Source organism: Myotis nattereri (assembly GCF_964212035.1).
Source record: "Myotis nattereri genome assembly, chromosome: 16".
In the NCBI taxonomy this organism is placed as follows: Eukaryota; Metazoa; Chordata; class Mammalia; order Chiroptera; family Vespertilionidae; genus Myotis; species Myotis nattereri.
In genome coordinates, this window is record NC_138091.1 from 32033479 (window position 1) to 32105030 (window position 71552).

General features: G+C 43.0%; 2 protein-coding genes and 1 pseudogene across 8 annotated transcripts; all 3 read right to left on the reverse strand.

Annotated features, from left to right (window-relative positions):
• Positions 1–4253: 4253 nt before the first annotated feature.
• VEZF1 (vascular endothelial zinc finger 1) lies at positions 4254–18940 on the reverse strand. 3 transcript variants are annotated; one of them, XM_081110664.1, is made up of 7 exons: positions 18752–18940; positions 13373–14067; positions 12553–12616; positions 11239–11422; positions 9611–9754; positions 8401–8520; positions 5445–6578 (listed from the first exon to the last, which is right to left on the reverse strand). In XM_081110664.1, the coding sequence occupies exons 1-6, from the start codon at positions 18782–18784 to the stop codon at positions 8510–8512; spliced, it is 1131 nt and encodes a 376-aa protein (XP_080966790.1). In that variant the 5' UTR covers positions 18785–18940; the 3' UTR covers positions 5445–6578; positions 8401–8509. The 3 variants fall into 3 exon arrangements, with proteins under 3 accessions (XP_080966789.1, XP_080966788.1, XP_080966790.1); XM_081110663.1 differs by lacking the exon at positions 8401–8520 and having other exon boundaries at positions 4254–6578; XM_081110662.1 differs by lacking the exon at positions 8401–8520 and having other exon boundaries at positions 4254–6578; positions 11239–11440; positions 18752–18919.
• Positions 18941–19692: 752 nt separating this feature from the next.
• On the reverse strand, positions 19693–38488 carry SRSF1 (serine and arginine rich splicing factor 1). Of its 4 annotated transcripts, none has more exons than XM_081109164.1 (7): positions 37398–38488; positions 36797–36981; positions 36277–36449; positions 35890–36076; positions 35403–35521; positions 34119–34479; positions 19693–19902 (listed from the first exon to the last, which is right to left on the reverse strand). In XM_081109164.1, the coding sequence occupies exons 1-5, from the start codon at positions 37589–37591 to the stop codon at positions 35499–35501; spliced, it is 762 nt and encodes a 253-aa protein (XP_080965290.1). In that variant the 5' UTR covers positions 37592–38488; the 3' UTR covers positions 19693–19902; positions 34119–34479; positions 35403–35498. The 4 variants fall into 4 exon arrangements, with proteins under 4 accessions (XP_080965290.1, XP_080965293.1, XP_080965291.1 ...); XM_081109167.1 differs by having other exon boundaries at positions 35343–35521; positions 35874–36076; XM_081109165.1 differs by lacking the exon at positions 19693–19902 and having other exon boundaries at positions 33966–34479; positions 35343–35521.
• A 31939-nt stretch (positions 38489–70427) lies between these two features.
• Positions 70428–70990, reverse strand: LOC308531844 (mitochondrial import inner membrane translocase subunit Tim22-like; annotated as a pseudogene). Its single transcript has one exon. The product of its transcript is annotated as a mitochondrial import inner membrane translocase subunit Tim22-like (transcript).
• Between the last annotated feature and the right edge of the window lie 562 nt (positions 70991–71552).

A 71552-nucleotide genomic window follows, 5' to 3' on the forward strand; every position in this document is an offset into this window, starting at 1 on the left:
AAACTTTACTAGGTTGGGACCATTATCATTCTTGCTTTATAGCCGAGGAAACGGAGGCCAGAGAGGTTATGTATCTTGCCAAGTCACACAGCTCCAAGTGATAGAGCCTGGATTTACACCCAGGCCTGTCTGACTCCAAGCCTCTGCTCTCAATTCCAACCATGTATCAGAGCACCTCCTAGCTGGCTGGCCCTTATGCCCGGTCCCACGCTAGGTTCTCTGGGGGATCTCCCAGACCTGTTGCTGCTATATCTGGCTTTGGTGCTTGGATCTTGTTGTGTTTCAAGCTTCCTGAAGGAAAGTCAGTAAAAAGCACAGGCTGCTATGGCCCCATTAATTTGGAACCAGAGATTTACGGGATGTGGCTAAACATTTGGAACTAGTGTAGTCCAGCTTAGAAACTAGCCTCCCTTCTGGGGCTGCTGGACTGCCATTTTATTTGGATATCTGCTAACTCCTCAAGGAGGAATCAACCAACTGCCTAAAGTTATGGGGAAAGTCTCAGAGGGATCAACATTTAAATTGGACTTTGCAGGACATCTAGGGGTTCACTATGGAGAAAATGTGTTGGAGGTCATTCTAGGCTTAGGGAACAGCATATACAAAGACCCTGTGTCTCCTTTCTCTCTCTCTTTCCCCAACTTGTCCCTTTCTTCTCCCTCAGAGATCCCCGACAGCCACAGAGCTTCTGGGGTTGACAAAGTTGCAGAGCTTCCCTTGGTTAGACAGGCCACCAGGGAACCAAGGCCCACTCTCTTGGGATGAAGCTCCAAGATGCCAGGAAGGGGAGCCCCTACCTCTTTAGCTGGAAGGGGTTCATGGGTCCCCACCAAAGAGGCGATTTCCTACTAATCACCTGAATCTTACCTGTTTCTTCAGCTATTGATAGTGTCCTTCTTCTGGCTAAGAAGAACACATCTTTTCTCCCGCCCATTGACTGAAGCTGAAGTTATTACAGCTGGCTCGGACTCGCAGCCTGGAGTCCTCTGAGTAATCGTGTCCAGCCCAGGGCGGATGCACCGAGAGGGAAGGGCGTCAGCATGGGGGTTACACCACAGGAAATACAAGGACATTTTCTCCAAAATCTCTTCCTTTCCTGGGCCTCTTCCCAACTTCCCTCTTTCCCTGCTCCCCCTGCCCCCATAAACACAGGTGATTTCTCTCTGGCTCTTTACCCACCATTTTCAAAGCTAGGAATTTCTTGGCTCATGAGCAGGGAGGGACCTTGGGGACCCAGGCTTCTTCAAGCCAGATCTCTGAGTGGATTTCGGCTGACGCTGTAGTGTGTGGCTTTGGTGGTTCCTAGTCCCCCTAAGACTGACAAACGAATTAGCTTCCCATCCCAGTCTCCAAGGCTGCCTCCCCTCTCTACGAGCAGCCCCTTGAATTGACACATCTGCTCCCAGCATTGGACCTGAGCACTCACGGCCAGACAGAGCTGCTGGACCATTCTCTTGGTCTCCTCGCCCTTTTCAGCTGCCACGACAAAGAAATAGCTCACCCGCAGAACAGAATATAGTCCTCAACTGCCCATCTTTAGCCTCGCAGTTCTTGTTCCAGGCTCTTTATAGGTGTCTTTAGGAAAAAGTGGCATTCAGGTAACAGCTGAGGCAGTCAAATGCAGGTGACTTCACTTTGAGAAAACTCCATAAGCAATGTGAAATTACCTAAATACCCCGGAGAATTCTTCCTGCATAGTTGGCAGCTACATACATCAGAAAGAATTTACTTCTATAAGGATAGCGATTTTAAGTTCTTATTTTATGCACTCTTCAAAGAGATATTGAGGTGTTGGAAGTGAGATGTCGAGATAATCAGGGATGAAGAAATTTCTGAAATTATGATGCAAGTCAGTGGTGATACAGAATCTGAAGTGAAAACCTGTCCCCTTACCATGATAGGGCAGTTTTTGTAATGTGAAGTATACTTGACCCTCATGGTCCAGGGCCAAGATCTGGGTCAAGTGCCTGTCTCAGGAAGAGGAAAGCTAACTAGCCCACCCCTGATGGGCTGATCCAAGGAGAGGGCTGGATTACACGGTCCGAAGCAAAGCCCTTGACCCTCCCTTCATTCCTTTCTTGGGAACTTAAATGGGCCTTAGATTGCCAAAAAGTGGGCAGTCAAGAAAAACTGGAGTCCAGACCTTAGTGAGTGTTCAGCCCTGAACCTGCCTGCCTGCTACTTTTATAGAACAGGGGAAGATCAGCCAGTAATCTGCCAGGGTCAGACCAGCTGTGGGGGAGATTTATAGGCCCAAATGGGGTCAAATGGTATTCTTTCAGGCTACAACACTCTTTAAGAAGGAAATGGAAAGAGTGCAGGACTGAGGGCCAGATTTATTAGGGCAGGGAGGGGAAAGTGATTATCATCCCATGAACACATTGGACTGCCTTTTAGTCCAACAAACCTTGAGGACTACAGAAAAAACTTCCACTATCCCATCTATTTCCCAAACCCAGGTCTCTCCAGAGAGGACCAAACTACAGGGCCCCTTGAGAAGAGCAGGGACACCTGGACAGCTAGGACTGGAAAGATTAACTAGCAACTCGGTGAAATAACACTTCCTGTTCCCAGACAAAAGCAACACCAGGAACACTTTCCCCAGCTGTTTTCACTGACTCAACAAAGAGACTAAAGCAATTATCAGAGGAAGTTTGGGAAGCTTCAATTCTGTATAGAACAGACGTAGATATCCACAACTTGTTCGTTAAGTGACGCGGGTCAGATCAATCCATCTTGATTTGCTGTCTGGTGATACTCTCACTTGGGTACTTGTCATCTCTCTCAACAGCCTCCCTATCTTCATCCCCTTTACATGCCCTTTAGTACTTACTAGTTCCTGACATATTATTGGTACTCAGTAAACAAATGATGGATCTAGTTAAACACAAATGGAATAAGGACCCAGCCTAAAGCCCCTTTAAGAAACTGGGTTCTGGAACATGATAAATGTTTTAAGCCCATCTTCTCTTTTGGGTAGGACAGGGGACGCCTCAAGGCCTGGCTTCCTGGGATTTTACTCAAGCTGATTGGCAGGGCTACCTCTCCTGCAGTCAGCCTGGTGCATGCCCACCCTCCCATGGTATCTCAATACCAACCAGTCTGACAGTCCCTCCCCTAGACCAACTCTGTCATGTGTACACCTGGAGAAGCAGTGCTTGAAAATTTCCTCTATCATCATAGTGAATTGGTGAAGCTTCTAAGGTATTAAGCAATCCATCATAACATTTGTGACTGGTTAACTTTAATTTGTCAAAATAAATCTGCAGTATTTTGCATGTTAGTAATACAGTGCTGGTATTGACAGGAAAAATCATCATCTGCTTACAAAGAAACCTTCATTTAGGAGCACACCTTAGGAGGGAAATGAATACACAATAAAAGGCAAATGCAGGCCAAGCAGCGAGCCCTAGAGCATTAACAGGCTGTCAGATTTGAGGATTATCTAATACAACTGTTTAGCTGCTAATCTGATAAAGGGGAAGCTCTCAACCAGGTTACAACCAGAAGGAAAAAACAAAATCTCTGCTTTTTCGTAGAGCGGTGGCCGTTGTGCCTTCAACACTTGGTTAAATCAGTTCATCAGCATCAAAACTCAATTCCAGTTCCAAGACACAGGAGAATTTCACCATACAACCTACTAGGTCCCCCTTTCAGTGGCCAACCCCGTCCTGCCAACTCTCTCCCTCCCAAAAGAAGACACAACGTGGTTTCATTATTGCGGACAAGCTTCTTAAGTGAATAAAGAATGCATACAGAACAGCATTTTAACTGAAGTCATACAATGAAGTCTCATTCCTGTTTATTATACAATTAATTGATAAAACAATCATTTCTAGTATATATCTTTTTTTAATTTTTTAAAAAGAACTAATACTTGCAGGGTTCTGACAACCACACTCTAGCCTGGGGGGAGGGTCCACACCTGCCCCCACTGAGTACTGCTCCTCGGGCCACTGTGGAGGAAGCCTGGGCTGTTTGAACCATGGAGGATCGTGATTACCAGCCTCATCAGAGCTGACAGGTCCCAGCAGGCAGACCCAGAACCTGGTCCTGGGGCTGCATGCCAGGAAACGTGGGCTTCCTCCAAATGTGGCCACCACCTGCCCAGTCCAAGCCTCAGCAGGGCCATGCCTGGACCTTCCCTACGAGTCCTTCCAGTAGTCCACACATAATGCTCTACATATTAAAAACAAACCATTTTTGTACTGTGGATAGGAACAGTTATAACAAAGTCATAGCTACATATTTTTCTCTACATTTTGTTTATTGAGACAAACTAATTAAAAGGCACAAACATAGGGCATGTTTACATGGACATTATAACAAACATATACATTAAAAGTGTAGGAATGTGTTGCCTTCCTGCTAAACAGAAAGTTCCTAAGCTTTTATATATACAAAAGTTGTACAATTTAATGTCCTAAAGTACAAAAGATCATTTATAAAATTATTTTACACTAAGTACTATTTATTTTACTTTTTTACTATGTAGTTCAACCCCCTCGAACTGTTTGTATAGTGACACACAGATACCTATCCCTGATGTAGGAAGTCGGCCTTAGATACAAGTTATTTTGATGCTTGAACTGACACAGCGGGGTATAAACGGAAGTCATCCAGTTTGATAGTCCTGAAAACATTCTGCAAGATTACCACACTAATTTCCATTTCTCTGAACTGCAAGATTAAGGAAAAAAACAAACAAAACCCAAAACATATTGCAACTTAAAAATCACAGCGTCTTGGTTTTAGTAACTATTTTTAAAACACAATGCTTTAAAAACATTAACGTGTGGCATGATGGTGTATCTGTTTCCCTCGCTTTTGGTTTCTACTTTATGTACAGAGATAAAATATTCTGCTAATAAAAAGCACATGTCTTAATGTGCACAACCATCGCTGGTTTCTACAGGGAATGCAGACAGCTAGCTGTCTCCCCGAAAACACCACAAAGCTGATACAAGTGTTTTCTCAAAGGAAAAAAAAAGTGATGTCCATATTTACAAAGTTGAATAAATCTGCACAATAACTTGATTAAGAAATGAAAGGAGAAATGAAAAAAAAAAACACACTCTGCTTGTTCTGAAGGGGCATACTACCTAGTTAGTGGTTAGAATAAAAACTGTATACAATTTAATATAAGACATAAACTCTAGTGAGCAACTAACATATCTTTCCCTGTTGTAACATCAACAGGCTCTGATTGGGAGAGAGGGGCATATCACATCCCAGTGCCTCCAGCGTCTTCCAATTTAAAGCAATAATTTTAAATGTCCCAAAGTATTCCTTGGCTCCTGAATAGGAGTCCCATTGGCCTCCATTTGTTAGGAGTCTGCCTGTCCACACGCTTGATTTCTCCTCTGTCGGTTGCGGTCTTTTCTTACCAAAACACAATTTGTATATTTTGGTATTTTTTTGTGTGTTTTTTTTTTTAATTTTTTAAAAAAGTCAACTACAGTGCTATATTCCATCAGGATTAATATGCTTAGCAATATTTACATCTCCAAATATCAGGTCACAATCCCTATTATATGTTGAAGTTAGAATGATAAATTATCATATGCTTTGCATATCAGAGCTGGTATCACCTTTCCCATAGGGAATGCTGCCTGAAATTAACATATTCCCAAAGGTAAAATGCATATTCTCTGAAATGCATTTTATTATGACAATGCATGTTTTACTCATAAAAACAATAAACACAGACAATTCTACACTAGCTCTCAATCCGTGGATTTAGAACTTCAGGTTAAAATAAGCCATCCACGTTATAGTGAGAGAAGAATTCTGCTAGTGTTTAGAATAAAATGATTTATTGGGATTAGAAACTAATGCTGTTTTTAAATTTTGAAATGAGTTTTGTTTTTTTATGATTGGTTTTAATTCTGCCATTTCATCTTGTCAACTACTATCCTGTTTAAGCAATGCTGTCAGCTAAAAGGAATTTCTGATTAAACTAAAGTGGTCCAGTGATAAGTTATACATACACCCTACTTTGAACAATCCCAGCCAAATTGGAGAAAAATGCTACTACACTATTACTAACTAATGTAATAAAATCTCCCAATTTCATGGTTTACTTTTTACTTTACTAAAAGTTGCTGGTAAATATTTACTTTAAACCATATTTTGATTTTATAATACTGTTTACCAAGGTGGTGACGTAGGCAAAGCCTGGGGTAAGAAAGGCATGCTCTCTACAGGCCTCATTGCTATATTGAGAGGGGCGGCTAACGTCATAGGCGTGGGCAGGTTCATTGGAGATGTGATTGTGACAGGGTGTGCTATATTCACTGGAGCAGTGACAGGAGTGGGAAGGTTGACTGGGGTAGTGAGTGTTAAAGGAGAGGTCATGGATAATGGACTGGTTATAGTTACAGGGTGCCCTATGTTCATTGGGCTGGTTATGTTAACTGCACTTGAAACATTTACTGGACTTCTCATGCTCATTGCAGCTGCCACTGTGACTGGGTTTGACATAGTCCCAGACGACACAGAGGACGTTATATTGAATGGAGTAGTGAGAGTCACAGGTGTCGTAGCAGCCGTAGAGGTTTGGCACAGGTTAGCAGCTTCTAAAATAAGAAGACAAAAGGGCCTTTAGATTCTCAAAACAGGGAACAAAATTCACTAACAGCGTTTGAATCAACTTCTTTTAATTAAAAAGAACAAACATTTAATAAATTAAATTAGATTTCTATCAAGTAGTGAACAGGAAGGAAGGATCCTTCTGAGCACCAGACTGGGGGCCAGGAATCCCAGTGTGTGCAAATCTCTTTTCTGATTGCTATACCTCCCTCAAGAACCGACTTAGGCAACTTGTTTAACCCTGGCAGTTTTGATTTAAAGTTTAGACTTACTTACCTACCTCACAGTAATACTGGGAAGATGAGTTAATTTCTGTAAGGCACTGGGGGGAAGTGGGGCAGAGAGATCAAGGATGGCTAAAGTATTCTCATTATCACTTCATGCCCTTCCTCTGAGTTCTAAAGACTTTCTTGGGAAAAGCCAACCACCAGCAGGCCAGGCAACAAGAGCTGTTTATACAGCGCTGGGCCAGTGGTTACACAGTAACAGTTAATCAGAAAAAATCTTCTCATAAGGCACATTGTACCTAGCAGAGGGAAATGTGTGTCCTCAATGCTATATTTACTCTCAGAGGTGAAGCCACATTCTGTTAAGGTTTTAAAAATCCAGAAGTAGAGATTGATAAACAGTCTTAGAAAAATCATTTTAGTTCAATGACATAATCATCTACTTTATGCCTTGAGTCATTTACCTACACATATTATACACACCACCAACCATACCAGCGAGGGCTTAACCAGGCAAGAAGACCCTGCAGTGAGTTAGGAGGACCTGGTCCTTGTTATCCAGCAAAACCTTAAAGAAAACTTCCTTTAAAGATGACACCCCCACCGCTCAACAAAATTCAGTACCACTTGCTAGTGTGTCACAAAAGAGTAGTAAGACTGTGATTTGGCTGTCAAAATGAAAAAAAAAAATGTATTTGAGACTAAAGATGGAGGTCTGCACACACTTCTCAAGTGGGTCAAATAACCTCAGGTAGACACTTGAGTCAATGAGCAGCCCTTCCTTGATCAGTATGCTGTAACTTTGGCATACTTCTGTACACCGTTATCAGGAATTCCCAAATCTGGACCATGTTCACAATCATTTAGGGAGCTTTTTAAAAAATGATTTCCCAGGAAATCTAATAGTGAGATTTAGATGGAACCTGGGAAATCTGCAATGATGACGACCTGTCTTCCAAATTTGGGAACATTATTTAAGCCCAATATTTAAAAAGGATATGCTGATTCAAGTTTAAGTTTTCAGGTCAGGAGTCTCTCCCCCAAAATGTGACTTTACTAACATGAATACAGAAGTTTCTAACATTAGTGGTCATTTCCAGAGAGATTCATGATACAAATGGGAATACAATCACATTCTGTTTCATGGAGGTCAGAAGATGAGCTAAACAATTGAGTCTTATTGTGCAAGCAAATTGAAATACAATACCAAATAGAAGAGTGCAGAAAGAAAGAAAGAGAATGAAAGAGAAAACCAACTCACTTTTGAGGTGATGGTACCATTGCTAAGGATATTCTCCTGTTTTCACCAAAGGAGTTTTTACTCTCCCATTTGCCATCTCCCCACCTCCTCCCCATGTTTTCTTTTTAATCTAATAGTGTCCTTTTCCATGACTTAAAACACTTTCACTCCTTCTCTAAGTAAAACATTCTTCATAATATGCTTTCAACTTACTATGCTATTATCATAGCATATACACACATATACATTTTTTCTGTCCCTTCTCCCCCCCAAACTCCCCCCACAAAACATTTTATCAAAGTAATGACAAATCTTCAATTGGGAGACAGGAACAAGCAGCACCTGAGGAAGGGTGGAAAGCCTATCTGGACTGCTGCATTCTTTTCCTCCAATGCCAGTAGATGTATGAAAACGATGCTATTCCTTTTATCTTTATCCAAGTACAGAGTGTTTAGAGGGGATCTGAGGAAGGGAACAGCCACACCACATGAAAGCAAAGGATGGAAGAAACTACACAGCAAAGGAATTACAGGGGAGCCCACATGCAGAAGATTCCTCATGAATTTAAAATAAAACGGTAAGACATGGTAAGGGTGGGAATTTAGGAATCTGTCCTGTGGCTGATGGTACGCTGACAAAATGATTTACTTGAAATGGCTGCACAATAGTCCAGAAGTCAAACCTACAATTGGTACATTAAAAAGCTGTATTAAAAATGGATATTTCAAATGATTCTTAGACATATCTAAGAGAAAAGCAGACCATTCTCAATTACAGCAATGTCTCTAACAACTGAAGTACATACATGTGAAGCCAATGCCAGCCCCAACAGACTGAATGACACTAAGGGTGAGACCAAGAGAAAAAACATCAGCATTATAGAGTCTGAAACATAATAAATAAAACAATACAGAAAAACACACTAAACTGCAGAAAATAAGCATTGCTGTAAGAAAATGAATGTATATTCACATAGGATATTTCATCTACCTCTATAAGTGGGAATATTTTAGAAAAAAAGGGAGCTCCCTAATGCATGGAGGTTGACATAAAAATGGACTGTGACCAGCCCAGCCAGTGTGGCTCAGTGGTTCAGCGTCAACCTATAAACCAGAAGGTCTTGGTTCCATTCCCAGTCAGGGCACATGCAGGCCCAATCCCCCAGTAGGGGGCATGCAGGAGGTAGTCAATCAATGATTCTCTTTCACCATTGATGTTTCTACTTCTCTCCCTCTCTGAAATCAATAAATATATATATATTTTAAATAGACTCTGAGCATACACAGCAAAGGACCAAATTTGATTCTAGATTTGTAACAAAAAGTAAACAAAAAGAAAGAACTTAAGAAATAGTGGGAATTTTTATTTCCTAGTAAAAAACTTATGTGGAAGCTTGAAAGCTTTGTTGCCCAATAACTTATCTTCCCAGCATATAATATTTCCGTAAAGCTGGACTCCCTAAGCTATGGCTTCTTTACTTTGATCACTTGGCAGACTGGATGAAAATACTTCTCTAGCCACACTTCAGCACTAGACGCCTCACCTTTCTTACCTTTCTTTCTTGCTTTGACAGCTTCTTCCCACAGTCTCAGTGTCTCCACCTGTTTCCCGGGCCAGCTTGTCACGTGTTGTTGCTGTTGCTGCTGTTGTTGCTGTTGCTGCTGCTTCTGGTTGCTGGTCTCTTCATTCATGCATGCTACTCCAAAGACAAACCAGAAACACTACATTTACCTTGAAAAACTGTGGTTATTTTTTTCAAAATCTAAAACTTAGATACTTTGACTCTATGATGTTTGTCATTTGACTTGATAGTTTTACTACAGTGCATCTTTTTTGCTACTTATGACTATATTGGTCAAAATAGACAATGAATAAAAACACTGGAGCGCTAGAGAAAACCAATATAAAAGAGAAAAGGATGTTTTGCTATATTAAAAAGCAAGTTTTAGAATGGAACTTGGGTAATATTAGCATGGACTAACTAATACTCATCAAAATACCTAAAATACTTGGTTACTTGACCACAGTGATGTACACTAAAAGTAAATTTTTATAAAGTTAACAAAGAATGACATGCTACTTACATGTACTTACAAATAAGCAAATGTATTTACAAAGAAGCAAAAATGGATAATAAAACACATTAAAGTGTTCTTTCCTATTCACTTCTGTCCACCTATTTTGAGAATTGATGTTTTCTGCTGCATAGAGTACATATATAACAGAATACATAAAGTAGTAGAATATATAACAGAATAGAATTAGGCAAATAGTTTTTTCTGATAGTTCAGGAGATCTTAAAGAAAAAGCCTGGGTAAATGAAAATATTGGATTTTATCCACAAGTGTCTGGAATATTCTATCTTCAACTCTGAATTTAAGGTAAGCAAAGCACTTAAACCTTAAAATGGATTTGCTATCCCATTTCTCTACAGATTTGGGTTTGAAAAGCAAACTAATTAACACTGTTTTCATCTTTAAGGCTATTAAGGACATGTTATTAATACCATCAGGAGTTAGGAGCCACTGATGCTTGGGAATCTTCCTAATGGTAAATAAAAACAAGTAAAATTGCCTCGATATGATGCAACTTCCTACTGTGGCTTTTGCTGCCACAATTCTAAATACTAGAGCTTTTTATTCAAACCCCAAAGAAGAAGGGACACATTGAAAAATAGCTGAGGGAAATTATGGTCTTCTAACATGGGTGTTATTAGATAAGCACAGGATTGAAAGCAAAATCAGTGCTGCTGGTACACATGCATGTGATGTATATTTCCAATACTAATATACACTCTTCATTATTGTGTGTTTGCACACTTTAATAATAGCAGGAAACACGCAAGGTGAACAACACAGTCTTGAAAGTACAATAAAAAATACCTTTGGCCGAAACCGGTTTGGCTCAGTGGATAGAGCGTCGGCCTGCGGACTGAGAGGTCCCAGGTTCGATTCCGGTCAAGGGCATGTACCTGGGTTGCGGGCATATCCCCAGTAGGGGATGTGCAGGAGGCAGCTGATCGATGATTCTCTCTCATCGATGTTTCTAACTCTCTATCTCTCTCCCTTCCTCTCTGTAAAAAATCAATAAAATATATTTAAAAAAAAAAATACCTTTGATACATTATAAAAATCTAGATTTCATCAATTGAAAAGAAATACAATTTGAAGCATCGCTTACTTTTAGTGATGCCTTGTTTACATGTATTACAGTTGATGCTTTGGCTCTGCCCATGCGTCTTTAAGTGGCTGGTGATGTATGCTGCGCTCAGGAGCTTCCCACAGATGTTACAGGATACCTTGCCTTCGTGGCGCACCATGTGTGTCCGCAGTCTGTCTTTGGTGGCAAAGGCAGCTGTGCACGTCTGCATGAGGGAGGAAAACTTTTTTTAAATATAGACTATCCTGTTCTACTCATTTAAAAGTACGTTATATTCTAAGCATTACCCTACCCATATCGGCAAACTGAGTTAGTTGAATTTTAATTGTATGTGTTACTCAGACTCAGAATCATAATTAAACACTTGGTGAATTTTAGACCCTTACATTTTAAGGGAAGAAAAAATATCAACAACAACAACAAAAAGAAAAAAAGAAAAAATATCAACATAGAGTAGTGAGAAGATGTGAGCATGAGGATCAGTTAAACCTGGATTTAAATCCAGCTCCCCAATTCATTAAACAGTGTAACATTGAGCACGTTAGTGAACCTATCTGAATTTCTTTATCTGTAAAATGATAATACCTACCTCACAAAATTACTGGTGGAGTAAGAGCCTGACCCAAGGTCTTGCACATAGAAGACACTCACTCAAAATGATTACTAGCTTCCTTTCTCCAATTGGACATTTCTTAGAATTCAAATAATTTACTTAATAAAACCAGTCATTAACAAATTTAATGGAAAGGAACACACACAAAAAAACTTCCAGCAACATATTAGAATTACTGATACCTAAAACAGTAATTTAATTTAGCAAGATTCTTAATCTTTTCATTATCACAATTCATGCTGAATAAAATCATTAACATGAATAGATTTTCAAATAACTAGAAAATGCTCCAATTTGGCAATAGCCAACACAAATACAATAAGTGATAACTTTTGGAGGAAAAATCATATTTTCTTCTATTACAGTTAAAACGACCCCAACCATCAACCCAGAAAATAATTTAAAGCACTTCATTCATTTATTCATTTCAATACACAAACTCTGCAAGACTATAATTTTTTTCTTATAACAATAAATGCTGTTGCCCAAGGAAAGGGAAATGTAGCTTAACCAAAACAACACATTTACATTTTCAAGTGATCTTGCCCCACAGAAATAGAAGCTGTCATTTATATTTTATAAAACTAGAATTCAAATGGATCACATTTACTCAAGTCAGTGATTTTTAAGACTATTCAAGAACAGTGAGATTTGACTGGCTCAGACCTTCTGGATAATGTGCATTAAGTGCTATACTAAGGATAAGTCATTTTAACTCTTACTTGGCATTTGAAGGGTCTTTCTGTTGAATGGACATGTTTTACGTGACAGCTTAAATGGTCAGGCCTGTGAAAGAGAGAGTTTCAACAGAAGATATAATGGAACACACATAGAAAAATGCTACTTACTGTGATGTTTACATACTTGGCAGATTTGGGTGGGAGACATTTTAAAGAAAGCTAGCAGAATGAACAACTCCCCTGCCCCCGATGCAAGCCTCCTTACCTCTCTTACCAGAAACAAAAGTTTTACCTGTTTTCTCTCCTAGTCAACATCAAATCATATTAGACCTTGATTCTTTACAATTACAAAATACCCACAGGTTTAGTACTAACACTTGCCAGAAGCAGCTACTACTATGTATACTTTACATTTTTAAAGCCTTTAAAAATGAAAATGAGTGAAATGTTAGTAAGCACAGAAAAATAGAAAAACATTCTCCTAAAAGTTTTATTGAGAGTATCCAAGGTCATCCCAACTTCCAGAAAATAAGTTTCTTTGATTTACACAGTGAACCTCATGGCTAGTCACCCAACTGAATTGGAATCTGGTGGTTTCTCAGTGATAAGAAGTATCAATGTGCCAAATGAAGGCCTGCATCCATTAAGGTACTTATTAAATGAAATAAGTTAATCACTATGTCACCACTTGTCAACCACACCAAACTGAAATTCGAGCTGGAGGTGTAACACTTTATCTATCACCAAGCTCCTCTAATAGCACAGGCCTACCCACATCTATTCTCACATAAACATCTAGAGCACACAGAAACTGAAGTTCACTGAATACCATAATGAGAAAAAGCAAAGCAAAATGCAGTACCTCGAGAAGCCTTTCCCACAAACACTGCAAGTATAGGGTTTGGTGATGCCTCCTTCATGAGACCTCACATGGTAAGTCATCCGGTCCTTCCTCTTGAAGCGCTGATTACAAATAGGACACTCGAAGGGCTTTTCGTCTGAGTGGGAGAGCTTGTGCCGATTGAGGTGGTACACATCGCGGAAGGCCTTCCCACACATCTCACAAGCATGGTTTTTCTTGACAGGCTTACTGGGTTTCTTGACAGACTGGGTCACAGGCATAGCTGTGGTGCTGGCACTGCTGCTGGGGTTGGTGCCCGAGGAAGATGTAGTGACTGTGGACAAGATGCCTGCAATGGTTGAGACCAGCGAAGTTCGGCTGCTGTCCCCAGCGATGGTGGAGATAAGAGGAACCACTGTCGTGGGGGTTTTCTTTGCCCGGGACACCAACTTGATCCCTGTATGGCAGGACTCGTGGCGCCTCAGGTGATAGCTGTCCCTGAAAGCTTTACTGCAGTAAGTGCACACAAATGAAGTTTTGGGTTTTTCTTTTTTAATTCCAATGGCATCCTTTAATGTTTCTGGTGCAGCCTGAGGTTTCTGAGTTATTGGTATTGGAAGTAATGGTTTCTGATCAGGGGGCTCCACAGCAGAGCTCAGGAGGGGCAGCAGGCTGTTTTGTGCTGCCTGCTGTTGGTGATGAGAGCCTTCATGGGTCTAAAACCAAACATTTACACTTCAGAAACTCAGCCTCTCATAATGACCTTCAAAATTCAACATGCTCCAAACAACAGGACCAGAAGAAACAATCAAAGAGCCTGTAAGCAACTCTCTACAGCAGAGATCCAGCAATCACCTCGTTACTCAGAAGAGCTCCCAAGACAAAACATGAAAATCACTGTGCAGACCCAAAACTTTGGCCACTAAGTTGCTGGCAGTGATCTTGCTTTCAAACAGCTGACTAAACTACTACTAAGCTGGTTCATAAGGGACACACCAGCTGATGAAATTAGTTTGCATTAGTCTGTCAGTGCTGAAACCAAGTTTAAATAACTTTTCAAAAAAATTACACTCCAGACGTATTTAACAGTACCTTACCGTAGTAATGCACAAAACACACGTACATTGCCTCTCTCTCTCTCTCTCTCTCTCTCTCTCTCTCTCTCTCTAACCATCTACTTGTCTGTTACCTAGAAAAAGAAAGGCATTATGTCTCTCCCTTTCAATCAGAAAAATCTTAGTGATTGAGGAAGGAGGATGTTGCTAGGTGATAAAAGGAATCTAACTCTCTGAATACATATGCTATTTAAGTTTACTTTTTAAATTTTCACCTAATTCTACTAAAGATTTGGTTGAAATAAAACCTGCTATTAATCAACCTGGAAGGCATCTGTGAAGATAGCCCACAGCAAAACACCTGTCAGTTATTTCTCAGTTCATAGAAGTCTGCATCCTTTAGCAACACTCATTTTTCAAACCCTAAGCTCTCAAAGACAGACTAAGAGAAAACAAACTATAAATAATTAAAATTCCTTTCATTTTCATCTTCTTCCAACAGTTGTAGGTTTTGTGCAAGTATTAGACATTTGCTGTTAAAATGTGCTTCTGCACTCCAAAACTGGGGGCTGGCCATTGTCTGGAAATTTACTTTAGCTGCACTGAAACCAAAATTTCATCATAGATCAGGTTCTTGGTATTTATGACTAATTATTCTCTTGGTTTTGATTCTTTCAAAATTCTCCATACCTCCATCCTGATAAACATTTAGGAAATGATGGAAAAAAATTCCTGAAATAGTTCTTCCTAATATGTTGTACTTTACCAACATTATTTTTGAAACTCTTGACAGTGAGCCCAAGCCCCTATGCTGGAGTTTTGTAATCCTAAACGGATACATGCACTCAGAGGTTCATAGTTCCAAATACTTTAAGCATATAACGTCCTAGGAAGAGCCCATCCCATCATCTTAGATACTCCAGACACTTATTTACCCTTCTCATTGTATAACCACTAGTCCAACAGCTAACTTGATTGAGGGGGGAAAAAAAAGAGAAAGACACACACTCTCTCACAGAGCTCCTCCCCGATGGGTAAGAACATCCATCACTGCTCCGTATTTACTTGATGGCAGCACAACAGCTAAGCTCCAGCTCCCCCCAATCACTGGGAGGTATGGTATCCAAAGTTACCAATTTCAATTTAATAATTTTGCTTGCATCTCCCTTTGAGTCCTAGAACTGTTCACAGAAATTGTGTATTTACTTATGAGTATCTTTTTGGACTTAGTGATCTTACTGAATTATAGTCCACTTTTGGAGCTCGTGTAAATGTCAGTGTTTACCCTGATAACATTAGTAGAAACTACAGAATCTGAACACTAATCTTACCTTTTCCAACCTGGCTGTAGGATACCCAACTTTCCATACAGTATACAAACGGTTAATAGCTGAAGATAGCTCAAGATATACAATTTCAAAGGCAACAGATCAGATAATAGGGAATGCAAATCTTCTGGGCAAAGTTCAGACTTACAGTGTTTAGAGGGCATTTTTCGATTCTAAACAACTATTAGTTTGATGGAGTACTAAAAGCACTTACTGCCATTTTACCAACTCAGATGTCTGTGGCAACATAAAGTATTTTTACAGCATTGCTGAAGCTCACTCTCACAAGAGGGTTACACCAGGTCCCTGCTTCTTGGTGAAATGCTGAAGAATGCCTCGACCACTACAGAAATCTCTCTCTGAGGATTCCTAGGATCCCCACACTTCTACATGAAGCCTTCTAAGAGGGGAAGTGGGTTTCCCCAACTTGCTCTCTCAGGGAGAGGCAGTGAAATAACCACCACCCCCTGCCTTTAGTTAAGTGATTTAAAATATATGCATAACTTCTGGGTAGACTTTTATTTTGCTAGTATCATCAAATCAAAGGCTTTTTAAACTCTCCCAAGCCTTCCTTTTTCTGGGACTGGCAAAAAAACAAAACAGAAATGTTATTTCATCACCCAGGTGGTAGGATATGGCACCATGAAATCTCCAGTGCCAGAGGGTAAAAGATTTTGTACTGAAACAAATTAGCATCAGTGAGTCATATCTTGAATGTCCTGTTAGAAGAATCATCCATCAAACATTTTAATAAGTATGGCTTTCACTTTCCACCAGGTTATCTGGAAAGCAAGCATGTATTCAATTGTTTTAAACTATAAATTCAATAGACTGCTCCAGGAAACAAAACAAGAGAGTTTAAGTCTCCATTTTCCCAGTGAAAATTACTTAAAACTGGAACTAAGTCTATTCATACCTTTCCATAATATTCATACCTTTCCACAGAAAAGACTGAAATATTCTCTTTACCCATCCAACTGTCCTCAGCTCTAAATTATAAGTTTTCCAACAATTTTCACTGCACACATTGCCAAGCCCAGGATCAAATATGAGCTTTCACACTTCTCCATCAGGTGGAAAAAATGATTTTAATAGCTGAAAAAAATTAAATAATATAAAATCGAATTAAACAGTTTATCAATAATAAATGCTTGGCATTTGCTTTATCCAGGAAAAGAATAATGAAAATATTCCAAACAATTTTTCAACTAGCTTTCCAACAATTAGCATGGGTTTTTCCTTTACATAAAGAACTCCTGTTATGTTTCAATCTCCATTAAGTTTATAGACAGCACGTTTAATATGGCAAATTTAATTCATTCCTCACATTAAAATCACTTCAATAGCCTATTAATCCCATATTTTAAAGTGATCATTTGAAAGCTGTTCCTACAGAAGGCATCTGCCACCTTTACACCAACCTGGATGGCAGCTAGCTATATGTCAATTATTTTCCAACGCATTTTTAAGTTCGTTTAACACAATTATCAAGCTCGGGTAAAACAATACTACATAAGAATAAGAAAGTGGGGAAGTCTGTGAGTCCCCCACTTTTTTGAGTGTCTTCAATTTTAAGAAGCCTGAATTTGTTTCAACAACTGCTTAAAAATCAACCTACTCACATCTGAAGGACTACATGTCTGAAATTAATCCAGCAGCACTACACAATGGGTAATGTTTGCATTCTCCAATGTCCTACATTAGCTCTACGGAGATGGGTCCAGTGGCTGGGAGAAGTTTCTAAAAATTCTGCATCCGTTCCTGGTTAGTTCCAAGAGGTCTCAGGAGCGTTTGGGATTTCACTAAGTTACTCGGAGTAGGAAAATAACTCCGAGAGGCGGGAAGAACGCACTTAAAGTGACGAGCTTCCCAACCTCCCCCGGTGCCGAAGTTTCTCGGGGAGCTCAGCACGACTGCCCACTAAGTGTTTTGTTTGCAAACAGAAACGAAGCAAGAAAAATGTAAGTTCCAGCCCACGTCTTCCAAACCGGGGTCCCCCACCTAAAGCGGGCTGGCGAGAGGCTGGCCAGCGTACGGGCTGCCGTCACTGTGAAGCTTCTTGCAAAAAGTGAAGATCAACACCCCAAAGAATGACTCATCGGGGGCTCTGTAAGCGGACTTTGTTTGCTCTCTCCGCTTTCTGTCTCCCCCACTTGGTCGGGGGAAACGTCCGAGGTGGAACGAGAGAGAAAAGCGCTCCGGGAGGAGGTCTGGCCTCCGGAGCCCCGGCCCTCACCGCCCCCGCCCGGCCCGGCCCGGCCCGGCGCGGCCGGGGATTCCCCGGGCTGAACGGGACGGCGGCTGAGCTGGACAGAGGGAGCGGGTGTCAACTGCCAAGACTCGGCAGAGGCTTGGGAAAGAAAACATGTAAATCCAGTGAAAAAGTTTGGGGAAGGCATGCACACAGCACCCCGCAAGCGGGTAAACACGAGGTGGGGCGGCGGGAAAGGGGAGTGGCGGGGAACCCCGGGATACCCGCTATTCGGGGGGGGGGGGTCAGAAAGTCACCATAAACAAAAAGAGAACAGGGAGCCGAGAAAGGAGAGCGAGCGAAAGATGAAGTGTGCGTGTGTGCGCGCGTCTTGGGGGAAACACGACGGAGAGTGAGCCTGGGACCGCCTTCACCCGCGGTGCGGCCCGGCCCGGCCCGGCGCGCAGCGGCCGAACAGCCCGCGCTCTGCAGCGGCCCGGCGCCCTCCTTTCTCTGGGCCGCGGGTGGTGACAGCGACCGGCCTCCTCCCTTCCCCTTCGGGGCGGGAGGGAAGGGTGTGTGCGTGTGCGTGAGAGTGCTGGGGGGGCCGGGGTTCACCCCGAGGCCTGCTCTCTCCCCCGCACCCCTGAGGCCGCCTCCTTTCACCTCAGCAGCCCCGCTCCGCCGGGCGGGCGGGCAGAAAAACAAAGGGGGATTAAGGCCGGGCCGGAGCGCGGAGCCGGGAGGGAGGGGAGGAGCGCCCGCCCGCCAGCCCGGGGCCCGGCCCCCCTGTCCCCCCCGTACCCCCTGGGAGGGCCCCCACTACCTGGAACAGGAACGTGGTCCAGTTGGCCTCCATGGCTGTGGCGGCCGACCCCCCTCCTCCCCACTCCCCCCGCTCGGGGAGCCTCCTCAGCCGGAGGAGGCGACAACAAAGCGGCGGCGGCGGCAGCGGCAGCGGCAGCGGCGGCTCCTCAACATGGCAGCGCCGAGCGCGGCCACTTCCGGTAACCTCCGGGACGCACCACCGCCGCGGCGAGCGCGGGCGGGGGGGGAGCCCCGACCCGGCGGCCGCCGCCCCCAGCTGCCCCGACCCCTCCTGGGCGTCCCCGCTGCCGGCTCGCCGCCTCGGAGCTCCACCAGTGCCCGCGGGCGGTGGGGTCAGGGCCCCCGCGGGAGGGTTGGGGTGGGGCCGGGGGCGGGGATGGGGCGCGGCGTCCCCCCCCGCGGGGGTGTGTGGTGCTGCGGTCCGTGGCTCCGGCAGCTGGAGCAGGGGGAGCTCAGGAGAGAAGATGGAGGACGCCAGGGTCTGGCGCTGGCTGGCTGGGCACCGCTGGGCCGCCGCCCGTCACTCAGCCTCGGTGTCCGGCGGTGTCGCGTACCTCAGACCCTCAGCGGAAGGCTCAGCCACCGGGGCCACCGGCTCCCCAGTCCCTTAGGCGCAGCACACTCCCCGCCTCCAAACTGGGGGAAGCCCCGCGCCCCGTCTCCCCTCCGCTGTCCTCAGCGAGCTGAACCCCGCACTCGCTGTGATGCGCATCTACTCTGCGCGGCCTTCCAGCTCAGGCAGGGACTCCCACGGGTGCAGCCTCAAATCCTCCCGGCGCTGAAGGAAACGCTTCCCACGCGGAGATGTCATAACTGGGTTATTCTTGGGTGAAGGGCTGAGCTTCCCAACCTCCCCTTTACTCCAGATAGGATGTGAAACTCTACCCCCCGCCCCCCTCCTCTCCCGCCAAAAAAACAAAACAAAAACAAGTGAGAAACTGCAGTCAAGAAATTATTTTAATCCGTTAGTACAGTCAGCTTCCTCACCCCTCAAAACAAACATCGAACTTCTGGTTGGACAGCGTCAGATGTCACTGAGGTGACCCCAGCATCTGTTTGCAGTTCCAAGTCTTCCGTGTAGGCGTCACTGCTACTGGTACTGGATGCTGATGTCTGAACGTTTTCTATCCTTTCCTCACATAGAGGTAGCTACGGGGAATAGACAAGCTATTAAACAAGTGTCTCCAGCCCTAGAAGTCTCCTGTGGCAGGAACTGAGGGGGCAGGCCATATCAGTGATATTTCTATGAACTCTGGTTTACAAAAAATTTCTCACTATTCAAGACTTCAACATCTTTCGTAACCAACTGTCTCCTATCATCCTCTCCAGACACATTCTAATCAAGGTCACCATCTCCAACTTTTCCCATAAATACACAATTGGTTACTGCTTGCAGGCCTCCGGGAGGAATGAGTTCTGCAGTTTGGATCAGTAGCAGAAGCAGGAACATCCAGGAACCACTCAGCCTAAGACAGGAGGGGACAGAAAATGAAGTTTCTGATACATTCCTTCAGCTAAACTGCTCCCATGTCCCTTGTCTCCTATAAATGTCCATTAGTCTCCTTTGGAAAGAAAAAGGAATCAGGAAGCCCAAAGTTTATGTATGCATGCAAGATAGGGAGGGAATTAAGATACCTAAGGAATTAACTAATTTAAGACCTTTTTGCTCCGGTCTTGGACATTACATGTTCTTTCATTTTCATTCAGTAAAGAAGATGGGCTTCTTTCTGGCCTCTGAAGTTCATCTCGTTTCCTCCTCCCCTCTGTAGCCTCTCCTACTTGGTTGCCTTTCAAACTGTGGTGAAAGTGAGCTTCAAGATTGTGAAAATTCGTATTTAATGAAGACCATTATTCTAATGACAATATTGCGGGACTCTCTTGAATACCTTATCCTGGGATCTAGAAAACTTTCTCCATCAACTTTCTCCCAGCACCGCTGGAGAGGGTTTCCCACTAACAGGAAGTAGAGGTCAAGTGAAAACAGTTCAGTTCTCATTATTGAAGAGCTGGGATTCAGAAGTATCACACTTTTCTTAAGGAAAATGTCTAATTTTATCTCTGTCCATAGGTGAAACCAGAATTCCTGATTGCTCCCCAAGCCCTCCCTTAAAAAGGAAATCTAACCACTTATTAAATTAAGATGAAGTTTTAAACCTAAGAACAATTATGCAAAAACAATCAGCTCCAACTGTTTTGAGGAATATAATGAAACCAGTAAGATCAAAGACTGTTTTCTTAGAAGGGGCATTTCTGCTTATCCTTAGGACAGACAATATCTTTAATCACAAACAAAATGAGCCCCTCCACAGACCATGCTGGGGTCCAGTAAAAAGACTAAGGATGGGGGAAAAAAGAGACTAGGCATGTCTCAAGACAGTAAATTTACCTTGATTATTGTAAACAGCGTTCAGTGAGTGAATAAAGAGTATTTCCCTCAGATATGATGAATAACTAAAATGTTTGGTGCCTAAGCAAAAAATACACTGTGCCTACATTCACCCAAATAAAACTCAAGATTCCCTCCCTATCCTTTTTACCACCCTTATCCCCCTGCCTCAGCTTGTATAACCTGTCAACCTTTTAAGGCCTCAGTTTCCTCATCTGGAAAATGAGGACAAAGTAAATACCTATCTTATACAGGTGACTTGTGGATTAAATGAGAAATATATGTAAAATGCTTAAGAGTATTTCCTAGAATATAACAGAAGCTCAGTAAATGTTTTTATTGGTGTTATTGAGTGGTTCCCCATTAACAGCTGCATAAGAGCCAATTAATTAATCCTTTCTTTTAAAAATCCTCACCCAAGGAGTGAGGATATTTTTTCCATTGATTTTAAAAAGTGGAAGGGAGAAGGGAGGAGGGGAGAGGAACTTCGATGTGACAGACACATGAATTGGATGCCTTCCACCCCAATGGGGAGCAGAGATCAGACCTGCAACCCAGGTATGTGTCCTTGACAACCTTGCCCTGGAATCGAACCTCAGACCCTCCAGTGTGCAGGCCTATGCTCTAACCAGTGAGCTTGCTGGCCAGGGCTATTCCTCTTCCTTTGAAAGTGACAAATTTTTCCTCATGCCCTATCCCTCTCCTTCAAGAGCCCTAAGGGTAAGTGGCTAAAAGGCTAATGACACATGACAAAGGAAGATGCCTATTAAGATTAGCTTTTCTAAAGACAATTTTTAGCAGACATTAAAAAGCCACAGGATATTTCCTTCCTATATTGAAGAGGACTTTTAAATCCTATGAGTACATTAAGGATTAGGATTAGATTTAGAATCCTAGGGATAGAAAGCATCTCTGCTTCATTACCTGTCCCCACATAAGACCACTCAACAAACCAAAAACAAATCAAATCCAAACTTTCAGTAGAGAAGATCTAGTTAGAAGACGCTTCAAACTATCAAGATACTGGACTAACTCATGAAAAAAATTGACGACTGACAATTCACAAATCTAGTAAAAACCGAGACTGCAATATTTAGAAATACCAAAAAAGTGACCAGAAATGTTATCCTTCATTTCCAGCCTCAATGCAATTGAGAAAAGGAAGCACACTTTACACCGGACCAAAGGGAAACCCCTCTCCTCCAAACAAAAACAACCAAATCTCCTTGAGAGGAATGCAGAAGTACTCTTCCCACCCCCTCCACTCTACCCAAGCTCCATAAACACACGAGGGCTTAAGCCAAATGTCTGTGGCCCATGTGGTCAGAAGTTGGGTTTTTGTTTCAATTATACTACCTAAAGTGGCATCACCAGTTATTTTTGTTTTAACTGTGAAGGTGAGGAAGGGGAAACAATAAAGATCTTCCTTCTTCCCTCCCCTTCCCCCCATAACTATTAAGTTCCTTGAGAGCTGGAAAATAATCACAGAGAACAAAAGAACAGGGAACAAATCTACCCATTTTCCTAGTTAAACTAGTAGTTGAGGGTTCTTCAATACTCTACTGTTTCTAAGAAGGGCACACACCCAATATACCAAAAACAAGTCTAAAGCCACGGAAACACATTTATCACCTTAACGCTTCTTGAAAGAAGCTACCATAAATCAATGCTAAGCCTATCAGTTATATCCAGAAAGCATTTGATCAGAAATACTGACATTTTACAGCTCCTAAATAGTAAGCAAAATAGTATAGGACACAAGAAGGAAAGAAACTAAGGTCAAAAATACACCAAGTAAGAAATTCAATACAACTGGAAAACATACTCTCAGGCACCAACATTTCTCCTTTGGACACCTGTTCCTCGCTGCCCTCAAATGCCCCAAGCCCAGGGTAAAGGCTGAACTTGAAAAAGTTGATACTTAAAACGTCACTCAATTTGGTGGGTCTGAACTGAACTACAAAGTTTAGCTCAGTTTGTCTTAGCTGGTTTGGCTCAGTGGATAGAGCGTCGGCCTACAGACTGAAGGATCCCAGGTTCAATCCCCTACAGCACATGCCCAGGTTGCGGGCGTGCAGGAGGCAGCTGATCAATGATTCTCTCTCATCATTGATGTTTCTAGCTCTCTCTCCCTCTCCCCTCCTCTGAAATAAAAAAACAAAAATCGGCTAATTGTCAAAAATAACTTAAATCCTTATATAAAGTTATTCTGGTACAGAAGTAAAGCTTTTTACAGTATAGCTAAAGCCTCCAACTCAAATACATTCCACTGGTTAAGAGGGATGTAATGACACTAACCAGTATTGTGCTATCCATCTACATTACCAGAAAAATGCTATTCATTGGCAAAAAAATTTTTTTTTTAAATTACTACTTGTAAATGCTCTTGTGAAGTGTAGGTAGGGGGAGAGCAAAACCATAGATATATCAAGTGAATCCTCTTTACCCAAACTCCAGTAGAAACAGCTATTCAGTGTCTTCATCATACCAAATTTGGGGATAGTTCAGAGTTCGGAAAGGATTTTGTTTCTGGCTCTGTTTTTCTGATACTCCTTCCTCTCCCTTTCATTGGTTTAGATTTTTTAAAAGCTTCATTGGGTAAATCTGATTTTCAACTGAGGATCCCTCCATTCCTCAGTTGAAGGGAACAAGAACTACTGAAACCTGTGTTGAGGAACCTGAGGGAAGGGAGTGTGGTGACCTAAGACACTGATGTGATTACCACCAGACTACCTAGACTAAGCTTTAGGAAGTCTGCTCCATTCTGGAAAGCAATGCCAAGAGATGGGACACAGGCCAAGACAGCATAAAGGCTGGCTAAGATTCCAAGAGAGGGAATTAATTCCTGTAAAGTTGTTTCTTGACCCTGAGAAGTCTCTGAACTAGAAGCTGCCTCAAGTTCTACAGTCATTGGGTCCTGGCATAAAAGCAGGTACAGGGGCCTGGTAAGCTCTATGGAGGGACAACAACTGTACTCATTTCCTCCTCAGGCTGTCAATAAGACACCAATACTACTAGAAGCATTTCACCTTTGGTTGCCTGAGCAGTGGCATCAAGCTCTCTGCTAGACCTAAAGAGGACCAGAATTCCTAGAGGGCAGGATAGATTTTGATTCGATAAACAATTTAGGATGGTACACAGGGAAAACAGTCAGATTCAGAACATCTGGATTTTTCCTTTGAAGTAACTTTAGTATCTCTAACAAAACAAGGCCCTACTCAACTAGTTGACAGAATTAGCTCTCTACCCCCAAGGCCTGACCCTGTCCCTGCTAACTTTGTTTCACTGATCTTACATAAGCATAGCCCCAACCCAGCTCCCCAGCTGTTTCCTCTTGTTTTTTCTAGCTCCCTCCTCCTCCCCCCTCCCCTTTTACTTTCTCTCCCCTTTCATTCAGCAGTGAATGCTTAGAAAGCAGATGGCAAGTAGTGAATCCAAGCCAGTGAAAACGCTTCCTGAGCATAAAGGTATAAACCAATCCCAGAAACAGATATTCTGGGAGTTGGGATACATATTATTTCTGCCTTTTGCCTGAGGAAGTCCTTATAAATGTCCAATACACACAGTTATCATGCTGGGGCAGTTACTCTGATCACCTAGGCCCGCGGTCGGCAAACTGCGGCTAGGGAGCCACATGCGGCTCTTTGGCCCCTTGAGTGTGGCTCTTCCTAAGCCTTAGGAGTACCCTAATTAATAACAATGTACCTACCTATATAGTTTAAGTTTGAAAAATTTGGCTCTCAAAAGCAATTTCAATCATTGTACTGTTGATATTTGGCTCTGTTGACTAATGAGTTTGCCAACCACTGACCTAGGCAAAGCTTATGAAGGGATCCAAGTTGGTATTAATAATCTGATTAGCCCTCTTCACCAGAGCTAAGAAAATTGAAAGGGAAGCTTGACTACTAGAGGTAAGTTTGTGATTTATTCCATAGTGATCTTAAAACCAGAATTTTGGGATGGAAATTCTGCAAAAACAGGGAGGGAGGGAGGGAGGGAGGAGGAAGGCACAAGTCCAACATCTCCAATTAATGTTTAATTTAGTGTCTCCTGGTGGATCCAAGTGCCACCTGGTAAAACACTTGGTCCTAGAGATATAGCATGGGTGATTATATAGAGAATCAGCTCAGATAAAGCCCCCAGTTCAGGCTGCACTAATTACAACTAAGGTTTGACAAGATTTTGAAAGACCAGTCAGGACACCCCAGAGACTAACTTCCTAGTTCATAATATATTCTAATCAGTTTGAAGACAAAACAAAGACACACCACCCCCCCCCCCCCTTAATGTGGACTCTCTCCTTAAAAAATAGCTCATGTGCAGAACTATTCTGTAACTATTATGGTTTTGCTATTTCAGTAAACATATTTATTCAGCACCCATTGAATGCCAGAAACTGTGCTAGTCACTGGAAACACTTTTCAGAATCTCCTCCAGTAAAGAAAATATAGACGAGACATTTGCACAAAGTGCTTAAAGAGCACTAGGAAGGAAGCAGCTTTTAAAAGGGGCTATTTGTCGTCTTAGTATTAAATCAAGACTTCACTTTATTGGTTCTCACATAAGTGTTAGCTCTGACACAGAACTGTCACCTAGGATTGCAGAATATAGAAACTGATGCCACCCTAGCCGGTTTGGCTCAGTGGATAGTGTCAGCCTGTAGACTGAAGGGTCCCAGGTTTGATTCCCGTCAAGGGCACATGCCTGGGTTGTGAACTTGATCCCATTGTGGTGTGTGCAGGAGGCAGCTGACCAATGATTCTCATCATTGGTATTTCGAGAATCATTGGTATTTCTCCCTCCCTCTGAAATCAGTTAAAAGCCATCTAACCTGCAGTGGTAAAGCAATTCAATCTGGTTTTATGTCGTGGATCTATTTTACTAATACAAATTTGTGTAGTGACCAAAACAAATGCAGGTGTTTATAGACATTTACCCAGTTGTTTCTATGCTACATTTCTTTGTGGGGCTGCTGCCTAGCTAGAGTGCTAGCCAGGCTCTGGCCACTGCATGACCTACTGTCCTTTTGTGGTGCCACCCTGATGAGTAGGGGTCAAAAGAGGGTAAGGGCTTCTCTGATTCTGGCTGTGCACTGCACACTGGAAAGCCAGGGAGCTAAACACATCACTTTCTGGCTGCTGGGCTCCGGGTTATGGCCACTGTGACTAGATTAACTCCTGCTTTGGAACTGCCCCCAGAAACCAGGGTTAAAAAAATGAATCAAAGACAGCACCATGGGACACCCTGGTGGCATCAGGTGGGTATTACAAGCTATGTTCTAAAACTAATCCACCTAACCTCCCCACTGGAAATGACTGGCTGGCTTTAAAAAAGCAATGCAGTAGTTAAACAAAAACTTGTCACCAAGAGACTTGGATTCAAGTTCTAGGCCACTTTACCATCTCTGAGCCTATTTCCTCAAACTGCAAAATGAGGCTAATACTATTTGAGGATTAAAATTAATCAAAGTACTTTCAACTATTATTTTCAGTAGGAAAATGGGGGTTTTTTTTTGCCCTGGCTGGTGTGGCTCAGTGGGTTAGAGCATCAGACACCCACTGAAGGGTCTCTCAAACAACATTCCCCAGCCCTGGTAGGAATGAATGTGGGGGGCAACGAATCGGTTTCTCTCAATCCTCCTGCCCCCCGCCCAAGCCCCCGACTCTTTCTAAAAAGCAATGGGAAAAATTCCTTAGGTGAGGATTTAAAAAAAAAAAGTATTTTTATCCCAAGTCCTTGCATTTTCTCCTTGAAGTTTTCCATTTAAAAAAGGCAGCAAAGTCACTACTTTGGGAATAAATCCAATCTGATCGGAGGACCACAGTACATGAGATCTAAGCTATGGGGTACACCTGCCTAGGATTTCATGAATCTATTTACGTATTCATTTATTAAGGTGTGTACTAGGATACTAGACATCTTGAAAGAAGTGTTAGAAAGTTAACAGTCCTTGCTCCGAAGGTTTACCATGGAGTTGAGGGAAATGCAACACATATACTAAAACAACAGCTTAGAGTTCATTAAGTGTATGAACTACATGTCACTATATAAACATGCCAAAGCAAGCACAACAAATAGTGCAATTAGTCCAAGAATTGTACTTTGATCAGGAAAGGGTAGAAGAATTTTTAAGGCCCAGAAAAATAGGGGTGCTTATAGGATTTGGGTGTTGTGTGTTAAATGTTTGCTGAAGTGTCTTGGCTTTGAGAGCTAGTTCCTCTATAAGCCTAAAAACCAGGGTCCCTGGCCTGGAACAATATATCATTTGGTTTCTTCAGTCTATGTAAATCTTTCTATCTGAATCCCTTTATGGAGTAACGCATTAAAAAGAGAACCAAAATGATACAATCACATTGAGAAATCTGCAGGAACCCTCAGTGACAGGACCACTGAATTCAGAAGTGATTTAAGACTTTGTTCTGTAATAATTAAGCTTAAGAATGATGGGGAAAGGAGACCCAGTAGGAAACAGCAAAAAAAGGAACTATTGCCCGGCTGGTGTGGTTCAGTGGTTGAGTGTTGACTTATGAACCAGGAGGACACTGTTGGTTCAATTCCCAGTCAGGGCACATGTGGGTTCAATCCCCAGTGTGGGGCATGCAGGAGGCAGCTGATCCATAAATCTCTATCATTGATATTTCTCTCTCCCTCTTCCTTTTTCTCTGAAACCAATTAACAACATATTTTTTAAAAAGAACTACTCGCCCTAACCCAGGGGTGGGCAAACTTTTTGACTGAGGGCCACAATGGGTTCTTAAACTGGACCGGAGGGCCGGAACAAAAGCATGGATGGAGTGTTTGTGTGAACTAATATAAACTCAAAGTAAACATCATTACATTAAAGGGTATGGTCTTTTTTTTTTTTTATTAGTTTTATTCATTTCAAACGGGCATGGCATCAATTCTTGATCTATACTCAAAGTGTGCACATTGTACAGCAAAACTTTATTTTTGACTTTGTAAGACTGTTTTTTGGGGGAGCACTTTTCCAATTATACTTGGCTTAGGTAAGCATTTAAATTAATTTGCAATTCCTCACTAAGGAGAAATTATCTAACGCAATGTTAGAATTAAAATTTCTCTCCAATAATCCATCCAGTTAACCAATAGTTTGTGAGATAGGCTTCTATACAGTGCTTTGCTTTAAGAAGTACTAAGTTCTTTCCATCTTGTTCAATCAACATTTATTAAACTGATAGCATTGCATTTGGCTCATTGGGAAATACAAATATTACAAAAATTCCATAGGGCATGAAAAATTAACACAAAACATTCCACAGTAATAAATTGTGAAGAGACTAAATGCATCAGAGGAGACAGCTATTATTTGGGTTTAGCAGCTTATTTTTCATAGTTGCAGAAATGAACTTTGAGGATGACCAGGATTTAAAGCTGCAGGTGACTGCTAAAGGGGGGGAAGGAAGAAGTCTGAAAACGTTTAAGTACACAGAAGCAAAAACAAGCATGGTCAGTATTTGCCAGATCAATCAGAGCAGGGGAAGATGTGATTGAGAATAGTGATAAATTTAAAAGGTAGACTATATAACCCATTGATTCATATTAGGTGAAGTGACATGTTTTAGGAAGATCAGACTTAATGGCCAGGATAGACTGGAGTCAGTGAAATAAGGTAAGACATTTTAGTAATAAATTTGGATGCACAGACAAGGATGCTGATATGGCAAATGGAGATGGAGGACAAATCCAAACAGGATTTTAAAGAATTCCATTTGACAAGAAAACACATCTCTATAGTCTAGCTTAAGTTAGATACAATGGTACTGTGGCCAAGAATTAGTGATACAAAAAAATTTTTTAATGTCTTCAAAAAAAATTAGGAACACTCTAGATCACAATATGGAAAATGTTCTAAATATTTAGTTCTATTGCACAGTAAGTATAACTTGTATAGGGATTTAGTCCCAACTTAAAATTGAGACCTACATTTACTGGTTCTTTATTTAAGACAGGTGGGGTACAAGTTTGACCCGAAAAATCATTTGGTCTGGCCCTGCTAAGGCATTAGGGGTAAATTAATTAAAGTTTGACCAAATATAGGCTAATTCTTAAGTTGGTAATTTGTATGGCCCGGGAATGATGTTTTAAATGGCCCCTGGCAGAAAAAAAAAGGTTCCTCACCCAATTTAAGATACTCAGAAAAGGAATTCAATTTTCTAGGTTTCTCTTCCAAAGCAATTTAATAATTCATCTTTTAAGTGTCTATTCAGTGTAATAGCACTGTGCTACATACCTAGGAGGAAAGGGTATGAGAGGTTATAAACTGTTAGAAGACAGGTGTATGGTAACACTAAGGACCAATAGTACTTTTTCAATTAAGTATTTATCATATGCCACATACTGCTTTTATTCCCTAGAAAATAAAAATTCATGAACCAAGAAAGTTGAGGTAGATGGACAGAGAAAGCCAGCCAGGTGACATATGCTATACTAGAGCACATACATAAAGTCTGTGCCAACATGCAAGGGAATGATTCTGTTTGATGGGTGTGCCAAAAATTTTCAGAGGTAATTTCTTCAGTACTACTTGAGGCATTGCTCCCATATTCAGTTCGTTGACTAAATTAGACCAAGTGAGGCTAAGAAACTGTAATACAGTATTCTTAGTGACAATTTAAACAGGAGGCAAGTTGAAATTTGTTTCCTTTACATTTTTGCAATGTAAAGTTGGGGAAGGGAGATATGAATGACAAATGCTAAAGTACTACTTCCCCAATAATTTTCAACTTTAAAATAAAATGGCACTAAGTAAACACATCAAGAGAAAAATATACTTTTTGATCAAAAGATACTACTCTGTGCCTACTTACATAAGGCCCAGAAAACAGGAAAACATAAAACAGCCAACCTGACTTGCAGGTTCTTAAAGACAGTCAGTAACAATTAATGCCAAGAAATAAGGTCACTCCACAAACTGTTTCACGCCATAAAAACTAAAGGCTTCTGAAAGCATATTCATTTTTTTTGGTAGTATATGACCAATTTTATTCCAAGACACCCCCCCCCGCCCCCCCCAGCATATCTATCCCACCCAATTCTTACACTCTAGGGCCTTACTATTCCATACCTGAAGATGTACAGGGTGGCAGAAAACAAGCAGATCCATGTCTTCAGCATTTCCTAAGATCTAGAAATACTTTTCTGGTTTATATAAGCTTGGTACTCGTGAAATTAAGCTCTATTCAAAACCTAAATGAATCCAGAAGCTGAAAAGGGAAATGATTTTGCCCAACAGATAAGAAGACAGAGGTAAAGTTACAGGAAGAAAACTTACCCAAAAAAGAACCAATCTCTAACTTTGGAGCTAATATATACACTATTTAGATAGTTGGTTTCCACCTTGCTGTATGGATCCTTTAAAATAGGGATAATTTCCTGTTGCTTTTGCATCATAGCTCCCTCTAGTGGTTAAGTGATTTCCCCTTGGAAAGTGAAATATTGTGGGGTTTTTTTTTAAATCACCTTAAGATATTTAGCATCCCGACAATTGGACATTTTGCTCACAGGCTCTCCATTTCCACTACCTTCACACTGATAGCAACAGTTGATAAATGACACTTCTAAGTTGTATGGTAACAGGAGTACGTTTTATAACCTGGTTGTTGAGGTTAACTCCTTTGTACTTTTAAAGAGATGACAAAACACTCAGGACCTGATGAGTGTTTGTTTAAAGTGTTGTTTTGACTGTGTTTCATATCTACCTAAATAGTAACCTAAGCAAAGCATGAATAACCTCTCTCCCTGATAACCTATTATGAGGTTACTTCTGCCTAAATTAACTTCTGGATGAAGTCAAAGACTAATTTATTTGCTATATACTACAGAAGCACCAAGTGATTTTTGCAATAATAGTAAAAAAAAAAAAAAAAGGAATTCCTTTCCTTGATCACTATAAAAATCACAATCAGGGCTAAGTTTAGCTTTCAAAGCTAGGAAGAAGCACCCCTAAAGTCCTCATTCACAAGAACAGTGCTGATTTAAGTATACTCTGACTTATTGCACCTATATTTAAAATGTCTGTAAAAGAAAAAAAGGTAAGTCTTTGCCAAGATGACTTTGTTCTATAGACAATATGAACAGATGTTTCCTTATAATTTTTTACTTCATGCCAATTCCAGCTATTTCTATAGGACCAGAATGATTAGTGCTCCTGAAAGTAAAGTACTAGAAAGAAAAAAACTACCCTAAAAGAATGCAGTATTCCACTGTATACACTAAGATGGCAAACTATTTCCTTCAGTGGAATACAAATGTTTTGAACCCACTATAGCAACAGAATATACAATGTTGAGTCATACCTTTTCTTTTCTTGTGGCCACTTCAGCCTAAGTTGGGGAACTTGTATCACTTAATAAAATATCCACAGTAACAGGTTTGTTTTTAATCACATCCAAAGTTACACAATCTTTAGCCTTACGTATCCTATTATAATTCTACAATCCCCTTTCCAAACTCTTGAGGACAAATGTGAAATTCAGAGCCTATTTACAAAGATATGGCATACAAACCCTATATAAAACATAAAACCCTCAGCAAACCCCATGGTAACTATTGACACACATCAGTACTTCTGCAGGAAGACAAGTTAGTCACAGTTAAGTACAAAATGAAAACACTAATTTTTGTCAGGTTTTACATTAGTCCAACAAAATCAGTTTTCAATGTTTTTTGGATAAGAAACTGTGAAGCCATTTCCTGCCTTTGCATTCTCCATACAGTAATAGAATTAAGTTAAACCAAAGGATGGTTATGTTATAATAGAACCTCAATCTAATGTCTCTCCTTTTAATAACTACTTTTGGTCTATTTATTACTTCAGATACAAAGCAAAAAGGCACATGTAAATTTATCTTCACAGAAACTTAGAAACACCAGCCCTAATGAGCAAGATGTTTCAAAGACAAAACTAAAAGTTGAAATTCTAGAATCATATTGCACTTAAGCACAAGTGATATATGCACTAGAAATGTATGAAAGTGTAAAAATTAGTAAAACATTTTAAACAAGCGGAATCTGTTCATATTCCAAACATTAAGAAATTAAACATAGCTTAATTCTTAAAATTCAGATCCCAAATAGGAATCAGAAAATGGGGTTCTTACCTTTTGTTTCCAGCATGTGGGCTGAACAGCAAGATGGGTTACTCAATCTGATATTATGAAAAATAAGTGCTTCTTAGACTTAAGTCTTTCCTTGGTTAGAAAATAACTAATTATAGGCTCCCTGTAATATTCTAAGAGGAGACAAATAGGGAGAAAAGGTGGAAAATTCAAGCCAATTTTTTTAGTTTCCAAAAGGGTGGCTTTCTTCTAATAGCTGCCAATACGGGTAGAGGTTTAAGGGCCATTCTCCTAAGACTGAAAAAAACAGGCCTCTCCCCTCACAACTAGCCGTCTCGCTTTTAACTGCAAAACCTGTGCCCCTGCCATTTGCTAATACGCTGTCCTTTCTAATCTTCAAACAGCCTACCTTGTTTCCCCCTGGGGTTCAAACTACAAGTTTTAGTAGAGCACACCTTCCAACTTAGCTTAAATGTACTCAACCTTGAGTGAAGGCAATTTTCATTTTGATCCTGTTATCAAAATGTTCAGTAAACAACAAAATCAGGCTTAAATTTACCCATTTACCATTTCAAAATTAAATGTCATACCCTAAAAACGCCTGATCTCCTCATAAGCAGTGTCAGGCCTAGTTAATAATTGAATGAGAAACATAACTTTAATCAATCTTTCTGCTTCTTGAACCTATTTTGAATTTACATAAACTTCCTTAATAAATCTATACCAATTGCTTTACTTAATATTTCAAGTGGAATCCTAGTTTTGAATATCCCTCTTCCTCCTAACATTCCAGTGTTCATTTACATGTATTAGTTAGGTGACCTTATGCAAACCTTAGGGCCCATTTCCTCCTCTACCAAGATTTTTAGTTTTCATAGTTTTAAATCATGTTATCTGAACAGCTGTCTTAAGTTCAGCTTCCAAATATCACTAGCACCCAAGGGAAATGTTAAAATTTAATTGGGTGCAGAAAAAGAATGGTTTGATGGCTGTGAATAACTATCAGGAAATCAGATGAGGAATTTTAGGTTAAAATCCTAATTCAAGCAAATGAAAAATTTAAAACCAAGGGACTATCAACTAAAAAGACATAAAAAATGGTAGAATACAAGATATAATCACTGCTTTGACATGTTTTGGATACAGAATAATAACCTTATGTTTGAGAGGGGTTTACAAGGCAAAATTCTAAAGAGTGATCAGCTTTTCATCAGCAACAACTAACTCGAATAAGCAGTTATTCTTCTGGTGTACTATTCACACTTCAAAAAGGAAGTAAACTGTTGAGAATTCTAATCTGTGCTGAATTTAAACATTTAATACTTACCAATTTTTGAGATGAGTTTCATCGAGAATCTCAAAGGCTACTGTCAAGTTAACATTTACCAGTCATCACTCAAATTTTGTATAAAAGCCTATCTTATCTAGGTGATCACCAAAAATAAGCAGCATCTGTACATTTTAATAACTTTTTTATTATCAAAGTATTGGAAATTTATCTTTCAGAGACTAGATCACCCATCATTCACCATGTTACATACACAATTAGCTTTCTCACCCTTTCTTCTCTTTCCCTGAATATTTTTACAATTAACAAGAATTGCTTGATACCATTAAATTACCTTTCAAGAACCTTTAATTTACTAACACATAAATGCAAGTCAGAATCTTATCATTTAAAGTATTAACTGATAGTCTCCCAGTTAAAATCTTAGAAGAGGAAAAAGGACAACCATGCATAGTTTTTTAAAAAACGTTTATTTTTCAAAAGAAAAACGGCAACAGCCAATTGGAAACCTACTTATTCTTCAACTCCAATTTCGTTTTCTTTAAATTTAGAAATGACTTACTGATTTACTATTTTAAACAAACCCCCCCCCTTTTCCCCTTTAAGTGTTTACCATCTACTCGTGCTGAATCCTTCCAAGGAGATTGCTCCAGCGTATATCTCCAGGTCCTCGCTTTGCTCCTTTTACCAAAAAATGCAAAACACAATTCCATCGTGCATCTTAAGGGCTCCAATCGTCAAAAATAGGAAGAAAAAAAATCTTTGGAATAGCCAATTAAGTTGAATAAAAAAAAAAAAAAAATCCACACGAATGCGGTTTGGTTGGGGCAGGAATCCACTCCTATGTTCCTGGTAATCTGATCCCGCTCCATGAATCCTTGTAATTCATCCTCCCTATCCTATCCACATTATGATTTGAATCCAATGATCCAGCTCCAAGGATTGGGATCCAGTGAGCCCTCTCCAATCCAAACCTTTATAACCAGCAAAACCAAAAAAGAGGAGGCAAAATGTTAGATACTGTAATCAAAAAAGGTTTCTGGGGAATGATGAGTTATGTCTGTCATCAGTTTAACAGATGTACATCAATAACTATCAAATTCCCCAAAACAAGTTTCTGAATGGTGTTCAGATAAACTTTAGAAACTTAATCATCATAGAGACTAATTGGAAGAAGCATTTTATATTTACAGTTCAACTGATAATGCCAACACTTGTTACTGTACAGCGTTATTACAGGTTTTGTGGTTGCAAAAAGTTATGTATTTGAAAAGTTTACTGGTATTGTTACCCACCTAAGTCTAAACTAAATCTAATGCTCCCATCTGCAATTTAATTTGTAAATTAAAGTGTTTTAAACATGAGTCAATTATGAATATTAGTTTAAAGGGGAAGATGATACTTAAAAGTATATTCCCAACTAGATTATCTACACCAATATGTTGGAATTCTATAATTTGCTTTCATTTTGTCTTAAAAAAATGAAATAGCAACGCTATATCAGTCACACAGAGGACATGCAGATTTAGCAGTATTGATATTATACTCTATCTGGTTGGAATTAAAGACACCCTGTACCCACATGTACACCAACAGCAGGTCACACATTAACAGTTGTAACTAAGCACTGTGACAAATTAGCCAGTTCTTCCCACATTAGTCCCTATTAAAACAAAAAAGGGGGGAAGGGAGCAAAATAAACTGTTACAAATGGGCAATATAATTTTTCCACAATTGCCAAGGTTTAAAGAGCAGAGCAATTGTAGGTAAAGATAACTGCATAAGATGTTTGCAAGTGTTTTAAGGTAGATGCATATATATCATTTTTAACGCTTGCCTTTTAGTATAAGGTCAATACTGCCAATTTCATCTGTGACAATAGCACTTGGAGTCATACCATTGCCTCCATTATTGATCTGATCCTCCTCAATCCTCCTTTTGACAATCCTAAAATGATTGAAATGTGCTCCACAATCCTTAATCCAAAGCATTCTTAATCCATCTCTTCAGATATGTCTACAGAAAGACACATGAAAAGCAAGATAAACATAAGAACTTCCCCAGGTAAGATAACCACAAACATCCCCAACATCCCCGTTCACACAAACCAGAGAATAGACATTTGCACAATATCACAGTCTGAAGAGAATGGAGAATTAACTAAATTTAAACAATCCTGTCTATGACATCACTTAAAATACAATTTACCAGACATGAGGGGAATGTAGATGTTAGGAGCAAGGGGATATTACACAAGAATGCAACACTTTAGCCCATTCTGAACAAAACAGTTTGAATTAAAAAAATGAAAAGATTGTACTGAGTAAAGGAAAACTGTATACAACATGGGTTCTACAAAAAGTGTCACCAATTATCTTATGTACGAGAGCGAGATCTGCTATGACGGGGAGAATAGCGTGGTGATCCTCTGCTTCTCCTTGGGGAGTAACTGCGACTCCTGCTGTTGCTTCTGCTACGGCTTCTGCTACGACTACGGCTTCGAGATCGAGATCTTCCATAACTTGGACTTCTGGGCCCATCAACTTTAACCCGGATGTAGGCAGTTTCTCCCTATTGAATAGACAGAACTTTCGATTGAAAGATCTAAGCTTTTACCTGTGTTCAGGCATGCTGAATGAGTACAATGTAGCTAAAACCAGAAATCTGGCACTTTACTTGGGCATCCTTGCCTGAATCTTACCTGAAAAAATCCACTGTTAAGACCACTGTATCCAATTCTGGCCAAAGAAAAAAATAAGTGTATAACCTACCTCATGAGATCTAAACTTAGTGTTATCCAGTTTTCGAACTGCATAGGTCATATCTTCTTTCCGTACAAACTCCACGACACCAGTGCCATCTCGGTAAACATCAGCATAACATACATCACCTGCTTCACGCATGTGATCCTTCAAATCCTGCCAGCTTCCACTTGGAGGCAGTCCTGAAAAAGTGACTTTTTTTCAACACCAACTACCCTGAGTTTAAAATTTACATTAGAACAAAGACTACTTTATAATTAATGACTACATTTAAGATCATGGGTAAAGAGCTACGATTCTGGAGACCGGAGCCCAAAATTATTTGTAAAGTAAGGATCTTCATATTCTAGGTACCGCCATCTAATTCGATAAACCTCCATTAAAATAATCTCTGCTTTGTTTCTAAACAAGAAACTAAAGTAATTTGAGACCTAGCATAAAGACTTGCATTTGTTAAACTAGTCATGCGGGGTAAACTTAAAGTAGTTCCTGTCCCTTCTCATCAATCCATATTTAACAGTCAACTCACCAGAGACAACCACTCTGTTCTCAGATCGCCTGGATGGGGGGCCATAGCGGCCTCGGGGTGCTCCGCCACCTCCACCCCCGCCGCCGCCTCGGCCGGTACCGCGGCCGCTTCGAGGAAACTCGACCCGCAGACGGTATCCATCGTAATCGTAGCCGTCGCGGCCATACACCGCGTCTTCCGCGTCTCTGCGTAATCATAGAGCGCAAGAGGGCTCAGAAAAAGGGACCCGCAGGGGCAGCGAACTCGGCCGGGACCCGGCGGCCCCCGCACATGCGCACCGGGGGTGGAAATGCTCACATGCGCCGAATAGGGATGGCCCCTCCCCCACTCAGAAACACGCCGCGCTCCCGACCCCGACACCACACCGGCCCTCAACCCCAGTTTCCCGCTCCGGGCCCGAGCCGGCTCCGCGAACCTCCACGGGGGCCCGGCCACCAGAAAGGCCAAACCGACTCAGCTCCTTACTCGACTCCCGCATGGGCGATAGCGTCTCGCCCCCTACCTCGGAGCCCGTCTCCCACTCTCTAATATTAAGGCCTTGGAGCCTTCCCCAACTACTCCAACCGATTTCCTCAAGGCCGCAAGCCCCAGGTCGCCTCACCGCGGGTCCTCGAACTCAACGAAGGCGAAGGGTGGTCCTCCGCGGCGATTCTTGAGATCGATGTCGCGGATAGCGCCGTATTTGTAGAACACGTCCTCAATGTCCTTGGTTCGAATGTCTGGAGGTAAGTTACCCACGTAGATACGACAATCATTGTTCCCTGCCGGGCCACGAATCACACCACCTCCGGACATGGCGACGACGAAAAGCGCGGACTCGAGAACAGGCCTTCCCACCAAGCCTAGCGCACGGGAGAGCGAACCTGCAGCGACACCTCGGCTCCCGCGGCCCCTCCAAAATGGCGCCTTTATCTACTTGGCGCACGGATATGGGGGGAGGGAAGAAGAGCAGCGCGAGGAAGCAGCTATTTGACTTCAGTGCGCACGCGCAAGAGCGTAACGGGCCTGCGAAAGTACGCTCACGTACGCGCGACGTCACCCTCCGCGCGAAGGGAAAAAAGTTCCCTGCGTTCCCGATTTGCCAGTAGTTTGATTAGGGAGTGGCTAGCTTTTGATAAAAAAAAAAATACAGAGCCTTCGTTAAAGGATTATTAACCCCTGTCGAGTCTTAAGAGATAATTTACTCAGGAAAAAGCCTTTTAGAGCAACTAGGCGCCTTGAAAACGATTGGTGAAACCTACCCTAGAGCCTGTCCCACCATGCTCTGCGGCGGTAACGGCCCTTGGCGGGAAAGACTCCCGGGGGCGGAGTCCAAGGGACGCGTCGGCTGTTCCGGAAACCCGGGCTTCCTCGGAGAGGGCGCCGAGTGCCGGCGTTGCGCTACACTGGATTAGATCAAGAGTCAAGGGATGACTGTCTTCCTGCCCCAGGGATATGCGGCAGTTTGCAGAGATACCATAAAACATGATTGAAGCTGAAGAAATCCAGGGGAATGGGAAAATAAGGAAGGAGCGTTAAGATAAGAGTCATGGATAAAGTTAGTACACAAAATATCCGCAGTAATAGCCCGGTAAGTTCCTAGAGATGGATTGCAAATTTGATTCTGGTCATCCCAGAAGTCACAGTAAAGAAGACGACAGCACACACACACACATAAGGGAACACAAGAATATTCAAAATCCAAAGTGCCTTTGAGATAAAAAAAAAATAGATGGTTTAGAAGAAGGGCGTTATTAGTTTTAAAAGTTGATTGCATTTTACAAATGTTTGGTAGTCCTTGTACACTCTATGATGGTTTCCAAAATTATGTGTATATGTGCGTGGACTTTCTTCTGTAAAGAGGATTTGAAATTTTAATCAGATTCTTAAAAGGGCCTGTAGATCCCAAAAGGGGAAATAACCTCTGAAAATTTTAGAGGGAAGGACAGATTGATTATCCTTCAATGGTACTTTTTGAAACTGAGCTTTTAATTAAAAAGACAAGAACCTGATAATTTTTTAAATGAGAAGCTGACCAAAAAGGACACGATTTTAACAAATTTATTCAGTTTCTAGTGCTGTCCTATTCAGTTAGTAGCAGAAGAGATGAGAATTTTTTTTTTTTTTTTTTTACATTGCAGGTATTATTTTCATTCAATAGTTATTTACTGAGCATATTTTCTTTGTTCAAATATTCATCCATCAATTTAGATTTATTCAGGTTCATCTTCTGTTGATTAATGTTAAGTCAGAGTGCTTTTTAATTTCAGGACACTTTCATTCCAGAAAAATAAGAAAATTTAATTTGCTTTGATTTATTCTTGTCTGTTTGAATTAATGCAATAATTTCTGATTTTGTTCAGTTCAGGGGAATACAAGGTAGACTTTAATACAGAGTGAATAGGACATTCTTGTTTTTGTATCAGCTTCCTTTGTATTTGAATAGAACCTGTGTTCTGGGGTCCATGGTCAGATCAGGATGTAGCAGGAAATGTCTGGATGGCTCTTTATCAAGATCTCCCAGGATGGCATTAGCTTAGTGATTATTACAGTTAATACTACCCATGTACCAGAGTTGATTAATAGATTTTAGTCCACAAGAAAGCAAATAAACCAAACTATTTGTTCATTTGGTGGTGGTAGGGCAGATTCATTTTTAATAACCAGGATGCTCAAATTGTACATGCCAAGGTAAATGTTCTTGGCAGGTCTGGAAAGCACAACAGGCAATTGCTTGGTAAATGAGAAATTAAAACAAAATGAGGTGAGCCATTTTGAGAGATATTTCATTCAGATCATGTGAGGCCTGATAAACAATGGAGTATATATACCTCCTCAGTGACAGGAAAACTCATAGCCCCTGGATTTTGTGTCTGTTCCTGGACAGAGCTGGGTAAGATTGGCAATTCTCTTTCTTTAAAATAATAATAATAATAATATACATACATACATACATATTTTTTGTTACTGATTTCAGAGAGGAAGGGAGAGAGAAAGAGATAGAAACATCAATGATGAGAGAGAATCATTGATGGGCTGCCTCCTCCACGACCCACATTGGGGATTGACCCTGGGACTGGGACTGGGGCCAGAATCCGTAACCTCCTGGTTCTTAAGTCAGTGCTCACCTACTGAGCCATGCCCACCCGGCTGGCAATAATTAATGCAATAATCTCTTTCTGTAGCCTAATCTTAACACAAACGTTCTCTAAACAGCCTGCTGAGACAATTGGTAAGATTTCTGCTGGTTGGCAGTTCTGCCTCCAGAGATTACATCCATATCTTAATTAGGGGTTTAAAGTGTTTTTAAACTCATCAGTTACACAATCACAGGCAGCTTTATGGATTGCTGCCACAATTAATGAATTTATTAAGTATGGATTTTACCAGTTTTTAGTTCTCAGAAGCTGCTTTATTTTCAACACTGTCAATGGTTATGAAAAGTTAATTTCTCAAAAAGAAACTTTTTAAATACTTTTGAGTCAATTCAGGGAGTATATGCCCTGTCAGCTCTGTATTTTCCTCTGGAAATAATTTCTTGGGGGGAAAAAAGAAAAGAAAGAAATTCAAAAATTTAATTACTGTTAGGGTTGAAATGAGAAGACAGTTTTTCAGTGATTTGCAGAACATTTAAAAATCTTTAACTGTGATGATAGCTATACAACTCTGTAAATAATACTAAAAATCATGAATTGTGTAGAATTACAGTGAGTGAATTGTATAGTATGTAAATTATAACTCAGAACTTTTTAAAAATGTCTGGGGAAAGAAATATCTCCACAATCAGCAAAATCACTGTCTAGTACCATTCCTCTAAAGGCATTATTGGGGTTGGGGGTGCTCTAGAGTAATTTGCACTGAAGTACGGCTTCCCTAATCTGGAAACACTGTTTTTAATATTCGTGTGTCTTCACTGTCTTCCCTGGGGATAACTTACATTTACCAGGTAAAGAGACACTTACAAAGATTAGGAATATTTTATTGTACTGTGTATAGGAGGTATCTCCAGGAACAGTTCAATTGCATATCTCTGTTCCAGAAATTTTCAACCTGAGGGATTTTCAACCAGTGTGCTGCAAGAATTTTTAAAACATGCAATACCTAACTATTTAGTCAGGGGCACTAACCTCTTTTCCCTTTGATTGTCAAATAAAAAAATCACAACAGCCAGTACAACAATATAATCAAGTGTGAATGAATCGAAATTATACCTATTTTTTGTCAGATAGGCAAAAAATATAATACATTTTTTGGTGTGACACAGAAATTTAGTAATTAGTTTTTATGTGCCATGATTGAAAATCATTGCTCTCTTCTATTGTTCCACTTGTTTTAGTTGTAGATAGTCTCTGAAAAAGGAAGAAATAGTATATATATATCTTTTAATCTATATTCGTCTCATCTTCCCTGGTAAACTATGTTGAGGACAGATTTCTGTTTTATCCCTTTATTCCCAGTAAATTCTCTCTTCAAACAAATATTATTGACAATTTACTGACTGCTCTTTTAAAAAGGTGGGATGTTAGATGAACAGGATGTTGTTTCTTTGGAAACTTCATCATGCTGTCAGTGGATAGACATAATGGTACAAATTGTTTTTCATTTCACAGTATAATCAGGATGGCCACTTTTCAAACTCAAAGATGTCATCTAATATATTTTTGGTAATCTTATTTTAGGACTGGCCTCCCTCACTCTATGATTCCCCTTGTTTTGTTTTTAGCTAATGCTTTCCATCTTTATTGTTCCATTATTGATGACAATAGGGTATGATTTTGCCAGAAAACAGCTCTTAAAATCATCTGTTAGAAAGAGATATATTTTCACCATGTCTTCCTCTTCCTAATTGTTACTCCCTCTCTCCCTCTTGCTGCTCAGCTCTTTCTCTTAGAAATTGAAACTCCACTTCATATTGTACATTTCCTAATTTGATCGAGTAATGGCTCTTTAAGGAATTATATTTAAAATATGGTAGATATGCTTTATTTGCTAAAAATGCTATCTGTTTTGGCAATTTAATCTTAAGGTCTGAGTCCTATATAAATGTTAGCTATTTTATTATTACTAGTAGTTATATGTTAATACTGCTGCCAATTGTGTTAGAAATAATTTCAATAAAAATGTTTGATTTGAAATTTTGAGAGTGTGATTATTTTTTCTCTTTATTATTTTAGAAGATACCCCAGATTAGCTGGAAACTCTCAGAATTACTTTTCTAAATTTGCTTGCAACATAGACTGCGTGCCCACAAGCCTAAAATACAGGGTGGGGCAAAAGTGGATTTACAGTTGTTTGTATGGAAAATAATACAATAATTAACAGTACAAGAATAAACCCTTGTATTTTGTGTACTCACAACTAAACCTGTTTGCCCCACCCTGTATTGACTTATCTGGCCCTTACAGAAAAAGTTTGCCAGTCTGAGAAGAAAATAGCCTGTTTTTGTAATTTTTGCTTAAACCTAAATAAAAAATTCAGTTTTGTCACGTTCTCTCTCTCATATGTGTTTTTGTCATGGGTAAGATCTTACATTGTTAAGAAGTTGTAAACATAAGTAATACACATTTTCAAGTGATATGTTGCTTCTACATGCTTCATCGGCCATTACTACAGTTTAGTGATAAGGTACAAAGAGCTGGTAGAAACAAATTCCTTTGCTGGTCTAACAAGCCTCGAATAGAAGCTGTTGCTCTGCTCCAATTGGTTGCTTTTTTTTTTAGTTTAGTTGCCTCGAAATGCTCAGTGCAAGGGTGCGAGTTTCTGTAATCATTCTTGCATTGAAATGATGTTGAATGCAAAGAATCCATACAGGTTTTGTTCAAAGTAAATATCTACTAATGTCTACTCACTATGGAATTCGCAGATGACATTTCCAAAATTTGCAGATTGTGTTCTACAGTTCTGGGATCCCACCAGTTTTCAGACTGGTGCTGGTTCCACCATGCAGGCCCCAGAGGGCTACTAGATGTGGTGAGCAGTATAGTCAACAATCTAGACCAGGGGTGGGCAAACTTTTTGACTCGAGGGCCACAATGGGTTCTTAAACTGGACCGGAGGGCCAGAACAAAAGCATGGATGGAGTGTTTGTGTGAACTAATATAAATTCAAAGTAAACATCATTACATAAAAGGGTACGGTCTTTTTTTTTTTTAGTTTTATTCATTTCAAACGGACCGGATCCGCGGGCCGTAGTTTGCCCACGGCTGATCTAGACCCATGCCCATGGGATATTTCCTTGTCTGGCTGCAGTTTCTTCTAAGTTAATGTCTATTCTTTGTAGAATCCAGACTCCATGGGAGAGAAAATTATTTCCTTTGGCTTGTTGGGATCTATCTTCATATAAGTTGATTGAGAATGAGAATGTTTGCCTTTATAGGAATTTCCTCTCTCTTATGCAGGAATACAACCTCTCCCTCTGCCTCAGGTCAACATGAGCCAACATCGATATATTTTCCAAAGTTTGGATTGTTCACTATTAACACCACATGTAGGGCATTCTCAATACATAGAGAAGGTTGAATCTTGCCAGCCAAACATGGTCCAGGACATTTTTCCTTTTCCAATTCCAGTTCCTCTAGTAAGTGATGAAAACCAAGTCTGACTATGCTTTATGTGGTCTTCTGGATCTTAGTTTCTGATAGAGTGCAAGCCATAGCTTAAATAAGAACATACACATTCCTGAAAAGCATCTACAACTGTACAGAGATAAGAAATATTTCTATCTATACATTAACCCCCCATAATTTTCTGGTGGTAGAGCATGTCTTCACCAAAAACAATAATTTATATGCCCAAGTAGTATATTCAGCTTCTCAGTCTAAAATTTCTGCATTTAGAAAAATGCTTTATATTCACCCCTACCCTTCTCACCCAAGGACACATTTTTCTGGTTCTCACTAATGACACTCAAATCTTCCATCTGGGTTTGTCATCAGGCTTAAAATTCCCACTAAGGGGTCATTCCTCAAAAGTCTTCTGGCTGGTGTGGCTCAATTGGTTGTAGCGTCATCCCGTACATTGAAGGGTTACAGGTTCGATTCCAGGTCAGGGCACATACCCAAGTTGTGGGTTCAGTCCCCAAATATGGCATGTTTCTCTCTTTTTTAAAAAAATATATTTTATTGATTTTTTTACAGAGAAGAAGGGAGAGGGATAGAGAGTTAGAAACATCGATCAGCTGCCTCCTGCAAACTCCCTACTGGGGATGTGCCCACAACCAAGGGACATACCCTTGACCGGAATCGAACCTGGGACCCTTGAGTCCACAGGGTGATGCTCTATCCACTGAGCCAAACCGGTTAGGGCGGCATGTTTCTCTTTTATCTCTCTCTCACTTTCTCTAAAAAGAAAAAGAAATGCTATTAAAATAATTTTTCCCAAGATGAGTAAAGGAATGTTGCTTTATTTATGTTTTTATTTATTTATTTACTTACTTACTAGAGGCCTGGTACACAACATTCATGCACAGTGGCGGGGGGTGGTGGTCCCCTCAGGGGGGGGTCCCCTCAGCCTAGCCTGCACCCTCTCCAATCCGGGACCCCACAGGGGATGTCCGACTGCCAGTTTAGGCCTGATACCAGGTATCGGGCCTAAACTGGCAGTCGGGGCCCGATACCAGGTATCGGGCCTAAACTGGCAGTCGGACATCCCTCTCACAATCCTAGACCACTGGCTCCTAATCACTCGCCTGCCTGGTTGCCCCTAACTGACCCCCCCCTCCTGTTGGCCTGATCGTCCCTCACTGCCTCTGCGTGCCGGCCTGATTGCCCCTAACTGCCCCCCGCTGCCGGCCTGGTCGCCTCTAACTGCCCCCTACCTGCCAGCCTGGTTGCTCCAAACTGCTCCTCTCCCCCCTAGCCTGGTCACACTTTACTGCCCCCAGCCCTGCCAGCCTGGTTGCCCTCAACTGCCCCCCTCTGCCAGCCTGGTCGCCCCCAACTGCCTGCCCCCGCCAGCCCTAGTCACCCCTCACTGTCCCCCCTGCCAGCCTAATTGTCCCCAACTGCCCCCCCTGCTGGCCTGGTCGCCCCCAACTGCAACCCCCCCCCCGCCCCCGTTGGCCTGGTCCCCTCCAAATGCCCCCCCTGCCGGCCTAGTCATCCCTTACGGCCCCCCAATGGGCCTGGTCGCCCCATGCAGCCTGCTGTTCAGTCGTTTGGTCATCCCTCACTAACCCCCCTGCCAACCTGGGCATAGGCAGCCATCTTGTGAGGACATGATGGTTAATTTGTATATTACCTCTTTATTATATAGGATTTATTTATTTATGTGGAAAAGGTGGAAATTATTAAGAACAAATACAGACTCCCACGTGGGGAAGAGGAAAGAATCTCACAGCACAGACTCCCACATGGGGAGAGGGAAAGAGTCCCCAATGAGTGTTGCTTTAAATTTGTGCAAATAGAGAGCCACTAACCCAGTGGTTCTCAACCTTCTGGCCCTTTAAATACAGTTCCTCATGTTGTGACCCAACCATAAAATTATTTCCGTTGCTACTTCATAACTGTAATGTTGCTACTATTATGAATCGTAATGTAAATATCTGATATGTAGGATGGTCTTAGGCAACCCCTGTGAAAGGGTCGTTCGACCACCAAAGGGGTTGCGACCCACAGGTTGAGAACCGCTGCCCTAACCTAAAAACAGTCTAAAGGATTATTCAGATCTCCCACCTTAATAGATGAGGTAACTGCTTACCAACTTAAAATGTGTTTTCCTAGCTTCACCTAAATCCATGTGTTGTTGTTTTTTTATAGATTTTTATTGATTTCGGAGAGGAATGGTGAGGGGGAGAGAGATAGAAACATCCATGATGAGAGAGAATGAGTTGGCTGACTCCTGCATGCCCCCTACTGGGGATGGAGCCTGCAACCCGGGCAGGGAATCAAACTGTGACCTCCTGGTTCCTAAATACATGCTCAACCACTGAGCCACACCAGCCGGCTAAATCCAGGTGTGTTTTTTTTAAATATGGACATTTTTGTTAATAATGTTTTATCAAGTCACAATTCTGGAGTTTCTTATAAGTTCTTAGTTTACAAATACGCACTAGAATATTGGGCCTTTAGTTAATTTCCCATCTGACAATGTGCTCTTAAAATTCTCTAATTGCACTTAAGAAAAATACATTTTTCTAGATGTTTATGCAACAATTTGTATTCAACCATTTGAATGCCAAAGCCATGCCCCAACAGAGTCAATCTTCCCTACAGTGTTTCAATAATTTTTGAGGCTTTGCCTTAAATAAAAGTAAGAACTTGTTTTGAGATGGTATAAAGTAATAGAGGCTCTAAGTATATTTTGCACCATACCAAATTATTAAAGCGGTTTCCAAAGTTTACACCACTATAAACAGCAAATAGTTAAAAATACTTATACTGCCCAGCTGGCATGGTTCAATGGTTAAACGTTGACCTATGAACCAGGCAGACGGTCATGGTTCGATTCCTAGTCAGAGAACATGCCTGGGTTGTGGGCTCGATCCCCCAGTGTGGGCTGTGCAGGATGCAGCCCATCAATGATTCTCTCTCATCATTGATATTTCTATCTCTCTCTCCTCCCTTCCTCTCTGAAATCAATAAAAATATGTTTTAAAAAAAATACCTATACTAACCAACTTTTCTTAGGCAAGGCTGTAATAATAAACAGCCTCCCAAATCTCAGTGGTTTAATAAAGAAACAAAGCTTTATTTGCTTATATTACATATTAGCAACCATGCATCAGCAGAGGCACTATACATATTATTCTGGAATCTGGAAATCTGGTGCAGTGGAAAGAGGAGCTTTGAACAAGATGGGTTTTGGTTTAAATCCCTTATACTAGCTGTATGATTTTGCACAACTTCCTTAACCTGCATAAGCTTCTGTTTCTCCATCCTTAAAATGTGGATAAGAGTACTTTTGGAGTTGTGGAGGTTAAAAGAAATAACATGTGGAAATCAACTGGTAGTAGAGAGGCCTGCACATGAAGGTTCTTAATTAACAGTGGTTCCTATTCAGGCTCTGATCACCTAATGTCCTTGGATTTTCAACATTTAAGGTTCAAATGTTGTTCCGTTATACTCTTCTTTGAAGGAAGGGATAAGAAATGAAACTCAAGATAGGCTGTCTTGTGATCAACTTAATACTGTGGATAGATAACTTAGTGGAAAAGAAAGTTGAAGTTCTTGCCTAAATTAAGTTGTTTTGTGGTTCTTTTGATGGGGGAGATATGGCCTATGCTGAAAAAGAGTTAGGAAACAAAAGTGTCCCGGGCCACACAGCCTTTAGTGCTACCCAAACATATAGCTGGAGGAAATGGGTTAGCCCTTTTGTCTTTCTATGTTTCTGAAGAATGTTTTCCGTGTGGAAAAGCTGGCAGGATGATATAAACCTCCTAATTAATGTAATGCTTTTCTCTGTTGCTTGGGGCTTATCTGTGTGTTTTTTTAACAACCAACTAGTTGGGAAAACATCTCAGGTTCCCCTTGCTAATTTGTTTGGTGTGCCGAGCAGCAGCCTATTGGAAAAGTACCGACTTTGGAGTTAAACAGATCTGAATCTGAATCCTGACAGTTCCACTTATTAGTTATATTAAGGTAGACATCTAAATTAATGTCCTTTTACTCATCAATTCATCTGTTGGTGTACTCGTTCTCATTCAGAACATTTATTGAGTACTCCCACTATGCCAGGCCCTAGGCTGGACATCAGGGGTACAGAGTTAAAGAAACATGACACCTGCCTAGGACACTTTGCCCTTGGTCTATCACAGTAGCCTGCAAACCAGTGGTTCTCAACCTTCCTAATGCCGCGAGCCTTTAATACAATTCCTCATGTTATGGTGACCCCCAATTTCATTGTTACAAATTGAACATAATTAAAGCATAGTGATTAATCACAAAAACAATATGTAATTATATATGTGTTTTCTGATGGTCTTAGGCGACCCCTGTGAAAGGGTCATTCGACCCCCAAAGGGGTCGTGACCCACAGGTTGAGAACCGCTGCTGCAAACTTTCCTGACCACTCATATTATTAAGAAAACATTTGAGCACAAACCCCTCACATATGTACATTTTTAAAAGGTACATGACTTCTAGACTGTTACATTGTGTACATAATAAGATATTTGATTTAAAAATATATAGCACCCTGGTCAGGTGGCTAAGTTAATTGGAGCATCATCCCATACACCACCAGATTGCAGGTTTGATTCCTGGTCAGGGAACTTATCTATGGATTTTTCTCTCTCACATTGATGTTTCTCTCTCTCTCTTCCTCTCTAAAATCAATAAAAACATATCCTCAGGTGAGGAATATGTAAATACAGATATTATCACATACCACCTAGTGCATACATCCAACTTTAGAGACCAGTAGTATCCTAGTGGTAAGCTTTTTGAACTTTACTTTTCTCATCATTAAAATTGTAATGATGAAATCTTTCTCATGTTATTTTTTTTGTAAACAGTAATTTTGATGCATTGGTTTTGATTGATTATCATAATCTTCCAGTGGTGCTGGAGGCAGATCTTTGGAACTCATGTTGAAAGCATGAGTTCTTTTTCTGTGTCCTCTCATTACTCAACCCCACTCTCCAGAGGCTAAAGCCAGGTGACCATGAAACTTTGTGTATGGTTATTCATAAAGTGAATCACTAGAGCCAAGTATAGTGCTCAAAGTTTCCTGTGCATGATTTTATTTAATCCTCATGACAACCCTATTGTTATCTCCCATCTATATTAATAAAAGGGTAATATGCTAATTAGACTGGGTCGACTGGACATCTTCCGGACATCCAACTTCCTTTCAGACAAAGCCATGGTGGTGGGGACCGAGGCAGAGGCAGTTAGGAGCAATCAGGCCGGCGGGGGAGCAAGCAGTTGGGGGGCGATCAGGCTGGTAGGGGAGGGCAGTTGGGGGTGATCAGGCTGGCAGGCAGAGGTGGTTAGGGGCAATCAGGCAGGCAGGCAGGCGAGTGGTTAGGAACCAAAGGTCCCAGATTATGAGAGGGATATCCCCCGAGGAGTCCCAGTTTGGAAAGGGTGCAGGCCGGGCTGAGGGACACCACCCTCCCGTGCATGAATTTAATGCACTGGGCCTCTAGTTTTATAAATAATAAACAGAGACACAGAGAGGTTAAGAGTCTAGCTCAAGGCAACCAGTTAATAAAACAGCTATTTAGGGTTGGTACCCATAGATGCCCAGTCTTTAATGCAAACTGAGGGTTGATGTCCACTCTGATGATCCCATGTTCATCTGAACAGGGTTCTCAGATAGGCTTATGACTGGAAAGGAGGATAGACATTTTGACCCTTGATACCAGAGTGAGACCAAAACAGTCACCCAGGAGCAGATAAGCAGGTAATCCTAACATCTCTTGGCCAAGTTCTTGGAATGCAGGAGTCTGCAGCCTCTCCTAAGTGATGAAATTTCAGTCTGGTTTGGGTTTTGAAAATATTGCAACTAGCTCTTTGCTCTTACTCTCCTTTAGAAACTTGTTCCTGTGGCCCCAGGTGAACCCAGAGCCTTTTGTAGCCAGCTAAAGCTTGGACAGCAGCACCTTTAAAATACTTGAGCCATTTGAAGCAGGGCCTCAAGTCAAGTTGTTGCCATAAAAACACACATTCTGGGACTCAGAAGATACTAAGAGAAAAAAAAAAAGGATGAAGTTTCTTTTGCTGGTAGAGATGCTCATAGAAGCCCAGCAATCCTATCTCTGTCTAGGGCCAAAGGAGAGAAAATGAATGTAAAGGGTAACAGAAGAGATGTCATCATATGTCATCAAATTTAGATCCCTTGGCCCTGGGAATTACCCGAGTGACAGAGGTTTGCTTAAAAGCAGGGTTAATGTGAGAATCACTGAACTTTGAACTGGAAAAAAATTTAAAAATCATCCAGTCTAATAATTTTATGACAGAAGGAAAGAGGCCAAGAGAGTGAGGCAGCTTCCTGAAGGTCAGTGATCTGAAGAGTTTCAGGCTACTGCTCACAGCTCGGCCCCACCTGGCTAAGACTGGGGGAGGGTGTAAACAGGTAAGGAGGAAAGTGCAAAGCATCTTCAGGAATGCCAGTAAACAGAGCAGCATAGCTACAGAACAAAAAAAGGTTGTTGGAAGAAAGGCACTGCCCAAGAATGGATAGAGCCCAAAGGTAACAACAGGGAGTCCAGGAGATTCACACTTAAGGGGCAAGGCAGGGAGGCCAGTGAGGACACTAATGGGGAAGGTGTGTGCTAGAAGTCCTAGGATTTTATATTTTACCTCCTAATGCTGAATACAGACACAACACAGCAATTAAAATGTTTGTTACTCCCTCCTCTCCCATCTTTTTAATGGTGGTTTCTGATTTGGGAGTGGGAAGAAGCAGGAACGTTCCCACTTAATTGGTCCTGACGTGGGGATTTGGCATTGATGTTCTCAGAACTGGGCAGGTTTTTATTTATTTATTTATTTATTTTATTTTTTAATATATATATATATATATATATATATATATATATATATATATATATCATTGATTTTTCACAGAGAGGAAGGGAGAGGGACAGAGAGCTAGAAACATCGATGAGAGAGAAACATCGACCAGCCACCTCCTGCGCACCCCCTACTGGGGATGTGCCCGCAACCGAGGTACGTGCCCTTGACCGGAATCGAACCTGGGACCCTTCAGTCCGAAGGCCGACGCTCTATCCACTGAGCCAAGCCGGTCTGGCATGGGCAGGTTTTTAAAGCTGATACTTTCATGGGTACTTTATACGCCACCCCATCATAATCAGTTCAGGCAGTTATAACAAAGTAACACAGACTGGGTAGTTGATAGTCAGCAGGAATTTATCACAGTTCTGAGGTCAGGGTGCCAGCATGGACGGATTTTGGTGAGAGCTCTCTTCTGGGTTGCAGACTGCTGACCAGTCTCATTGTATCTTCACAGGGCAGAAAGACAGCCAGCAAGCTCTCTGGTCTCTTATGAGGACACTAACCCCATTCATGAGGGCTCCACCCTCATGACCTAATCACCAAAGGTCCCACCTGCTAATACCATCACATTGGGGGTTAAGATTTCAACATGTGAATTTGGGGGGACACAAACGCTTGGTCCAGAACACCTATTACTGGGGACCTCTCACCTGCATTCTCATGGGTGACTCCTCTGGCTCATCGACTACTTCTTCCTCCTCCATACTTCATGCCTCCAGCTTCTCTTGGCTGAAATATCTTTTTGCCCTTCTTGGCTATTCCAGGCCAAACCTCATGGCTCTCAACTTTGCCTCAACAACTCTGAGTATAGTTACTTCCCAAGTGTAACCCTCTACACTTCCGTGCCTCTTGTCATTTTGATTTCTCAGGCTTGACACCCTGAGGTAGGGATGGAATGGAACTCCTAGCACAGCATTCTCCAAAGATTTCTCATCTAAAATCTTACCTTCATCTCTTCTGTACCTTAAATATTCTTTGCCACTTTACTTAGCAAATCCTGGTCTAGCGCTTCACTTTGACATTTGATATTTATTGTGATTCTGCTGAAACTTCTATGTCAACATTTGATTTCATTTTATTTAAGATGCCTCGTGAACCAAAATGCTCCTGTGTGAATCCGGAGCATTAATATGACATTTACTTCTATTTTTCAAGCATAAGATACTGGATTTATTCCACAGGCCCCACATCTTCTAGATCCAAATCTGGATTCTAGTGAGAGGGGGGCTCTAATTAAAGAGGGGGGGGGATAGAGGAAGACAGTGTTTCAATCAAATTATGTAAGGCCTTGAGGCAACTCTGTGTGGCACTCTAACTCCAGAGGGAAGTTGCTGTCCCTCCCTGCTTTCTAGCATCTCCAGGATGTAGTGTGAGGTGGAGGAGCAGTGGCAGGGAGCAGGCTTCTTCAAGAGCAGACTGAGACATTCTGGGGACTCCCTGCAGGAAGAGGCAAGAGCCAAAGGAATTCAGGAACTTGGGCCGTATGTGATCTTGAGCAAGTTACTTCTCTGAGACTTGCTTTCCATATCTGTAGAATAATAATCCTTATGCTCCTCACAGCCAAGATCCTGTGAAGTGCTTTCTAAACTGGGTCACAAGTGTCAGGGATAGGTACTTCTAGATAGACTTGATTTTAGTATCCCATCTTGAACTGTGTAGACCTTGAGGTCAAGGCTCACATCATGTTGGTTTTCTTCTATCCCAACCTGAGTACAATTTCCTGGATGGAATTGTGGTGCTGAAGGCCTGTGTCTGTTTGGAATGTCTGTGGTGTAGACTTGCTCTGTCTGCAGAGCCTCATGTTTATTTCACATGTGCTCTTTGTCAGGCCCAATCTGGAGACAGCGAGTGAAGGACCAGTACTACCCCAACTTCATCAGAAAACCCAAGTTAAAGCCCCTTTAATACATTATGTAATTATTTAGTTTCATTTTCCAATATATTTTTTGAAATAGTGAACCCAGCTCTCTTTTATTCTATTTTTGCTGTGACTCAAATTCTTATTCCTGAGTTTTCTTGCTGTGCCCCTTATTCTTTCGATAATGTTGTTTTCATCTTCTCTTGCCTCTGGTTTTTTAATGTGCCCTGTGAACTATATTCACTTGCTCAGACAGGGGTGTGGAGGAAGCATAGGCCAGGAAACCCAGCAAGCTCTAGCTAATGCATGGGAGCCTTTAGCTTGGTGATTACTACAATTGTTGCCTAGTGGAACAGTGAGCTATTAGCTGAGTTCCTACCCCCCTATTAGTATACTCTATAATTTAATCACAATTAGACTCCTAGAAACACAGACATAGGAAACAAGTAAGCAAAGGAGGCAGATGGCACAAAGCAACAGCAGTTGGGAGTTTTAATCAAAGGCACTGTTTTCAGAAGGTATATGGCCAAGGAAGGGCGAGGTAAGAGCTTAGATGAGGTAATTGGGGAAGTGATTAAAGGTACTTTGAGTTTTACTTTCTGGCATTGAGGTTGGGGTCAGCTGAACACTGACATCATGGGCTGAGCTGAGCTGGGCTTGTTTAATAGCATCCTATTGCTATTAAAGGGGTAAATGATAGAGTGGAGGTACTTTATCATTTGATAGAGTTAGGCGACCCCTGTGAAAGGGTCGTTCAACCGCCAAAGGAGTCACGACCCACAGGCTGAGAACCGCTGCTCTAACCTAAAACAGTTTAAAGGATTATTCAGATCTCCCACCTTAATAGATGCAGTAACTGCTTACCAACTTAAAATGTGTTTTCCTAGCTTCACCTAAATCCATGTGTTGTTGTTTTTTTATAGATTTTTTAATTCTAATTGAAAGGCCTTGAGTAGAAGCCCACTTCCCATCGTCTCCACAGCAGCAGCCAGGCCGCACACTGTCAGATGGGAAATTAACTAAAGCCCAATATTCTAATGTATATTCTAAAGTATCACAGGTACTTTATCATATCAAAGCCCCTCTTTCCACTGCACCTCTTGGAGGTCTTGAGAGGTGATCCCATGTCCCCTTCACCTTCTCCCCTCAGAATCTGTAGGAGGAGGTTTTTGTTTGTCTCACTTGGCTTTCTCCTTTAGGGTCCAAAGCAAGCCCATGACTGTACGTATGTTGGAATCAGCCTCCTTTCTGAGGGCTCATGGGAGACTCAGGCCTGGAGATGACCATTTCCATTTGCTATGTGTCCTACTGAGAAATGTAGATGTAGGCAGTGTATATAACTAGGGCTGGAAGTAGAAGACATTGTGTAATAGAGGACATTTGAGGAGGATGTCCTTAGACCCTTCCACAGGATTGTTGTCCTACTCAAGCTTCAGAAACCTGGGTTGCAGTGTAGAAGAGAGGAACCCCATCACCTGAGCCCTCAAATGACAAGGAAACTATTAAATATCCCACTCCTGCATGGAATTGATTCACAAAGAAAAGAGCCAGATTCCCCTCCTCTCTCCTCCACCTTATCCTCTCCTCCACCTCTACTCCCCTCCCAGCACCCTCTACCTCTCCCCCAACCTCCCCCTCGCCCCTCTCCCCTTCCCCGCTTACCTACTCTCTAATAAAGCAAAAACAAAGAAAAGAGCCATGTGTGAAAATTTAGCCCAGTCCAGTCCCTCTTTATCCTATATAATAAAAGGGTAATATGCAAATCGATTGAATGGCAGAACGACTGGTCGCTATGATGCACACTGACAACCAAGGGGCAGACGCTCAATGCAGGAGTTGCCCCCCCCCCCCCCCGGTGGTCAGTGCGCTCCCACAGGGGGAGTGCCACTCAGCCAGAAGCCTGGCTCATGGCTGGCGAGTCCAACAGCAATGACAGGAGCCTCCCCCACCTCCGTGGCAGCGCTAAGGATGTCTGACTGATGGCTTAGGCCCTGGAGCAGGCCTAAGCCATCAGTCAAATATTCCCCGAGGACTCCCAGGCTGTGAGAGGGCACAGGCTGGGCTGAGGGAACCCCTCCTCCCCCCCGAGTGCACGAATTTTGGCAACAGGCCTCTAGTTTTTCAATAACAGCCACCTTTGCCCAAAGTCAAAGTTGTTAACAACAGAGTTGGCTGAGGGTGCTGTGGGGATATTGTGGGGGTAGGGGCATCTGGAACAAGGCAGGGTGAGGAAGAAATTGGGAGCCTGAGCAGCTATAGGCAAAATTATGAAATACTTTGCAAGCATCCATGTCTCTTTACTCTCTCTACTTCTCTTACCAATAAGGATCCAGTCCTCCTATCAATCTACTAATCCTATATAATAAAAGGCTAAAATGCAAATTGTCCCCTCGACCGGGAGTTCAACCAGGGGGCAGTGCTGGCCGCCCAATCGCCCACGGCCCCTTCCCCCAGCTGGTCCCACCCCAGATCAGCCCTCCCACCCCAATCGGGGCGGACCAGCCAGACCCAACCCTTGCACGAATTCGTGCACTGGACCTCTAGTGTATTTAATAACTGAGGGTGTTCAAGGGTATTAGAAGAAGTTTTTTTGGTATTCCAGAAGATTCTGGAAACCCAAGGCTTCTTTCCTCAAATCAGAAGGCAAGACCTAGGTGCATGGGAAAGAGGATTTCTCCCTCCTTCTGACTCTCTTGGCATCAAACTCTCCACTTCTCATGGTAACCTTGTGATCCCAAATTGGGGGCTTTCCAGGACAATTCCAGTTTTAAATATCTTACCCTATTGTCCTCATAAGTACTTGTGAGGCCACATGTCCTGATTTGTTATGGAAAGAACCATAAGTACAATTCTAGCTCAGAGTATTTCCTGTCCAGCTGAGTCTACATAAATCTTGCCCTTCCCTGGCACCTAGGCATAGTGGTATTTGGAAGATTTGCTGGAATCCAAGCAAAGGAACAGTTAGCTTGCGGGTTGGTGTAGGAGCAAAAGATAGGTGACCTGTTTTGTTTTTTGTTTTTTAAATATATTTTTATTAATTTCAGAGAGGAAGGAAGAGTGAGAGAGAGTTAGAAACATCAATGATGAGAGAAAATCATTGATTGGCTGCCTCCTGCACGCCCCCTCCTGGGAATTGAGCCCACAACCCGGGCATGTGCCCTTGACCAGAATCAAACCCGGGACCCATCAGTCCATAGGCTGACTCTCTATACACTGAGCCAAACCAACTAGGAATGACCTGTTTTTTGAAGCTTGATTCTGAAGCCCCCCCAAAACAGACAAAAATCCACCCTCATGATGGATAGAGATTCAGACTTGTTTTCGTCTAAGCCTCAGACAAGGCTACGTGGCTTCATCCTTTAAAATGTCTTTCTCCCACCAGCTCTTTGATAAAAATCCCTTTAATAGGGAATGGAGCCTTTTCCTCGATAATGAGAGAGGAGAGTTAACTGGCCTCTTCCTCCTGGGGCACTGTTTTTCACACTGAAGGTCTCAACCTACTCTTGGGTCATGAAATCGATTGAGTGGGTTCTGACCTCTGGCAAAACCAAAACTATAGCCCTGGTCCGGCAGCTCAGTTGGTTGGAGCATCATCCCGCTATGCCAAGGGTGCAAGCTCATTCCCTGGTCAGGGCACATACAGGAGTCAACCATTGCATGCATAAATAAGTGGAACAAGTCGATGTCTCTCTCTCTCTTTCTTTTCCTCTCTAAGATCAATCAATCGATTTTTTTTTTTTAAATTTCAAAACTATGTAGATAGATATGGATATAAATATAGAAGAGAGAAGAGATGAGGACAGAAGATATCAGAATACATCACACTTGATTTGGATAAGTTCTGATTTGTGAGACTCTTGTTTCTGTTTTATCTGCCTATATGTACGTGTGCCTTGAGTCACTATGTAAAATGTATTTTTTGCCTGTGGGTCACAGTATAAATAAAAGTCCAAGACTGCTGTCTTAGGAGAGGCCACACAGTTGCACATGTTCACACCGAGATGGAAACTGCGAAGGCAGACCCTCCCCTTGCACAGGGAAGGGGGAAAGAACAGCAGGCAGCTGAGCACCTGGGGGCGAGGACAAACAGTGCAGAAGGAGAGAGGAAAGGCCTTGAGCAGAAGCCCACTTCCCATCGTCTCTACGGCAGCAGCCAGGCCGCACTGAGTGCCCTCAGCTCCCCAGGCACTCTGCCAGCAGCTCCCCAGGCACTCTGCCAGCAGCTCCCCAGGCACTCTGAGCTCTCCCTTTCAAGTGCCATCACGCCCGTAAGGAAGATGAGTACTATTATTACTGTCTCTATTTTATAGATGAGGAACCTGAGGCTCAGAAGGGTAAATAACTTGCCTGAGGTAACACAGCTTGTACATTGCAGGCAGAATTTGGTCTCACACCCAGGTGTGCCCTATTTTTCAGTGCATGCTCTCATGCAAACACAGTAAGCAGCTCTTCTTCAGCCTAAGAACCTAAAAACAGGGTTTGGTGTTGGCTCAGTATCAATAATAAAGGTTAGCTAGCCAAGCACTTTGCCTGGGAGCATAGGGCAGGAAGGGTCAAGAAGCAAAAGAGCCTAGGGTTTGGAGCCCAAGCGGGTGGGGGGAGGCTGGTGGTTATGAGGGTGGCATCCCTCTCCTAACCCCGCTCCTGCTGCTGCAGGCTGCGGCTTTGCCACAGAACACGCTGCTAATTATAACCAAACAATGAGCAATCACAGCTGCACTGGCGGTTTAGCTCTGGTTAGAGGTCTGGCAGGCTTTTCATTAGAACTTCCCTGCCCCCTGAAGGCACGGGGAGCTCTGGGCTCCAGCTCCCTCCTCCCCTTCCTGCTCCTTCCCCTCCAAGCCTGGTCCACCCAGTTCTGTCACTGCTTATTTAGCTCCTACAGTGCCGGCTCTGTGCTCAATACTGCAGGGGGGTGTGGAGGCAGAACTTTATTCTTGCCTTCAGTGAGCTCCTAGTCCTCCCAGCAATCTCCTGAGTAGAATAAAAGAGCCAGGCCCCTTTGTGCCTGGTGGAGAGGAGAGAGGTTTTGGACAGCTTCGTGTCCTTGGCTGCTTCTCTCTGAGGACTTTCTTGGGCACTGTGAAAATTCATTTTCTGCCGTTCAATAATGTGGGCACAAAAGTGCTTGCTCTGTATAGATGATCACTAGTGGTGCTCATTTCTACAGGATGTCCCAGGGACAGAAACTCTCAAAATCTTGGGAAATGTTAACCTGGGCCAATAAAAGAGACTCATAAGTCATTATGGGCCTTGGAACCCGGAGAAGAAGTTTCTCAAGTGCCTAGTTTGAGGGCTCAGGACGTTGGCAGGGGGGTGAGGGAATAGGTAGCCTCAGATGGTGGAACATCTGCCTGGTTCTTGGGAAGGGGACACTGTTAACTGTTCCTGGGCTGAACTGTGGACAGGCTGATCCTTGGCCAAACTTCAAAGTACTTCCACTCTATCATTTACCCCTTCATCCCTCACTCACCTTTCCTGGCATCTAATTCCTCTCTAGTGTATGCTGGGGACCATTCTTCCTGCTCCCATATTATCTCTTCTTTATCAGCTATCTATCAATCACATTAAGCACTTAGTTGAAAATTTATCAAGATACTATCCCTCTAGGGGACCATCATATGGTATTAGGAATACCTGGGTCCTGTTCATAGAGGAATCTCTGCAGCCTCCCTGGCAGGATGCCTGCTCAGAGCAGTAGGTGTGGTGCCCCTCTGAGGGATGAACAAAGAAAGAGCTGGGAGGGACATGAGGGGCTTGCGGTGAAGATCTCATTTTCCAGGGGAAGATCTAAGGCCGGTAGGGGGGATCCATTGTCTTGGTTTACCCAGGACTGAGGGGGATTTCCAGGGCACAGGACTTCTAGTTTTAAAACCAGACTAGTTGGTCACCCTACGAAGGGTTGTGATGAGTAAATAGATATGGGCAGAGTAAGCAGGCGAGAGGAGTTGGTTGGATTTTGTTCACCAGAAAGATGGAAGCACCAGACAAAATAGATAGGACCAATAAATATTTTTAAAGTCCAAACTTGCCCTAGCTGTTTTGGCTCAGTGGCTAGAGCAGCAGCCTACTGACTGAAGGTTTCTAGGTTCGATTCTGGCCAAGGGCACATGCCTGGGTTGTGGGCTCAATTCCCAATGGGGCGTGCAGGAGGCAGCTGATCAATGATTCTTTCTCATCATTGATGTTTCTATGTCTCTCTCCCTCTCCCTTCCTCTCTGAATCAATAAAAATATATTTTTTAAAAAAGTCCAAACTTACTGGTAATATCAAAATACACACTGACGAAATTTTCACCTGTTTGTCAAAGATTTAAACATATATGAACAGCCTGGGAAACCAGCACTTTCACTCACTGTTGGCGGAAATGTAAACTGTCTCAATCTTTCTGGAGGACAATTTGGTACCAGGTTTTTAAAAATGTCTTTAAAACAGTCAAACCCTGCCCTGGCTGGGCAGCTCAGCCGGTTAGAGCATTATCCCAACATGCCAAGGTTTCAGGTTTGACCCCCCATCAGAACATATATACTAGTACACATACAAGAACCAACCAATGAACGCATAAATAAGTGGAACAACAAATTGATGTTTCCCTCTCTCTCAAAGCAATCAATAAAAGAAAAAGATAACCACACCCTTTGATAAAATAATTTCATTTCTTAGAATCTGGTCTTAAAGAAAAGAAATATGTTCAAAGTTTTGACTACAAGGATGCTTATTTGTTCATGACGGCTTCACAATAAAGTCAAGTTGGAGGCAACCTAAACTTTCCTCTTAGAAGGCCACATGAAAAAAAAAAACAAATTCCTCTTGATTTTAAGCAAAGCAATTCAACTCTTCTTTTGTTCTGCCCTCAACTTCCAACTTATGCCTGAAAGCCTATATTTTACACTCAGTTTTTTCTCAAAGAGGAATTTGCCATTGCCCTCAAAAATGTTTTTTCCAGCAGCTTATAGCTTGTACCACCCACATTGGCTGCTCAGTCCTTTGGTGTTGTTACTCTGGTCAAAGCATTTTTGGTTGTACATAAAAGAAAGCAACTCAGACTACCTCAAGAAGAAGAAGGAAAGAAAAGAATGGTAGCAGGGAGGGTTTGCCTAAAGAGAGAGCGGCAAGGGGGATCAGAGAGATAGAGAGAAACATCAATCTGTCGTCCCACTTATTTATGTATTCACTGGTTGTTTCTTGTATATGCCCTGACTGGGGATTGAACCCGCAACCTTGGTGTATCAGGATAACACTCTAACTAATTGAGCTATTCAGCCAGGACTAGATGGGCTCTTTCATTTAACACAATTCTGAGTTTGAGTCCCTAACTTTGGCCCTTACTAGATGTGTGCCCATAAGTAAGTTACTTAACCTCTCTGTACCGCAGTGGCTTCATCTGTAATAAGAGATTGTAAATAACTTATGTAGCACTTACTATGTGGCAGATTATAGTATAATAAAAAAATATATTTGGGGGAACACCTTGTAAAGTATATGATTGTCTAACAACTATGCTATAGACCTGAAATTAATACAAAATAAAATTGAACATAAACTATAATTTATATATATATACACACACACACACACACACACACACACACACACACACACACACATTGTTCCTGGTTCTGGCACAAAGCTCCTAAAACCCACAAAATTTCCTGAGTGATACTATAGTAGTGTCTTGTTATTCATAATGAGCCCTTTCGGACCACATCTAAGTTTATGCTAATGAGATGACTCAGCATGGAGCCCCTAGACAGCTCAAGATGCTGGCTGGCCACCAAAAAGATCAAACAGGTAAGATTAGAGGTAAAATTGGATCAGCCCCAACCATCCCTCAGTTTCCAGAGAATGGGGGAGGGCTGGAGATTGTTCAAGATAAAAACTCTTGAACAGCAAGACCCAGAAGAGCTTCTTGGTTGGTGAATGCATCCACATGCAGGAAGGGTGGTGCACCTGAACTCCTTGGGGACAGAGGCTTCTGTATCTGGTCCCAGCCCGCATACCTGTACATCTGGCTGTTCATTCATAGTCTTTATAATGAACCCATAAATGTAAGTCAAGTGTTATCCTGAGTTCTGTGACATTCTAGCAAATTACTGAACCTCAGGGGGTTGAGCATTGACCTATGAACCAGGAAGTCACAATTCAATTTCCTGGTTGGTTGGTCAGGGCACATGAAGAAGGCAGCCAATCAATGATTCTCTCTTACCGTCGATGTTTCTATCTCTCCCTCTCACTTCCCCTCTGAAGTCAATAAACATATTTTTTAAAAAGAACTAAGCCCTAGGGCATTCCAAGCTTCAAGTCAGTGAAAAGAAAAGTGGAAAAGGAACAGCTGGTGTAGTATGGGGGAGATTGGTAGACTCTGATATCTGAAAGCAACTGAAGAAAGTGTTTCAAGAAGGGAGTGATCACATGACTACTTGCTGCGGATGGGTCTGATAAGAACAGAGAACTGACAATTGAATTTGTCAGCATAAAAATCATTGTGAACCTTGATAAATGTGGTTTCATTGTTCTGGAAGGGGCACAAGCCTGACTGTAGTGTGTATGAAAGAGAATAGGAGGTGAGAAAATAGAAACAGTATAGGCAATTTTTTCAAGTTCTGCTATGAATAGTTAGCAGACAAATATTTGGTGAAGTCACTGGAGGGTAAGGTAGGGGCAAGATTTTTTTAAAAGATGAGAGTTATATTCCATTAGTGTGCTGTTGGGAATGGTCCAATGAGAGAGAGAAAATTTGACCATGTGGATGAGTAAGCAGATAATTGCTGGAGTCATGCCTAATCCAGTATATAAGGGAGGGCCTGGCCTCAGACAGACACATGGTCCATTCATCATATAGAGGAGTGAAGGCAGAGAGTGAGAGCCTGAATATTGGAAGATAATACTTTTTGGTGGTGGGAGGACAGGATTTTTTCTTCTGATTTCTATTTTCTCAGTGGGAGAATAAATAACATGGCTGAAAGTGAGAAGCAAGGAGATTCTGTCCTAACATAGGTGATGTGTCATTGTGTAACTGGATTTTAACCTTCCTGGGGAGGGGCAGAAGGTCAGGCAAGTCTATCTCAAAGCTTGAGGGGAGGGAGTAATGAGTGGGTCATTCAGCAAACAGAGGGGCTGAAAGGATGCCTCCTGTGCTGGCCCATAACTCCCTGGGAGCTCAGGGGGCTTGGGCTGCTAGAGCCAGGTGGGGCATGTGTTCTGTGCCTGGGGTTCCTGGACTCTTGGAAAGGTGTCAGGAAGTTCGGGAAACCCAGACACTATGAGGAATTTTGTGTGTGTACTTTTGTTTCAATGATATAAAGTCCTCTGAGCCCACCTGCTTGGGCTCCCCCTTCCCTTGTCATAAAACAGGAGCAACTCCCCAGAAGGGACAAACATCTGAGAGATCATAAATGGTGGATAAAAATCATTAGATAGAAAAATCTTTTTCTTTTTTTTTACTGTTTGCCAAGCTATTGGAAGAGAACAGAGGGCATGTCCTGAAGTGAAAAAAGTCCGTCTGGAAGTGAAAACAGCCACACACTTAGGTGAAGGAGAATGATGAAGATCAGACCTGTCCGCTCTGTAGAAAATGCAGGTAACTGGATGCACATGTACCCACGGTGCTCTGTGTGTGTATGGGATAACAATTAACACTTGCATTGTCTGATGGTTTTCAATGGGCATTTCCATAACACAGAATGGCCACAGGCCATGGCCACTTGGTCACACATTTCCCACAGGTTCAGAGAGTGTAGTGCTCAGAGTTCCTCACTAAATGGAGATGCTACAGCCCACGTTCAAGTACAGTGCGGCCTTGACTTACGGTGTCCCGACAGAGGAGTTTTTTGAGATACCAGCTGTCTCTCGGTTGATTTTTTGCATTGAGTTGACAGAGTAATTTGAGTTAACGAGCTCCTTAACGAGCTCGGTCTCTGACCGCATTAAACTCGTAAGTCAAGGCCCCACTGTATTTTGTTTCCTCTTTTGGTGCTCTATCCTTTAGATCAGGGTTTGTAAATCAGCACCACCTGGATGCTTCCCTACACTGTAGTCTTGGGCTCGGAGAAACTCTGATTCAGTATGTCTACAGCAGGGCCTGGGTAACTGCACTGTTGGAAGCATCCCAGGTGAATCTGAACACCACTTAGACGTGGGGAACAACTACCCTATATAAAAAGCCGTGTGTGTGTGTGTGTGTGTGCGTGTGTGTGTGTGTGTGTGTGTGTGTGTGTGTACAGTGGGCATGTGTCCTCCCACAGGCAGGCCTACCAACCCTGTAAAACATCTTGGATGCCTTTCATTCCTCTTTTAAGGATCTTCTACCCTTTGGCCATCCTTCCTGGTGCCTCATGGTTCTTTTCCTAACCCTCATCAGATGATGGCTTAGTCCCTCTTAGGGGGGTACATTGTCACAATGGGGAGATGTTTTAGGGAGGGGATATGTCTTAGCACACAGTATAGTGGTTGTGTATTTGCCATGGCAGCTCTCTACCACAGAACTCCCACATGTATATCACATGCTTGCATGAACGCCGTACGAATATAATACCCACAAAACTCTCAGGATGGAAAGTAAACACATATAATGAGCAGGTTGGTTTTTAGAGCATCCAATCTTTTCTAGGTAAAAAAAAATTATGACAGCATAAAAAGTGTCAAGTCTTACCACAAGGCATGCTCTTGAAGTGAGGCCTCCAGAAATACCAGTTTGTCATGGAAACGCTGACAGGGCTTCAGTCGAGAGATGCTCACAGGTTCAGCCTGGAATGGCGCAGCCTCCTGTGGCTTATTTACATCCTGGCTCATTGAATGAATTCTCTTTTCCTGTTTTCTGGCCCATGGAAAGTCAGCTGGCCTTCCAGGGACCTGGAGGGTTCTTACCAGGAAGGTGGCTGTGTCTCTCTTGGTGGTGGTCTTCTGACTTCTGAAGCAGGGAATAGAGGGAGGTCTTAGGATCGTTTTTACATCTGGGAGGAGGGCCTGGTGAGTGTAGAGAAAAGAAGGAAGGAAGGAAGGAAGGAAGGAAGGGAGGAAGGGAAGAAAGGGAAGAAAGGGAAGGGAGGGGAGCGGAGGGCATTGGGTCCCTAAAGATATGGATTCTCCCTTCTTCCAAACTGGACCGCAGGAGTCCTGGCAGGAGCCAGAGAGGAGCATTAGCTGCTTTATGGGTCAAATGGGCAGGGCCTGAGAGATCTGGAAAGAGAAAAAGGTAGTTTCTGTCTGTGGGAAGTTTCTATTCAGTGGGGAAAGTGTAGTCACCTAGGGGCTCCCAATCCAATCTGACAAGGGAGGCAAGAGTTCTACACATGAGTCCAAGAAAGATGGAAGGCAGAAGGCACAGTCCCAGCACTCCAGGGCTCACAGTCTGGAGAGAGAAAGACTTGTTTCTTCAAGCCTGGCCACAGGCTGCCCAACCCCTCACCAACCATCTCAGGAATTGAAGCCACCAACCCCACCCGGAAGAGCTGGGCTGAGACAGACCCAGCAGCCCCCTCCTGTGCGCCTGCCTCCTGCTGCCTATCAGAGCTGTTGGCCAGGCCTGGGCTCTGCTGGGAGGCTGGTTTGCAATCAGGCCGCTATGATCAGGCCCACCTTTCCTCTAGGGAGCTTGAGAGGCATCCCAGGGCTGGCTCTGACATGAATTTGTGCTCAGTGCGCAGGCGATCAGAGCTGACTCCTCTCGCTTCTCCCTCGGAGGTGTTGATAGTAACAGCAGAGACGAGCTGCCAAGTTGGCAGGAGAACAGAGAACAACAGAGCGACTGTGCACTGCGGATTGAGGCGGGCGGAGAGCAAGCCAGCCAGCAGAGGGCTGGGCCTGAGCAGCAGTTTGTTTATCCTGAGATCTGAGATCCAAAGTGTCCCTCCAGTCTGGGCAGCCAGCATGTTGCACAAGGAAGGGAGACAATGTGGGCAGGTGATGTCTCCAGGGGAGGCCGAGGTGGGGGATGGGCGGGGGGAGGGAGGGGAGGTGTGCAGGGTGTGGTGTCTAGGAGGCTCCCGGATCTGGGTGCTGGAGGAGCTGATGGGCGGGACCTCTGGCTGGTCCTGAAGCCGCCAGCCAGCCTGGCACCTAGAGGCTTGCCAGGCCTCTGAGGCAGGTCAGAGATCCACCTTTGTCCCTGCTGTTGATGAAGTAGTTGTGCAATTTCCAGACAGAAATGGACCTGGGGTGCGAGCTGGTGAGTCTGAAGCTGCTTCCACCCAAAGAGGACCTTAAGAGGACACCCCTGCTGTCAATCAGTTGATCTCATTGAGCCTCAGAGATTGGTAATCTACTTCAGAGCTTTGTGTGAGGATTCAACAAAGTAGGGAGAGCAAAAACTTACCTACTGCTTACTACGAGGCAGACACTGTTCTAAGCACTTTCCGTACTCAAAGGCACTTACTCTTCAAATGACTGTATCAGGTGGGTATTATTATTCCCATTTTATTAATAAAGTAACCAAGGCACAGAGAGTAAAGTAACTTATCCAATGTCACAGAGCTCTCACCATGACTCCCCCAGAACAGTTCCAAACAGAAGACCCAGGCTCCTGACATCCTACTCAGGGACTCCGTGGGGCCCTAGGGTTGTCTTCCCTGCCACCTCTGATCCCTACTACCTCACTTATCCTAGGAGCTGGAATAGTTCCTCCTTTGAGAGCCCCTGGCTTCCCTGTTCCTCTCCTCCCTCCCCCTCCTTCTGTCGGAGGCAGAACAGAGGAATTCTCAGCTTCCTCTAGTTACCCTCAGCCTGCAAAGAAAACATAGTCTGCTGTGCCTGCTGCTAGTTCCTCGGGTGACAGCCACAACCCATTTTCTCAGTGCCATCCCCAGCCAGTGCTACAGGCAGAGCTGGGGCCCTAGAGTCCTGACTGAGGCCATGGGCCAGTCACATCAAGGCTGGGCCCTGGTGGCCACTCAAAGGGAGAGGCCTGGGCCAAATAATTTCTTGAAGACCTTTTCAGCTCTAGGAGCTATAGCTGCACTGCATTCACCACCTTCTCCTAGAGGAGGAAGCCCAGTAGATAGACATGTTCCCCATACATTGGGGGAGTTCATTAATGCAGCCTTGAAAATTAGTAACCAGCTTCACAAGTCCATTGAACTGTGCTACTGGCCACCCTTGCCTCTTAGGAGATATCTTTGCCACTTGCTGGGCAGCCAGCCAGAGCTACCTCCTGTCAGCTGGGAGACAGCCAAGCCAGAGCGAGGAGCCCGGATTACTGACTGCTTCCTAGGCCTGAGCTCCGCCCTGGGTTGAGGAAAGCAGATCACCAGTGCCCAGGGAAAGGTACACTGGATAGACCAGCGGTCGCCAACTGGTGGTCCGTGAGGTCTGAAAGGTTGGCAACCACTGGTATAGACGTCTCAGAACAATACTTTCTGTTCATGGGCGCTGGGAAGCACTGGGAAGCACTGTGGTTACGTTAGCTACAGAATCACCCTCCCAGTTGTGCCTTTAGGTAATGGCCGGTGACAGGAGGAGACCAGGTAGGGTTGGGAAGCTGGGGTGGAAACTCTGCCATGGATAACTCAGAAGGAAATGGAATATTCTAAATTTTAACTTGGAGATGAAAGAAAGCAGGGATGGGGTACCTTCTACTCAGAAACCTATTTTTAAAGGGATGTTCAGTCCCCAGGAATCAGCAGGAGCTTAATGGTCAGTAATTATGAACAAAGGGGGCTGTCACAGCCCAAGCAGTCCTTAGGCACAGAAGAGCTCTCTGTCTGGGCCAGGAGCTGGAGGGGAGACGAGTCGCCCCAGCAGAGGAAAGGTCCTGATGTGTTTCAAGGCACATCCAGAAGGCAGCTGCCCATCACCACACAGGGCTGACCACCATCTTGGTCTTTGGGATCCAAAATATTGAACTTGCTTTATCAGAGATTTGCATTTTCCTAGGAGGAAAACATCTCCGGTGTTATAATAGAAGTCAGAGAGAGGAAGTCAACTCCCTGTGAAGTGACAAGGGTCTTTGTCCATTGCTTACAGAAATGCATTTACTGTCTGACTGGTGTGGTTCAGTGGTTGAGCGTTGACCCATGAACCAAGAGGTTACAGGTTTGATTCCCAATCAGGGCACATGCCCAGGTTTTGGGCTCCATCCAGGTGGATGGCATGCAGGAGGTAGCCGATCTGTTTCTCTCTCATCAGTGTTTCTCTCTCTATCCCTCTCCCTTCTTCTCTCGCAAATCAATAGACATATATATTAAAAAGAAAAGAAAAGAAATGCATTTACTCTGTCAAACCCTGAGGGGCTCATTGACCACTGATGATAAGGAGTCCGAGGGGTGGGTATGGAGGGAGACCACAGAGATTGGGGAGCAGCTCCCTTCCTCCTGCTTCTCATTCTGTTTGGTGCCAAGCAGTGATCAGATGGCATGAAATCAGGAGAGGTGAGAAGCAAGGAGCCAGAGCTGAAAGGACAGGGAGAATTTACCAGGGGTAAAAAGATGAGGGTAAGATCGAGGGTTCCCGGGGGCCAGCCAGACCCGGAACTTCCAAGAGAAGGCCCAAGGCCCCGCAGCGGCTTGCATTGCTTCACAGCTGAGCCTCTTCGTAGTTCCTGCTGTGTGGCCTCAGGCAGGGGCTGAATTAGCACCTCCTTAGATCCAGGAGCCACTGTACCCAGTGGTCAGAGGGGGTCCATTCTCCCACTTCAGACACAGCTGCTTCCCACAGCCAATTGGCCTGGAGGTCAATTCCTCCCAGTGATCCTACAACAAGCGAGGCACCAAGAGTGCACCAAGAGTGTCCACCCCAGGTAACTGGGGAGGCTGAGCCACTGGGCCCTACAGGACACCTGGCGCGCAGGCCACTCTATCAACACAGGGAAGCAGCCAAAATGCGGAGACAAAGAAACAGGTCACAATTGGCAGAAACGGAGGAGGCCAGACGACTGGATATAGAGTTCAAGGCCACGTTTATAAGGTTTGTCAAGAATTTTATGGAAACTGCCGATAAATTTAATGAATCCCTCAAGGAGTATGGTGAGACCATGGAGGTCATGAAAAAGGACCAATTAGCAATTATGCATACACTGACTGAAATAAAGAATACTTTACAGAGCTCCAACAGCAGACAAGAGGATCCCAAGAATCAAGTCAAAGATTTGAAATGCAAAGAAACAAAAAATACCCAACCGAAAAAGAAAAAAGAAAAGAGATTCAAAAAATATGAAGATAGTGTAAGGAACCTCTGGGACAACTTCAAGCGTACCAACATCAGAATTATAGGGGTACCAGAAGGAGAGAGAGGGCAAGATATTGAAAACCTTTTTGAAGAAATAATGACAGAAAACTTCCCCCACCTGGTGAAAGAAATGGACTTACAAGTCCAGGAAGCACAGAGAACCCCAAACAAAAGGAATCCAAAGAGGACCACACCAAGACACATCATAATTAAAATGCCAAGAGCAAAAGATAAAGAGAGAATCTTAAAAGCAGCAAGAGAAAGACAGTCAGTTACCTACAAGGGAGTACCCATCCGACTGTCAGCTGATTTCTCAACAGAAACCATGCAGGCCAGAAGAGAGTGGCAAGAAATATTCAAAGAGATGAATAGCAAGAACCTGCAACCAAGATTACTTTATCCAGCAAAGCTATCATTCAGAATGGAAGGTCAGATAAAGAGCTTCACAGATAAGAAAAAGCTAAAGGAGTTCATCACCACCAAACCAGCATTATATGAAATGCTGAAAGGTATTCTTTAAGAAGAGGAAGAAGAAAAAGGAACTCTTACCATTTGCCACAGCATGGATGGAACTGGAGAGCGGATAAATACCACAAGATCTCACTTATTTGTGGAATATAATGAACAACATAAACTGATGAACAAGGACTGATCCAGAGACGGAGAGGCATTGATTGGACTGTCGGGCCTTGGAGGGAAGGTAGGGGAGGGTGGGGGCAAGGGGGAAAGATCAACCAAAGGACTTATATGCAAGCATATAGGCCTAACCAATGGACACGGACAACGGGGGGGGGGGTGAGGGGGTGAGCGGGGAGAGGGGGGGGTAGAGGGTACACATATGTAATATCTTAATCAATAAAAAATATTAAAAAAAAAAAAAAAGATCGAGGGTTCCCAGTGAGAGAGCCTCAGGGACTGGGGGAAGGGAGACTGCAGGAGAGAGAGGGCCTTTCTGGGGGGAGAGGGGACAGGTAGAGGGCACACTCCCCAGCCCTTGACCTTCTTGGATGGGGTGCATGGCAGGCCAGCCCAGAGGCAGGGGGATGCCTAAGGTGACCTGTAGGAGTTCCTTCCCTGTGAGGCCTCTGTAGAAATCCAGAATGGGTGAGCAGAAGTGGGTCGAGGTTCAATTTTCCTAAAGAAGGCCTGAGCTGGAGACAGGATGCGTTGACTCATTTATTTATTTATGAGGCTATCGATTATAATGCAGCTTTTCCACAGGATCCTGAGGTAGTTGGAGTTGGGAGAAGATACCTTTTACCAGTTACCTTCCCTTGTCCTGAAGATGTCAGGCGCCATCCCTCTCCTTCCCCACCCCTTCTACAGGCCTCATCCCTGTGTACCCTGACTATCGGGGGCTCAGGACAGCCCTCTAGTTTCCTCTTTTCTCAGGTCTGGCTGTTCTGGGTTCCTTCCAATATTTAGGACACACTCCAGCACCCCAAATCCTAACAGCAGGGCATTGTTTAACTGGAGTACAGAGCTGTAAAGGCACCTGAGACCCTCCTGGCAAAACCCTTTTATTCTACTGAGAAGGAACAGAGGCCAAGGAGAAAAGATGTTCCCAAAGTCCACAAGGAGAGACAAAAATGCACAAGAACGGAGGCCTGCTGATTCCTCCAGGCAGGACCCTGTGCACTATACCACCTTGCCTTCCAATCTGGCCCCTCAACCCAGAGTTGGGGCGTCCCTGAGCTAGGAATCACTCTCTGGGACCCTTGCCCCCTTTTGCAGTCTCCCAGCAGGGCCTCTCCTTAAATCTTTTTTCACTTGATGAAATCTCTGCTCTCAGTCAGCCCCACTTGAAAATAGGATTGAGGAGGTTCTGTAGAACCCCAGAGGAAAACAGGCTAGTGACAAGCTATGCGGCCAATCAGCTTCACCTGGCCTGGTCTACCTTCCTCACCACCTGCCACCTTTCCTGAGGTGTCTTCCAGCCTTGGTGCCCCAACACCAGCCTTCTGGTGGGCAGAGATGCCCACGTCCATGCATCTTTGTGAAAGAAAGTGGCTGTTCTCCCTCAGTCCTGAATCCAGCTCTTGAGCTGATGGGGAGGCAGGGAAAAGCTTTTCCAGGTGGGCAGAATCCAGGAGACAGGCCGCTGCACCATGCCCCGGGGGCTGGCTCCTCATCTTTGAAGACCCAGAAGTTTAGCTCAACAGAATGTGGCTCTAAAGATGAGGACCATTGCTTGGGGCTAGGTGGGCAAGCTGCCCTGTCAAGGTTGTCTGTGTTATTGTACTTGTTAAGTCCATTTTGGCATTCAGTGTTCCAAAGTTTAACCCCCAACCCAATTTACTAGCCTCACCTCTTTCTTCCTTTCTCCCAGGCTATACTGTATCCAACAGGAATTCCATAAAACAGCACATGTTGTTCTGTACCCCTATCCGTCTAAAATGCCCTACCTTCCTGCCCCACACCTGCAGAAAACCCATGTTCTATGCTATGGTCCCTGTTTATACCAGCTGACATCCATTGTTACTATACTAACTTTTCTGGATACTAACTTTTCTTCATAACCTCAAAATTCTCCCCATTTCTCCACAGTTATTAAGTGGCAAATTCAGGACTTGAACCCAGGCCTGTGTTTCCAGAGTCTATATTCTTAGTCACTATACTATATTACCTCTCAAGGAACAGACACCTTTCCAAAATTATCTTTCTCTTATCTAGGATTTTATCTTCACTTTCTTTCTTACACACCACTTTTTAAAAAACTGTAATATAAATACATTTTTTTCAACAAGGATAGCAGAATGCTAAACAAAGTGACACAATTGGTCAGCAGGCATACATTTACTCTGCCCTGCCCTGATGGATACGTGAGATGGATGTTTGCATGGAGTTCCAAGGTCGAGCAGCTTCCTGGGTCTGTAAAGTCACCTCCGTTCCCACAGCACTAACCAGCCAGAGGGCCAAGTGTGGAGCTTAACTTCTACAAGTCATCACACTGACTCCTAATCTGCCGGAGGGGCTGGCGTCCAGCAGCAGAGAATGCGGCTGCTCCGAGGCTGGAGGCGTCCAGTGGCCAGGCGGCTCCTCACAACATGGACTGTCTGAGAGGAAACAAATGTCTTCAGGGTCTGAAGCGAGGGCCCTGGAGTGTTGCAGAAATGCCCTCCACAGAGCAGCTCTGGTCCTGGGCGGTGGGGTCCATCCCCGGAGGCAGTCACTCTCACCGTAGACCATCGATGGCAGCAGAGAAAGCAATGACCCCAGCATTTAAGCCAGCTCGGAAACCAATGGCTCCTCCGGTGATGCAGCCACTAATGACACTGTTCTTCTGATCTGATCTTCCCTGGTAAGATTCAACCAAACACTCAGTGCAAGAAAGCATGGCGCCCACAATGGCAAAATTTTTGGTGTACAACATTCCTCTCTGCCCCATGTCTTTAACAACTTTTGCTGTCGGTGTACGGTAAGGATCCTTAGGGTCAAGGCCCACATTGGTATCGATGCCGGCGGTGAACACCCCAAATGTACCTCCCAAGACAAATCCTCCCACGCAGGCCAGCGCTGCCTTGAAGGCGCACACAGCTTTCCATCGCTTCTTGATCATCTTCTGCTCCTCAGTCTTGGTCGGACTCGGGATCCCGCCCAGGCTCCCGGGCTCCAGGAGCCTGGGCTGACGCTGGTCACCCACCAGGTACTGCAGAAGAAGGCTGTACTGCAGCGGCGCTTCGTGGAGCCCTCCACCTCGGGCACGGAGCCGCCTGCACTGGGGGCAGCCGCCGTCATGACTGCAGTTGCCCAAGAAACCCTCAATACATCACTTTTTGATTTTTTCCCCCCTGAAACTACTTAGATACCTTAACTTCCTTACTAGACTGCGAGCTTTTCAAAAGTAGGGCATGGGTCGTATTTAATGTGTTCCGAACCCCAGGGCCAGTGCTGGCACGTGGCAGGGGGCCATTAAGTGTGTCCTGGATGAAGAAACAAATGCATGACTGAAAGGATTTGAATCCTGGCAAGCTCTACTGTCTGCCATGTGGAGTGGGGAGTCGGAACTCACCCTTCTGAAGGGCCCAGGTTCATATTTCATTTTTTTAAGGCACCGTGGGACATGAAGGGAATGGAAGCGTTTCATAGATGAGTGAGAACAGGAAGGCAGACCCCTGTCTGTGTGTAATTGCAGAGCCTCTTCCTGGCGGCTGCTGTTGGCAGCATGCTGGGCGTGTGTTTTCAATTTTCCAGGCTGGGAACTGCAGGTAATACCTATTGCTTTGTGAGACCTGACCTGGCTGTGAAAGGAAAAAAGAGAGGAGGATAATAAAAGCTGTGAGCAATGGCTTTGCCAGGT

Coding starts and splice junctions, on each gene's coding strand:
- VEZF1 (XM_081110662.1), bottom strand. CDS start 18,784: ATGGAGGCCAACTGGACCACGTTCCTGTTCCAG. Junction 9,755..11,238: donor TAAACAAGGCATCACTAAAA/GTAAGCGATGCT, acceptor TCTTTGGAGTAG/CATGCATGAATGAAGAGACC. Junction 6,579..9,610: donor TGTCAAAGCAAGAAAGAAAG/GTAAGAAAGGTG, acceptor TTCTTATTTTAG/AAGCTGCTAACCTGTGCCAA.
- SRSF1 (XM_081109164.1), bottom strand. CDS start 37,591: ATGTCCGGAGGTGGTGTGATTCGTGGCCCGGCAGGGAACAATGATTGT. Junction 36,450..36,796: donor GAACAGAGTGGTTGTCTCTG/GTGAGTTGACTG, acceptor TCACTTTTTCAG/GACTGCCTCCAAGTGGAAGC. Junction 36,077..36,276: donor CTAAGTTTAGATCTCATGAG/GTAGGTTATACA, acceptor TCTATTCAATAG/GGAGAAACTGCCTACATCCG.